We start from the raw sequence: 72,089 nt of genomic DNA on the forward strand, positions 1-72,089 counted from the left end.
TTTCTGCTTATGCCGAATCTTTATCTAATTTATTTGTTGTTCTTATTGTGTTTCCAGCCTTTTTTTCTATCTTAAAGAATCAGCCAAAAATCCCCAATTTCTAGGGTTCTTGTCGATTCATCTATACTCTTTTCGGGTGAAATTAGATTGCCAAAATTTGGGGAAAACTATCTTGGTGTTCAATTGGGCAGAATCGCAACCTCTTTTAGGGTTTCAAGAACCCTTATTAACACTTATTTCTATTCTCAATTTGACTCTTTGTTGATTTTGGGATTTTATTTCAGATCTGGAAATTCAAAGTTCTAATCTTTTAATTTTTTGTTTCGTTTCAGATTTGATTGTTTAGAGCTTTCGTAGGAGTTTCCCGTGACTTGGCAACTCGATCTTGGTCCGCGCGCAACCCCCTATCAGTAGGTTACGTACGAGGAAGGATTAGCACCCTCGTAACGCCCAAAATTGGTACCTAGTTAATTAATTAGTGTCTTAATGTCGAAAATTTAAAAATATGATCCTTAATAAAAACTAAAAAACGTTACTTATTAAGACTCTTATCATTTCAGAGAAAGAAAATGTCACACCCAATGCGTTAGGGCATGACATTCTATTTCCTCAAAAATAATTTAGTCCAAAATACTCTTATAATAAAAATTTAAAAGAATATCCATTTATTTAAGATTTAAGAAATCGCGACCCAATACGTTATGGCACAATTTCTCAAAATCCTAAACTTGGAATATTTCCTTTGTTATCATTTTTTAAAAAAATATTTGTCTCGAGAAATCAATACGTCACATCCAATACGTTAGGATACAACATTTTAAATTCCCGACAACAAGCCTTTCATTTTATTTTTTGATTAATGAGCAACTCTCAATCGTTAGATTTAACGAAGAAAATCGGAACCCAATACGTTAGGGCTCAATTTCCTTGAAAATCCTAAATACGAGTATTATCTCAATTTTGAAAATTTTTGAATAAAATGATTTTGATGCTTGAATGATATCGAACATAGCATTTTAAGCGAATAGAATGCGATAAATGACAATATACAACATGGAGCGATAATTCGTAAATAAAACATACACTAATGAATGATAAATAATAAATGAATTCGAAAGAAAATACATAAACCTATTTAAGAGAGAATTTAAAGGTAATAGATAAAATAATATGAAATCAATAATATATAGAATACAAATAATTTATTACAAATTATATATGTATATATAAAATAGTATTGTATAAAAACATTTTCATATAAATCTTTAAGACATATAAATATGTAAAGTGAATTTCGAAAATATATTACAAAATAGGGATATCAAAGAATATATACAAATCATGTTGAATTTACCTAAAATATAAAAAAGTGTGATAAATCGAAATAATAGCAATATATATTGAATTTCAAAATAATGGTACATTATAATTTTTTTAAAAAGGGTAATATATACATATAATTCAATAAACTTATAGCCATAATACATATAAAACGAAAATAAAATGGAAAATACTAAGCTTAATCATTAAAATAGTATTAGATTCAAAATTAAATATATTTTAAAAAAATAGTGGTGTAAGAAATCAAGCACATTGAATTAACAAGGATTTAATTTGAACTCCAAACAGAATTAAAGGGGAAAAAATGAAGGGCCCAATTAAAAGGCGCGAATAACTCATAGGGCTCGAATGAGAAAATATCTCCATCCTTTGAAACTCGTCACTTTATTAGGGCTAAAATAAATAAATAAATAAAATTCACAATGGTATCACCTTCTCCCTTTTTAAAATCATAAATAAGTAGAAAAAAACAGTAAGCCACCTTTAAAAAACTGCCAATTGTTCTACCCTTTTTTTATTGATGTTTGTTTCCTCCTGCCACAATGAAGGGAGAGACCTCTGTTTATAGTTGAGCCTCCCCAAATCCAACGGTACAGTTCAATTACATTAACGGCTAAGATTATAGGGTATCTACAAATTAAATCTCTAAGATTACAAAATCATATCTTCCAAGATTGTATATCATATCCAAGATTGCATGTATCATATCTAAGATTGCATATCCTTGAAGATTATGTTTCCATAAGCTTGTAGATGAACCTTCAACCTTTTTAAGTAATGGGCCATTCCGATCGGGCCAAATGATATAATTTTGTACTGGACTTAGACTTTATTTTATTATTGTGAGCCCGGGCTAAAATTGGGTATTACAGTGATAGTCAAGCAACCTTACATATTAGTGAAAATCTCATGTTTTATGAGCGAACAAAGCACATTGAAATTGATTGTCATTTTATTCGTGATAAGATTCAACATGGACATGTTCATATAAGGAGTATAATACAAAGTCAATACACCATCATATGCAAAGAGTTGCATATAATATGATCACATAATGCTTTTCCAAACAAGCATATATTGTATAAATAATTACAAAGTACAAAAACACATAATATTATTATTAACACATAAATAAGTATTTATAAATATTATAATTTTTTACCAAAGAAAAATCCAAGGGACGCAATGTTTCAATGAAAAGAAGCATTATTCAATTCAAAAAATTTTAATTAAAATTTTGAATTTTAAAATTTATGTCAAACAATTTTTTTTTTGTGAATTACAATTATAGGGAAAAGCTCGAACAACTAATGCGACTAGCGCGACTCGAACCCAGGCCACACTTGGGGTGATGAACACTCTTAACCATCAGACCATCACATGGAGTTCTAAAAGAACTAAACCTTAAAAGTTAACCGTTGGAACTCCAACGAAAACCTAAAAAATACAATTTTTTCTTTCATGCGCTTTTTATACAAACCCAATATTCTCTTTGTTTTTTCTTTCATACATATATATTATTTATATCATATGCATTTTTTAGTATCACTTATGTCATTCTGGTGACTTCATACTTCAATATTTGTAATTCAATCTTTGAATTGTAAGAGTCTCATCATCCTTTATAATTTCAATATCCATATCCAAAAATAAACTTTTCTTAATTGTAGTATAAGAAATTTAGTTGGATCCAAAATCGATATTTTGTAAAAAGAAAGTGTTCTCAAGAAACTGTCTTTAAGAATAGTTATTTCCTTTCCATGTGTAGAACGATTAAGAAATACAATTCCTAGGATACAAAATACTTACTCAAAAGGAATAATCCATAATGCACTAAGAATTTTTTAAAACCAAAATTAAATCCAGAGACACATAAGAAAGATATAATATAATTTTAATGGTATCATTCTTTTAGAACTCAATTCCATTATTTCAACTCATTTTTGGTGTCTATATATAGAGTATCAACAGATACCTATGTGTTTATTTGAAAAGAAAACTTTTCTTTTTAAATTTCTTTATGAATAATTATATCAATTTATATATGGACACCTCTCTTCAATTTTATATTACATTCTTTCTTTCTTTTCCATTTTATATATATGTATATTTATGATTGTTGTATATATATTATAAATAATATAAAGTTATAGTAGAAAATATTTTATTTGAAAATACTTTATATAATATACAATAATATGATACCATTTGAGAGAATGAAGTCAGGCACAAGCACCAAAGGCAACTCAAGAACTCTTTAATTTGAGACATTCAAAGCTTCAAAAATGTGGTTGGGAGGATATTTTTTTTCTATAAAAATGATTTCTCATATTAACAATATCACCTTAGCATAAAAAAGTATGGTTGGATCATACTAGCATGTTTGTTAGAGATTGTGTGACCCGAATCCCGTCACTAGTTGAAGAAATAAATACAATGGCAAAATAAGGAGATCTGGAGGGTGAAGGCCGTAGGCTCAAGGCTAAAACCTACCATAGATCCCTGATGAACACAAAATTGGACTAGGGTTCCAATCATGAGTGCAGGGGCAAAGTCCATGCGATACGGACCATATCGCACAAGTTAAGTCCATATAGAACTATACTTCTACTATTTGGCTTTGATTAGAACAGGGTTTTTCAACCCTTAAATAGATGTAGTCGAAACTTCTCTTCTATGATTTGTTTTTCAACATTAGTAAATTTCTTCTCCTCTACCCATGGTTTTTTTTCCCGAATGGGTTTCCACGTAAAATTTGTATGTTATTATTTTTCTTTTCTTATTGTTTTGCAATCATTCTACTACCATTATCGACATTTATTATAACAATGTTGCATACTTCATAACTTCATTCATGGGTGGAATTGGGATAATTCCTACGTTTTCAAAATTTCTTTTTGAAAATCATTTTCTTCTCATGTTAAACAAAAGTCTCATAGTTACCCTATCTTACATTACCAAACGTTTGTTATCTCGTACCATAAATAAATTTAAAACCAAATCGCTGAGTCGCTATTCAATTTGCAAACATTTTAGATTTAAGCAAATTATTAAAAAAATTCAAAATTAATATTGTAGCGAAAAATTCGATGTTTTACTATTGGTTGAAAATCATAAAGTTGAATCTTAAAATTTGGCCAATTATTTAAGAAGGAAAAATAGTTAATTGACCAATGTCCATGCATGAGATTGCTGATCTAAATCAAAAGTGGAAACCATACACAGTTCATATAACTTATTTATAAATCCAATGAAAAATCGATAATCATATTTAAAAAAACTTTATTAAACCAACCAAAACAAGAAATTTTGAGACCTTCAATTCGATGAGTCCAACACCTAACAATAAGAAAAGAAAAATCTCAAATAAATTGTTATGTGTCTAAAACAAACATGAATTGGTAGTTTCAAACAAACATCCAAACACTTGAAAATCTCAAATATGTCATGGTAGCCATACACATCGTACAAACGATTCAATTCACAAATACTACAAATAGTTAGATATGTAATACATACTCGAATATAAAACAAATACAGAAAAATCCCCTAATCCAACCGCTGCACACCATCTCCATACATTCCACACACACCAAATAGGGTACACTAGTCCCTTTTTCCAACCTTTACACACCAATACTGAGTTATGGTGAACCCATCCAACCGAAACACACCTTAATGTGGTCTTTTGACACTTGAATTATTGTGGGTGTACCGCTAAAACATAAGAATGCGGTAAGTCTGCCAAATCAAACTTCCTTCTCTTTAAAAACAAATCTCAACCCCAAATATAGATGTAAACCATATCATGCATTCAAATCTACAGAATCAGACATGCTCTTTCTTTATGATGTGATTTCCCGAGAGTTGGGATATTTGAAATTTTTTTTGAAAGGAAGGATCATCTTGAATGGTTTAAACAAGGGTGAAAACCTTGACCCGAAGCACTTGAATGCTTTAAGGAACCAAAGTTATGATAGACCTTAACCTGTTTGAGCTTGAAAAATACTTGAACCTTGGTATAATTGAATCGCCGCACCCTAGGATGGTTTACGGGATGATAAGACAATTGGTGAGCTCCACAAACTCATTAAATTTTGATAAGTTTGGTTAAAAATCATAGAGAGAAAATCTCACAATAAAGTTTTGTATTAAAATGGTCTAACCTCAAAATGTCCTTATTGCACAGTTTATATAAGTACTTAAATGGCCATTCAAATTCGGCACCTAGGGTGTTCACACTAACATAAACACATTCATACACAAGTTAATAAATTTGGTTCATGTTTAAATGTCTGTGCATGCTTAGCTGAATAGTTATGTTGTTTCATTTGGTTCATTCATGCATTCTTAGCCATGAAGTAAGCTTTACATTCCTTGAATGTTTAGCCATTAATCTCCTTAATCTCCCCTTGACCGGATGTACATTACATAGAACATGCATGTCTTTAAATGTTGTCTTTAAGGAGCTTATGATGCATGGATGGAAACATGATTCTAGAAAGTCCTTCTTCCACCGTCCATGTATCTCCATTAATGTCATATATCCTTCGACTTTGATAAATGTATGTTGAAATGTATTTGGCACACCATATAAACAGCCATACGAACCACATTGAAAGCTTGATTCATGAAAATTCTGGAAGGTTCCTTTGTGCATGAATTCGACTTGAATGGTCATTCTTAGCCCATATAAATAGTCACCTACATCAAATACAAATAGGCATCAAACTTGACACAATTCCATTGAACAAATTTGGCTAAGACACAACCTAAACTCTAGACTCCATACTTTGACCAATACGCATAAATCATAATACTCATGAACACATAAGCACCCACATTACACATTTATGGACAATTACTCAAACAAGTGATAGAAACAACAACATATTATAATGACACACTTAACACATAAATGTAAATAACAAGTTGCGGATGAATGAAATACAAATTAACTTGACAGCTAACACGTTAAACAACATAACATGGAAATATCAAATAAAACATTCATTTGATGAATCTCATTGTAGTTTTGGGCCTCTTGTGCTTGGGTCAATCTCGAGTTTTTCTTGTTGATTCACATGATGTGACCGGAATCATATCACTCTATCTCCATAATCAATAAACATATTAACAAACACTTCAAATTAGCAGAATCAGAATCAAACATACTTGTATTCCTTTACAAAATAGCAGAAACAATAATATACACTATTTTCATTTATCACATCCAATCATACCATATTCCAGGTTAACATATGTCATCATCTAAGCATTTATACGTCTAACAAAATTAATGTTATAATTACGTGTACAATAAAAAATTCAACCCTTAATACTCCCTTTATAGACCTTTCTTGAATAGGATTTGTGTCCCAATCAGACCTATAAAAGCCTAAATGAGCAAAGGATTACTCGAGAACCAAAAAGAGTCAATTTGTAAATAGATGATAAAATTGTAAAATAGAACCACACGGCCGTGTGGGAGGTTCCAAATTGTGTGACAGAGATACACAACTATGTGACACAGAGACACACCGTGTAACTGGAATACATGGCCATGTGATTGAGAGTCACTCCCATGTGACTAAGATAAACGGTCGTGTGGATAAACTATGTAATTCTCTGACCCCGTGTGACAACTTATGCAATTTATAAGCAAGGAAGATACGGTCATGTCTCAGGCCGTGTGGAAGCTCCCCAACACGTGTGCAGTTGACAAAATCCCCGACAGAGGTCACACGGCCGTGTGGCCAGCCCGTGTTGGAACATTCCGTAAGTCAAAGGTGTCGAGAAACATATTTTCGAGACGTGGCTTCACGAATTGGGCTTAAGAATTTTATTATTATATTTTTTATAAGTTAATTTAATGTTAATTAGATAATTTTAATTATTAAGGAAAAAATTAAGAATGAGATTGAAATAGATTAAATTGCAAAGTGGAGCTTTATTAAAGGACTTATTTAATAAATAGACCATTACCTATATAGATTTTGTTAGTTGATGTTTCTGATGGTTTATATATATGTATATTTGTGTATTGAAATCATTAGTAATTAGAATATATTAAAATAAAAGATAAAAAAATTAAGAGAGACGGTTTAATAAGAAAAAGAAATAGAATAGTGGAGAGAGAAAAAAGAAAAGAAAAAGTAAAAGCTTCATGTTCTCTTGCATGCCAAAAAGGGGAGAGAAAATTTTAGCCATGTTATTCATGCTTTAAAGCTCAAATTGGAACAAATGGATCGGACATGAATTTTGGAAAAATGAAAGTAACGAAGAGTCATCGGCCTCACTATTACGACTGTTTTGTTAAGGTAAGTTCGTAGACTCGAACTTAATTTTTCTATTTAGTATTTAATTAATCAATGCTAAACCAGTACTTGATATAAAAATGTATGTGTTTTACCAAATTGATGTAAGATAAATGAATGAGGAAATCGTGGAAGTAAATCTTTGCAATATCGTTGGCTAACCCAACTAGCACTAGGCGCAATCATCGTTGGTTTAACCAACTAGATTTGGGCTCACTACAGATTTTGTCGATATATTTGACTACACTAGACACAATTTTTGTCAGCTTGTCTGACTAGTGCTGGACACACAATCGTCGGTATACCCGACTAGCGCTAGGTGCAAATACCGTTGGTTTGTCCAACTATAGCTAGGCTCACATTCAATATCATCGATATATCCGACTAGCGTTGGGTGCAAACATTGTTTGTTTATCCAACTAGAGTTGGGCTCACTTTCAATATCGTCAGCTAACCCGACTAGCGCTGGGCGCAAACTACTCTGTGGTTTATCCGCTAGGCACCGGGTGTCATGTAGCTAATAGTCCATACCTCAAGGTTACTTGAATTATCGAAAGAGTTTGTTATTCGTATAATTAATGAAGAATTGAGATTTTTATTTGGTGTACATATAAGCTCATATTATTTGATTGTTCTTGTGGTTTATTATATAAATGAAATCTATTAAATGTAAATTGGTTTCCATGTTTGCAGGCTAGATAAATCATAGACTCACACTCGACATTCTACAAGAATCTTGCACTCAACGTCAGTGATGTTTCTTTTTTTTTAATTTTGGCATGTACATAGGGTGTGTCTATATCCTTGAAGTTGAATATTTTGGGTATGTGTTTATAAGATTGTAAATATGTATAGATACATGCTATGTTGCATGTTTTGGTGATGGTTGGTTTTGTTTATATGCTTATTTCTTACCATAAAGCTCAATGAATGTAGTTAGTTTGAGAAAGATGAGTATAGGTCATGTTTTTACTACATTCAATTATTTGATTGCTTAAATTTTATTTGAGGTACCTATGAAGTGTATATTGGTTGTGGATGGATGTTTTAAACGTGGAGTCAATGATGACACATTGGTTAGGTATTAAGTTGTTTGTTTAAATAAGATTTGAACATGATTTATTGAGTTTTATTATTGTTAAAGGTCCCTTGTTAAAGTTGTTTTAGGTAGTTGATTGGTTATGCTTGTATTGGTTTGGAAAAAGACTTGTTTTTAAGTGATTTTTAGACAACATAGCTTGAGACACGGGCGTGTGTCTCAGCCGTGTGTCACACACGGCTTTGCGACACGGCCGTGTATCCCCTATAGGTTCTTTTGGATGCAAGTCAGATAGTTACATGACCTAGCCCATAGCCCAGGATATGGGCGTGTGAGGCCACTTTGAGAGTTACACGAGCTGGCATACAGGCGTGTAGCCTGGCTGTGTGACCCAAGCCAGTGAGTTACACGGGCAAGGACACGGTCGTGCGTCCCTACTTTGATTATCGACACTGTCTGAGGCACGGGCGTGTGTCTTACTCGTGTGAGTCACACGGCCTAGCCACATGGCCTTGTGAGTCACACGGCCTGGCCACATGGCCGTGTGACCCCTATAGTATAGTAAAAAATTTACAACTTTTTCCTAGTCTTTCCAAATGATTTCAAATTGGTCCCGAAATGTTTCTAAGGTATTTTTAAGGCCTCAAAGGCTTGATTTTGGGATGATACACTTGAAATGATTCAATAATAGTATGTTTATGATTATGTATGTAATGTATGTTAAATGTACTGATTGTTCGGTAATACTCCGTAACCCCACTCTGACGACAAACACGAGTTAGGGGTGTTTCATTTAGTGTTATCAGAGCTTACAAGTTTAGCTGATTCTCAAACTAAATCGAGCTCAGAATTGAGTCTTAAGGTACATTCCAAAGTTGAGTCGATTTTGAGTCCGGATTGGATGTTGATTATACTATTTTTACTTATAGTTTAAAGATGTCAGATGATGCTAATAACATAGTTGATCAAGAAGTACATATTGGTGATGAATCTATTGGGGAATTTGATGAATTTGAATTGGTAACACCGAGTGTTCGCGCTGATGGTATTCGGCAATAAAATGCTAATAGTGGCTCAATTGAAAGGCAATCTAAAACTGATGTATTACGAGTCATAGCGGAAGCTCTTCAGAGGGTGGCGGGAGTGACTCAACTCCTGATGACAACACTTGTGGTTAAACGATCTCTTATTAAGGAACTAAGAAGATATTGTGCTATTGAGTTTGCTGGAATAAAAGGAGTTGACCCGTCAACATTGGAATCTTGGTTAAAGTCAACGACTGAAATTTTACAACAGTTAGAATGTACTCCCCGAGAGAGCATTTTTTGTACAATTTCACTACTACAAGGGGAAGCTAATACGTGGTGGAAGATAGTTATGATACATGGTCCTACAGAAGTAGCTGATTGGGAATTCTTTCAAGTTGAGTTTCAGAAAAAGTACGTTAGGGAGCTCTATCTTGAAGATAGGAAACAAGAATTTCTCATGTTAAAGCTAGAAGATATGTCGATAGTAGATTATGAATGGGAATAGTCGCGACTTAGAAAGAATGCAAAGGAATTGATTCCTACAGAAGAAGAAATTTGCAAATGTTTTCTATGGGGCATTCGGGATGAAATTCGAACTCACCTAGTAGCATTAAGAATTAAGGAGTTTGCGGACTTATCAAAACGAGCAGAGATGGTCGAACAATCCTGGGTTTATGTAAGAAAGTTAAACTTCCTCATGCTACAGGTAAATGATTTGGGAACTTTAATCCTTCTTTTACATAAAAAAGAAATAAGGAATCATGGGAAATTAGGAAATCAACTGCTAAATCGAATGCACTAACTAAATCGCAAGATCATCAACCCACGATTTTAGTGGGCAGTGTAAAGGGACTGAATAGAGTTTTAGAGATGCAGAATTGTGAACATTATGGAAAGAAACACTGGGGTAAATGCTGGAAATTGACGAAAGGTTCTTTCCATTGTGGGTCATTGGAACATTTTGCTAGAGAATGTCTGAAGAATGAAATTGATACACCTGATGATTCTCAGAGAGTTTCCTCTACAGTGAACGGTCGAAGGGCGAGTAGAAGTGGATCGATTTCGAGGGGTGGATCAAGAAAAAAGAATGAAATAGTTGCTCATCAGCCTGAGGCCAAAGTGCCGGCACGTGCATATGTAGTGCAGACTCGTGATGAGGGAGATGCTACCGATGTTGTAGCAGGTATTTTTCTATTATTCTCCACACCTGTTTATACTTTAATAGATCCCGGTTCCTCTCATTTATATGTCAATTCTGATATGGTTAAACCGGGGAGCATGAATTATGAAATGTCTAAAGTGGCTATGTCAGTAACGAGTCCCTTGGGTCAAACCGTATTAGTAGATCAAGGTTGTAAACGTTGTCCAGTAGAAATTCAAAATCTAGCGTTTCTTGTAGATTTATTAATTATGGCCTTCGGTGATTTTGATATAATCCTGGGTATGGATTGGTTGACCGAATACGGTGTGGTTCTAGATTATTGTAAGAAAAAGTTTTCGATTCAAAATTCAAAAAGGAAAGTCATAGAAGTTAGTGGTGTTAAAGTAAGTGGGGCAAATCAGATTATTTCTTCGATGCAAGTTAATAAGTTACTGAAGCAAGGTTGTGAAGCTTTCTTAGCATAGGTTATTAACTCGAAAACTGGAAGCAATGACATTGGTAATATTTTGACTATTTGTGAGTTTCCTGACGTATTTCCTGAAGAATTGTGGAGGTTACAACCAGATAGAGAAGTTGAATTTGCAATCGAAGTGTTTCTTGGTACAGCTCTAGTATCCATAGCTCCGTATCGGATGGCGCTAACAGAGTTGAAAAAATTGAAAATTCAGTTATAGGATTTGTTGGAGCGTGGTTTTATTTCTCACATTTTCTTTCATTCTTTTTTTTTTCTCTTTTTCATCCTCAAACTCTTTTTCAAAGTGCTTTTCTTGCTCGCACTCTTTTTCTTTCTCGTTTCTTCCAAATTTTTTTCATTTTCATTTTCCTTTTCTTGTTCTTTTTCATTCTTTTTCTCTTGTTCATTTTCTCTTGACTTTTCAACAGAAGCTTTCATCGTGAGTTGATCTTCGTAGACTTGTCTCAGTGTGAGTGGTACTAAGGTTATTTTCCTCCCTTGATGTTTAAATGTATACCTATTGGTATGGCCGTTGTAAACGGAAAAATATGTAGGAATTTTCCTATGTAATTTATCACCTTTTTACTTAAATCCGTTGTTAAAACTAAGTAATTGTTTAATAAATTGAAGAAATATGTGAAAATATGAAATTAGGACATAGAAATTATTAAAATGTGATTTTATGCTTTATTATATAGTTTTCATGCAATAAATGGCTTATTTTATATTAATTTGAATATATTATATTTTTAAGACAAAAAGTGGGTCATGCATGATTAAATTAAATAATAAAATATAAAATTATATTTAATAATTTATTTTAAAATATTTCATTTATAATTTGGGTTTTAATTAATTAAAATGGATAAATTTCATTCTTTAGTCCTCTAACTTGTTGATTTATTTTGGACAAGTCTCATAGCTTTCCTGGATTACAAAACCGTCCAAACTGGAGACCAAGCCAACCCAAAATTCGGCTACCCATGGCTGTCCATAAACCACTTTTTGGTTTAATTGAACAAGTTCCTTGTAGAGTTGAAGAAATTAGAGATTTACTTGAAGATTTGCACTTGACTGAGTCTCAGTCCTGAGTTGTTGTGGCACTCAAATTGACTAAAAATAAAGGAAAAATCAGCTCAACATACTAAAATTATGGTCGGCCACCCCTGGAAGATGCTTCAAAAGATGGAAACTCCTATTTTTAGCAAACTATCTCTCTTTCCTCACCTATAAATAAGATCCTCTCATTCTTTCATTCATCATCCTTCAAGCATCCATCAAGCCTCCATCAAGCATCATTCTCTCTTTTTTCTCTTAGCCTTTTCCATTCCCACGCCTAGCATCATCTCTTCATAGATATTTTAGCAATTAAGCCTCTTAAAGAACCGTTGGTCGGCCACCTTGGAGAACCATCAGCAAAGGAGCAAAGCAAAAGAACGAAGGAGTCTCGTCAGTCAGAGTCTTGGGTGACAACCACTCTGAATTGGGTTTAATCTTTCTTTTCTCGAACTTAATATAAAGATGTTTGTTATGTGTTCTTTGTTCTTGTTTACAATAATATTAGCTTAATTTTATTTAAGTTAGGATGACTGCTTTGATTAAATATTATTTATTTGATTCATGCTTATAATGTTTGACCCTCAATCGTTCATGTTTTCAATTAAAATCAAGTCTGTATTTCATTCATACATGATTGAAATGCACATAAATTAGCTGAGCGATCCTAACCAAACGACGGCTAATGGACACATAATTGAAATGGGCATGCTCAATTTAGATCCTAACATGATTAAATTGTAGGTTGCATAACAACTCTAATCAAGCTCTGTTATCTGCATAGTTTTTAGATTTGTGTGATTAAATTGTTTCAAACCTAACACATCCCTATTACCTCACACGAATGCTAAGAAACCCTTAGTAAATAAGGATCAGTAAAAGGCGTATTTACTAAGTAAAGGATTTCGAAAGGACCTAATGTGTTTCCAAACTCATGAAAGATCTAGTTGCCATGGAAAGTTTTTCCGATTGTTATTAAGCATGTTGATAATAAATTGAGTTTAATTAAAGTAATTGTCCTAGTTTATTTATGTTATAATTGTTGCAAATTTTGTTTAATTTTACTAAAATCTATTTTATTCATATAGTTTGCATACTTATGATAATTTGCATTAGGGATCATTGCATTTAGTTTAATATATTTTAATCACCACTTCTCAACTATATTGTGTTTTTATTTACCAAATTGTTAATATAATTTTACAAATTAAGTGACTTAGAACAAATACAATCCCTGTAACACCCCGAACCCGAGACCGACACCGGAGTCGGACACGAGATGTTAACAAACTTTGAAAAAAAAATTTTTCCAGACACTGCCCAGTCTGAGTACTAGTCGCTTCAAAAATCATATCTTGAGTTTCACAACTCGAAAATCAGTTTTGTGATTTTTCCCTGAAACTAGACTCATGTCCCCACCTATGTATTTTTTTCTAGAATTTTTGGTCGGGCCAATTAGTACAGTTTATTAGTCAAAGTCTCCCAAGTTACAGGGGTCGACTACACTGACCTTTACCCCTTACGACTGGGATATCTCTCCGCACAGAGCTTCAATACTGATGCCGTTTGTTTCTATGGAAACTAGACTCAGAGAGGAATCCATACATATATGGTATGACCCCTAATTATCTCTGGTCAATTTATAGTGAATTTCCAAAGTCGGAACAGGGAATCCAGAAACTGTTCTGGCCCTGTTCCACAAGAACCCGAATATCTCTTACTGTACTGTTCCTATTATTGTTTCGTTACTTCCATATGAAAGTAGATTCATCAAGGTTCGATTACATAATTTATTCACTATTTAATTCTACTTCTACGAATTCTTGTGATTTTTCCAATCCACACCACTGCTGCTATCAGCTTCTGTTTTCAAAGTAAACCTTACCTAATTTGGGGTTTCATGGACCAACTAGGGCCTTGTCATACATAAGCCCACATATGATCATACTTAGCCATTCCAGTGGCTGATCATTTGCTCAACACTTCCATTCCAACTATAGTTACATCATGAAACCATCTATACATTCATAAACACGAATGGTCTAATGCCATACTTCACTTCTACAAGCCATTTTCGCATGGCTGAACACTTATACATTTCATAAAGTACTCGAAAAAACAACAATGGGTAGTCCTATACATGCCATATCAAGATTCAACCAAAATAGTACCCAAAAGAGCCTTTGATAGTGTGGGCGACTTCGACTTCAAGATCCCGAGTCCGATAGCTGGAGAACCAAAAATCTATAAAACAGAGGAGCAATGTAACGAGTAAGCAATTTATGCTTAGTAAGTTTGAGCAAGGAATTCCAGCATGCACAAATAATAGCACACATTTAGCTAAACGGAATATTTCATAATACGCAATTTACCGATATCAAACTTGCTTCACAACATTAACAACCATTATGTACATACACAATAAACTAACTTGGCCGAAGGCCGGTAGCTCGTTTATCAACTGAGCGAACATTTATTTGTAAGGGCTCGATTAAATTCAACACATACGTAACATATCCCCATATTGGGATGTTTTTCGAGTATTCGCTGGAATTTTACAGCAAGCTCATTCATTACCAAATCACGTACCTTCGGGATTTAACCGGATATAGCTCCTCGTTCAAATGCCTTCGGGACATAGCCCGGTTTTAGTAACTCACACAATGCCTTCGGGACATAACCCGGATTTAACAACTCGCACGAATGCCTTCGGGACTTAACCCGGATTTAATAACTCGCACGAATGCCTTCGGGACTTAACCCGGATTTAGTATCTCGCACAAAGGCCTTCGGATCTTAATCCGGATATATTCACTTAGCACAAAGCCTTCGGGACTTAGCCCGGACAGCATTCAATTAATCATGCACATTCATATTTCATTTTCGTTTACGAAACTCAAACACAAGGCACATATTGTCCTTGCACATTCGGCTCAATAGCCACACATAGAGCATGATTTAATCACGTCGAAATTTAAGCTCTCTTACTCAAGAACTTACCTCGGGTGTTGTCGAACGATCCCGCTAACTATTCGACCACTTTTTCCTTCCCTTTATCGGATTTATTTCCCCTTTGCTCTTGAGCTTAATCAAACAAATAAATTGATTTCATCATTTAGGCATCAAAAGATGAACACAAGGCACTTAGCCCATATTCATACATTAGACATTAAAGTCTCATACATGCAAAAATCATGCATCAACACAACATATTAGCTAATTTCTTTCCCCTTGGCCGAATATGCATGTCCATTTTTGGGGTCGATTTCAACATTTAATACACACATATACCCACTAGTAAAGCATCCTCCCCCTTTTCATCGATTTAACACATGCATTGCTCATCAACATGCAAAGTTACATTCGGCCTTAGCACACATCTTGCTAGCCGATTCTTCTCCCTTTAGCAACCAATGCACATATGTGCTCACACAAAAATGCTAAAAAGGAGGTTCAAGAATCATCAAGCCATCATCACATGCATCATTAACAAGCTTCATATTTTGCATGCAATGGCATTAACACAACCTCCACCTAGGCCGAATCTTAACTCATCCTCATACCTCATCACCACAACATCAAACATCAACCAAGAATGATGCATCCATGGTCGAGTGCCATTTCCATCACATAGCAAGATTTAGACCATGGGCTAGGTAGAACTCAAGCTAACCACTAAATCATGCATGCATCTCATGAAACATCATCAAACATACCTTAGCCTAGCTACATGCATGGCCGAATCTCTTCACCTTCTTCTTTCCTCCTTAAAATTTTTGGCCAAGGATGAACCAAAGGATGAGAAATTTTTTTCTTTGTTTTTTTCTTTCTAATTTAGGCTAGAATGGAGGTGAGAAAGGATGAACACAAACTTTTCTCCTTTCTTCTCTTGAGCTCACGGCAATGGGGGGAACAAACACTACACACACATTTTTTTTTTCTTTTGTTTCCATTTCTTTATTACCCATACTTCTTATTTTATTCTTCCACTAACAAAACATGTTTCATGACATGTTTTGCCCATCATTCTTTGTCATGGCCGGCCACTACTCATTAGGGGGGGGAATTTGACATGCAAGTCCCCCCCTTTGTCCACATGCACTAGTAGGTCCTCACACATTGACCTATCACATTTTAGAATTTTCTCACATAAGTCCTATTGACTAAATTCACATGAAATCAACCAAATTGAAGCTTGAAATTTTCACACATTCATAATTACATATTCTACACAATAAGTATCACATTCAAACATTTCGGTGACTCGGTTTAGCGGTCCCGAAACCACTTCCCGACTAGGGTCAACTTTGGGCTGTCACAACTCTCCCCCACTTAAGAAATTTTCGTCCCCGAAAATCTTACCGGTAAATAGGTTTGGGTATCGTTCTTTCATCGAGCTCTCGGTCTCCCAAGTAGCTTCCTCGATCCCGAGTTTGAGCCATAACACCTTTACTAGCGGAACTCTTTTGTTTCGCAACTCCTTCACTTCACGAGCTAGGATACGCATCGGTTCTTCTTCATAGCTCATGTCGACTTGAATTTCAACCTCCGATGGGCTAATTATGTGCGATGGATCAGATCGATAGCGTCGAAGCATCGAAACATGAAAGACGTCATGAATCTTTTCAAGCTCTGGGGGCAAAATCAATCTATACGCAACCGGACCAACTCGTTCGGAGATTTCGTACGGCCCAATGAATCTTGGGCTCAACTTGCCCTTACGGCCGAACCTGAGTATCTTTTTCCAAGGTGAAACCTTAAGGAACACTTTGTCTCCCACCTGATACTCGATGTCTTTTCGTTTCAAATCTGCGTACGACTTCTGACGATCCGTGGCTACCTTCAGACTTTCACGGATTACCTTTACTTTCTGCTCAGTATCTTTAATCAAATCAACTCCGAAAATTTTACTTTCACCGAGCTCGGTCCAAAACAATGGTGTACGGCATTTACGACCGTACAAAGCCTCGTAAGGTGCCATCTTAATACTTGATTGAAAACTATTGTTGTAAGCGAATTCAATCAAAGGTAAATACCGTTCCCATGAACTACTGAACTCGAGGATGCAACATCTCAACATATCCTCAAGTATCTGAATTATCCGCTCGGATTGACCATCGGTTTGGGGGTGAAAAGCAGTGCTAAAATGCAACTTGGTACCCAGAGCTTCTTGCAATTTCTTCCAAAATCGTGAGGTGAATCTCGGATCTCTATTCGACACGATAGAAACAGGTACCCCGTGTAATCTCACAATTTGATAAACGTACAATTCAGCTAGTTTATCTAATGAAAAATCCGTACGTACGGGGATGAAATGAGCCGACTTAGTCAGTCTATCAAAAATAACCCATATCGCATCCTTCTCACTTGCTGACAAAGGCAGTCCGGACACAAAGTCCATTGTGACTCGATCCCATTTCCACTCGGGTATCATGATCGGCTGGAGTAATCCTGAAGGCACTTGATGTTCCGCTTTCACTTGTTGACATATTAAACATCTCGAAACAAAGTCAGAGATGTCCCGTTTCATACCATGCCACCAAAATTGACGTTTCAAATTGTTGTACATTTTCGTACTCCCCGGGTGAATTAACATTCGGCTACAATGGGCTTCGTTCAGAATCATCGAAATGAGTTCCGAATTCCTTGGAACACACAAACGATTTCTGAACCTCAAACAATCATCATCATCAATTTGAAACTCCGATTCCTCGTTCGGAAAACACTTAGCCCGTTTTGCAACCAATTCATCATCGACTTTCTGAGCTTCACGAATTTGGTGAGTCAATAATGGTTTAGCTTTTAATGCAGCTACTAACACACTGTCTGGTAAAACAGACAAATGCACGTTCATCGCTCGTAAAGCAAACAATGACTTCCGGCTTAAGGCGTCCGCAACCATGTTAGCCTCTCCCGGGTGGTAATCAATGACAAGCTCGTAATCTTTCAACAACTCAAGCCAACGTCTTTGTCGCAGATTCAAGTCTCGTTGAGTCATCAAATATTTGAGACTTTTGTGATCCGAACATACATGGCACTTCTCACCAAACAGACAATGTCGCCATATTTTTAAAGCAAACACGATGGCAGCTAGTTCGAGATCATGGGTCGGATAATTCCTCTCGTGTGGCTTCAATTGTCTCGACGCATAGGCCACGACTCGACCTTCTTGCATCAATACGCAACCCAACCCAAGTAGGGATGCGTCACTATAGATGACAAACTCTTTACCTGATTCGGGTTGCACCAAAATTGGAGCTTCAGTCAAACGAGTTTTCAGTTGGTCGAAACTTTTCTGACATTTCTCCGTCCACTCGAACTTAACATCCTTTTGAAGTAGCTTCGTCATTGGTGTGGCTATCATCGAGAAACCTTTCACAAATCGTCGGTAATAACCGGCGAGCCCCAAAAAGCTCCGAACTTCAGTAACATTTCTCGGAGGTTTCCAGTCCAGTATGGCTGAAATTTTATTCGGGTCAACTCGAATACCCGACGCGGATACCACATGACCCAAGAAGCTAACCTCTCTTAACCAGAACTCACACTTACTGAACTTAGCATATAACTGCTTATCCCGCAAAATTTGCAGCACTAGCCTCAGATGCTCAGCATGTTCGGTCTCGTCTCTTGAATAGACCAAAATGTCATCAATGAACACCACTACGAACCGATCCAAATACAGTCTGAAGATCCGATTCATCAAATCCATAAATACTGCAGGGGCATTAGTGAGCCCAAACGGCATCACTAAGAATTCGTAGTGACCATATCTCGTTCTGAAGGCAGTTTTGGGAATATCTAAATCTCGGATTCGCAACTGATAATAGCCCGATCTCAAATCTATTTTTGAGAACACTGAGGCTCCCTTCAGTTGGTCGAACAAATCATCGATGCGCGGCAACGGATATTTGTTCTTTATCGTCACTTTATTCAGCTGACGATAGTCAATGCACAACCTCATGGTTCCGTCCTTCTTTTTCATGAACAATACTGGTGCACCCCAAGGTGAGAAACTTGGTCGAGCGAAACCTCTATCCGTCAGTTCTTGCAACTGAGCTTTCAACTCCTTTAACTCAGTTGGTGCCATACGATACGGAGCTATCGAAATCGGCGTAGTCCCAGGTACAAGCTCAATACCAAACTCTACCTCCCGAACAGGTGGTAAACCCGGTAATTCTTCCGGAAAAACATCCGGGTATTCACAAACCACCGGCACAGATTCGGGTTTCTTTTCTAATTCTTTGTCATCAAGTACATACGCAAGGTATGCTTCGCACCTTTTTCTTACATATTTCTGTGCCAACATTGCTGATATTACAGCTGGCATCCCCTCCAAGTCCGCAGACTCAATTGGGACTACTTCGTTATTTGCGCACCTCAAATCAATAGTCTTGCTCTTGCAATCCACAATCGCATCATGCGCGGTCAACCAATCCAAACCAAGGATAACATCAAATTCATCAAACGGCAAAAGCATCAAGTCCGCCGAAAAACAGGAACCTCGAATTTCCAGGGGACATTTCTCACACACTTTGTCGACAAGCACGTAATGACCCAAGGGATTTGACACCCGAATTACAAACTCAGTAGACTCAATAGTTAAAGTCTTACTGGATGCTAAGGTTTCACATATGCAAGAATGAGTAGAACCGGGGTCAATCAAAGCAATTACATTAGTATCAAAGAGAGTGAATGTACCGGTAATAACATCAGGCGAAGAAGCATCCTCGCGGGCACGTATAGCATAAGCTCTAGCAGGCGCACGAGCTTCGGATCTGGTTATATCATCTCTAAATCCTCTCTGACCACCACTAGCATTGCCCGTATTTCTAGATGGTCTACCTCGAGCAGTGGTAGCACCCGGTTTCCCACTCTGATTTTCATTCTGTTCAAACAACCTCGGGCAATCTTTAATGAAGTGGTCAACTGATCCGCACTTGTAACAGGAGCGGTCAGGGAATCTACAACTCCCCGAATGCCATTTACCGCAATATCGACACTTCGTTCTATCTCGACATTCATTCCCAACACTGGCGACCGAAGTGCCTCGTGTACCCACAGGGGGTCGATCACGATCTCGTCTAAAAAGGCCCGAAGTGCCTCTAAACTGGCCCGTATCATCTCGAAATCTCTTCGATGTCTGTTGAAGAGACCTTCCCGAGGATGTTTTACGAAACTCTCCAGTTCCCTCATCAACTCTTTGCTTTTCTTTTCTAAGCTCTTCGGCTTTACAAGCTCGTTCAACAAGTACCACGAACTCTTGTATTTCAAGAACGCCAACGAACATTTTTATATCTTCATTCAGCCCATCCTCGAAGCGTTTACACATAACAGCTTCGGACGAAACACATTCCCGAGCGTATTTGCTAAGTCTAACAAATTTTCGCTCGTAATCAGTAACCGACATGGAGCCTTGCTTAAGCTCAAGAAATTCCTTCCGTTTTTTATCAACAAATCTCTGACTGATATACTTTTTCCGAAACTCAGTTTGGAAAAACTCCCAAGTTACTTGCTCTCGGGGCACAATAGAAGTCAGAGTACTCCACCAATAGTAGGCAGAATCACGTAGCAAGGAGATAGCACACTTTAGGCATTCATCGGGTGTACAAGATAGCTCATCGAGTACCCGGATAGTGTTGTCCAGCCAAAATTCAGCTTGCTCGGCATCATCGCTATCCATAGCCTTAAATTCAGTAGCCCCATGTTTTCGGATTCTGTCAACTGGGGCTTATGTGACCTTATTTGGTCCGTTACCGGCGGTATTGTAGGTGCGGGGGTAGTATTTGTTCGGGAATGGAGGTTGTGGAACAGCCATATTAGTTCGAATGTATTGGTTAAACCAATCATTCATCACGCTATAGAATGCTTGTCTAGCTTCATCATTCTGATTACTAGCATTAGGTTGAGAGTTTGCCGACACTGTCCCTTGTGCGGGAGCAGGCGCTACACTCTCAAGATCATCAGCTACCTCTCGATCACGATCGGGATCCATTACTATAAATAAACACATTTACAATTGTCGGAAATCACCACACTATCAAGTAATCACATAAAATGGCATGTATAGCTAGACCCAAAACATTACGGTAGTCCTAGAATCGACTAAACCGTAGCTCTGATACCAATAAAATGTAACACCCCGAACCCGAGACCGACACCGGAGTCGGACACGAGATGTTAACAAACTTTGAAAAAAAAATTTTTCCAGACACTGCCCAGTCTGAGTACTAGTCGCTTCAAAAATCATATCTTGAGTTTCACAACTCGAAAATCAGTTTTGTGATTTTTCCCTGAAACTAGACTCATGTCCCCACCTATGTATTGTTTTCTAGAATTTTTGGTCGGGCCAATTAGTACAGTTTATTAGTCAAAGTCTCCCAAGTTACAGGGGTCGACTACACTGACCTTTACCCCTTACGACTGGGATATCTCTCCGCACAGAGCTTCAATACTGATGCCGTTTGTTTCTATGGAAACTAGACTCAGAGAGGAATCCATACATATATGGTATGACCCCTAATTATCTCTGGTCAATTTATAGTGAATTTCCAAAGTCGGAACAGGGAATCCAGAAACTGTTCTGGCCCTGTTCCACAAGAACCCGAATATCTCTTACTGTACTGTTCCTATTATTGTTTCGTTACTTCCATATGAAAGTAGATTCATCAAGGTTCGATTACATAATTTATTCACTATTTAATTCTACTTCTACGAATTCTTGTGATTTTTCCAATCCACACCACTGCTGCTATCAGCTTCTGTTTTCAAAGTAAACCTTACCTAATTTGGGGTTTCATGGACCAACTAGGGCCTTGTCATACATAAGCCCACATATGATCATACTTAGCCATTCCAGTGGCTGATCATTTGCTCAACACTTCCATTCCAACTATAGTTACATCATGAAACCATCTATACATTCATAAACACGAATGGTCTAATGCCATACTTCACTTCTACAAGCCATTTTCGCATGGCTGAACACTTATACATTTCATAAAGTACTCGAAAAAACAACAATGGGTAGTCCTATACATGCCATATCAAGATTCAACCAAAATAGTACCCAAAAGAGCCTTTGATAGTGTGGGCGACTTCGACTTCAAGATCCCGAGTCCGATAGCTGGAGAACCAAAAATCTATAAAACAGAGGAGCAATGTAACGAGTAAGCAATTTATGCTTAGTAAGTTTGAGCAAGGAATTCCAGCATGCACAAATAATAGCACACATTTAGCTAAACGGAATATTTCATAATACGCAATTTACCGATATCAAACTTGCTTCACAACATTAACAACCATTATGTACATACACAATAAACTAACTTGGCCGAAGGCCGGTAGCTCGTTTATCAACTGAGCGAACATTTATTTGTAAGGGCTCGATTAAATTCAACACATACGTAACATATCCCCATATTGGGATGTTTTTCGAGTATTCGCTGGAATTTTACAGCAAGCTCATTCATTACCAAATCACGTACCTTCGGGATTTAACCGGATATAGCTCCTCGTTCAAATGCCTTCGGGACATAGCCCGGTTTTAGTAACTCACACAATGCCTTCGGGACATAACCCGGATTTAACAACTCGCACGAATGCCTTCGGGACTTAACCCGGATTTAATAACTCGCACGAATGCCTTCGGGACTTAACCCGGATTTAGTATCTCGCACAAAGGCCTTCGGATCTTAATCCGGATATATTCACTTAGCACAAAGCCTTCGGGACTTAGCCCGGACAGCATTCAATTAATCATGCACATTCATATTTCATTTTCGTTTACGAAACTCAAACACAAGGCACATATTGTCCTTGCACATTCGGCTCAATAGCCACACATAGAGCATGATTTAATCACGTCGAAATTTAAGCTCTCTTACTCAAGAACTTACCTCGGGTGTTGTCGAACGATCCCGCTAACTATTCGACCACTTTTTCCTTCCCTTTATCGGATTTATTTCCCCTTTGCTCTTGAGCTTAATCAAACAAATAAATTGATTTCATCATTTAGGCATCAAAAGATGAACACAAGGCACTTAGCCCATATTCATACATTAGACATTAAAGTCTCATACATGCAAAAATCATGCATCAACACAACATATTAGCTAATTTCTTTCCCCTTGGCCGAATATGCATGTCCATTTTTGGGGTCGATTTCAACATTTAATACACACATATACCCACTAGTAAAGCATCCTCCCCCTTTTCATCGATTTAACACATGCATTGCTCATCAACATGCAAAGTTACATTCGGCCTTAGCACACATCTTGCTAGCCGATTCTTCTCCCTTTAGCAACCAATGCACATATGTGCTCACACAAAAATGCTAAAAAGGAGGTTCAAGAATCATCAAGCCATCATCACATGCATCATTAACAAGCTTCATATTTTGCATGCAATGGCATTAACACAACCTCCACCTAGGCCGAATCTTAACTCATCCTCATACCTCATCACCACAACATCAAACATCAACCAAGAATGATGCATCCATGGTCGAGTGCCATTTCCATCACATAGCAAGATTTAGACCATGGGCTAGGTAGAACTCAAGCTAACCACTAAATCATGCATGCATCTCATGAAACATCATCAAACATACCTTAGCCTAGCTACATGCATGGCCGAATCTCTTCACCTTCTTCTTTCCTCCTTAAAATTTTTGGCCAAGGATGAACCAAAGGATGAGAAATTTTTTTCTTTGTTTTTTTCTTTCTAATTTAGGCTAGAATGGAGGTGAGAAAGGATGAACACAAACTTTTCTCCTTTCTTCTCTTGAGCTCACGGCAATGGGGGGAACAAACACTACACACACATTTTTTTTTCTTTTGTTTCCATTTCTTTATTACCCATACTTCTTATTTTATTCTTCCACTAACAAAACATGTTTCATGACATGTTTTGCCCATCATTCTTTGTCATGGCCGGCCACTACTCATTAGGGGGGGAATTTGACATGCAAGTCCCCCCCTTTGTCCACATGCACTAGTAGGTCCTCACACATTGACCTATCACATTTTAGAATTTTCTCACATAAGTCCTATTGACTAAATTCACATGAAATCAACCAAATTGAAGCTTGAAATTTTCACACATTCATAATTACATATTCTACACAATAAGTATCACATTCAAACATTTCGGTGACTCGGTTTAGCGGTCCCGAAACCACTTCCCGACTAGGGTCAACTTTGGGCTGTCACAATCCCTGTGGAGACGATAACTTGATACTTACTTATTACTTGATAATGACTGTGAACACTTGCACAAACCTAAGCATTACAATTCTTTGGCGCCATTGCCGGGGATTGTCAACTGTTGCCATAGTCTTTTTTTTGTGAAATTATTTATTTTCAATTTGATTTATTTCTAACATTTGCAACTTATTATTTTTAATTCTTGTGATTTTCTTTTCAGATGTTTATGAGCATAGATCAAATTATCGATTTACTCCCTGTAGACCCTAAAATTGAGCAAACTTTCAGACAAAGAATATGTGAACCAACTGCTCAAAGACAAGTCAAGATGGACCTTGGGAATCAGTCAAGAACAAGGTAATGAAGCCGATTATATACGAAATCCTATCCTCATTGCCGATGATAGGGATCGATGCTTCAGACAATATGTTGTGCCACTTTTTAGTGACTTTAACCCAGGAATTAGAAGGCCAGATATTGAGGCAACCCAGTTTGAATTGAAACCAGTGATGTTTGAAATGCTACAAATGGTGGGCCAATTTAGTGGTATGCCCACGGAAGATACACATCTCCACCTTCAATTTTTTATGGAGGTGAGTGATTCATTCAAGATAGCTGGTGTGGCTGAAGACGCACTAAGGTTGAAGTTGTTTTCGTACACGTTGTGAGATCGAGCACGAACATGGCTCAATTCACTTCCACCAAGTTCCATATCTACATGGCAAGAATTAGCAGAGAAAAATTTGGTTAAGTATTTCCCACCTAGCAAAAACGCTAAGTTGAGGAACGAGATCACAACTTTCCAACAATTAGATGACGAGTCCTTGTAAGAGGCTTGGGAGTGATTCAAGGAGTTAATTCGTAAGTGTCCTCATCATGGGATTCCTCACTGTATCTAGTTGGAGACATTCTATAATGGTCTCAATGCACATACAAGATTGATGGTATCTGCTTCCACGAATGGTGCAAGTTTGTCTAAGTCTTCTAATGAGGCTTATGAGATTATCGAGAGGATCGTGAGTAATAACTATCAATGGCCAACAAATCGAACAGCTTCAGGAAGACGTGTAGCCGGAGTTCATGAAGTTGACTCCCTCACTTCGTTATCAGCTCAGGTATCGTCTATTTCCTCTATGTTAACACAGTTAACCGCTACTAGTACTAATAATTTTGCAACTCAGCCACCAAGTCCGTTTGAAATAGTTTTATGTATGCACTATGGGAAAGGCCATTCTTTTGATAATTGTCCATCAAATCCCGAGTTAGTGTACTATGTGGGGAACCAATATCAAAATAAGAGTGGACAATGACCCAATCCAACTTCTACAATCCTTCATGGTGTAATCATCCTAACTTTTCTTGGAGCAACCAAGGAAATGGACCGACCAACAACTTATTACAGCAAAGACCCAACCAATCTCAAGGGTTTAATCATTAAGCTCCAAAACCACCTCAAGCTGAGGCATCAAACAGTTTGGAGAACTTGTTGAAAGCGTACATGGCAAAAAATGATGCGTTGATCCAAAGCCAAGCAGCAACACTGAAAAATTTGGAAAACCAAATGGGTCAGTTAGCTACGGAGCTACGTAATATACCGCAAGGAACCTTGCCCAGTGATACTGAGAATCCAAGAAATTTGGGTAAAGAACATATCAAGGTAGTGGCATTTCGAAGTGGTACAATTCTAGAACCCTAATTGATTGATGTCAAAGATAAGCCCGTTGAGAAGAATCAACCAGCTGTTGAAGTTTCGACACCAAAGGAATCAGAAATTGCAAAGTCTGGCAAGGTAAACCCTAACTTAGTAAATTCGGATATTTTAACATCTTCTTTGGATGCAGATTTACCTACTCAGAAAAGTTGTCTGGTTCAACCAAAAGTTCCATCACCTCCATATCTGCAAAGATTGCAGAAAAACAAGTAGAAATAGGAGGTGCAATTCAAGAAGTTTTTGGATGTTCTGAAGCTGTTACTCATCAATATTCCATTGGTGGAGGCTTTAGAACAAATGTCGAATTATGTGAAGTTTATGAAGGATAAATTGTCCAAGAAGAAATGACTGAGTGAGTATGAGACTGTTGCCTTGGCAAAGGAGTGCAGTGAATTCCTGCAGAACAAATTGCCACCAAAATTGAAAGACCCAGGAAGCTTTAATATACCCTGTAACATTGGTAACTCCTACTGTGGTAAAGCTTTGTGTGACTTGGGAGCGAGTATCAACTTCATGCCTAAGTCTATCTTCAAGATGTTAGGGATAGGTGAAGTAAGACCTAAATCTGTGACGCTTCAGCTAGTTGATCGATCTTTAGCATATCCCAAAGGAAAGATCAAGGATTTTTTAGTAAGTGTCAATAAATTTATTTTTCCTGTTGATTTCATTGTCTTAGATTTTGAAGTAGACAAGGAAGTGCTGATCATCCTTGGGAGACCTTTCTTAGCCACGGGAAGAACGTTAATTGATGTGCAGAAAGGAGAACTCACCATGTGAGTTCAAAATGATGAGGTAACCTTTAACATTTTTAAAGCGATGAAATTTCTCGATCCGGCAATGGAGTGTTCAATTATGGAAGAGATAGAAACCTTGATTTCTATGGAAAGCAATTTTAAAGAATATATATTGGAGAAAGCCTTAGATCTTGACCCTTTGGAGGATAAAGAAGGTGAAGAAAACATGGCTTTGATGGAAGCCAATCTGGGAAATTTTATTCAATCCACACAGTTTAAACCGTTGGAGTTGGAAATCAGAGAATTTGTGCAACCCAAGTTGTTAATTGAAAAACCACCTAAACTCGAACTAAAAGTACTTCCTTCCCATTTGAAATATGATTATTTAGGTGATTGTTCTACTTTTCCTGTGATTATTTCAGCAGAACTGACGAAAGATCAAAAGGAGCAACTAATTGTTGTTCTAAAGAAATTTAAGAAAACAATTGGTTGGACCATAGCTGATATTCGAGGTATAAGGCCTTCTTTTTGTATGCATAAAATCATTTTAAAAGAAGGTGAAAAAGCTCAAATTGATGGGCAAAGGAGGCTCAATCCTATTATGAAAGAAGTTGTGAGAAAAGAAGTGATCAAATGGTTAGATGCAGGAATCATCTATTCTATTTCAAATAGTTCGTAGGTAAGTCCAATGTAATATGTGCCATAGAAAGGTGGAATCACGATTGTTGAAAATGAGCGTAACGAGTTAATTCCAACTTGAATTGTTACCGGTTGGAGAATTTGTATTGATTACAGAAAGTTGAACAAAGTCACTCGAAAGGACCATTTTTCATTGCCTTTTATGGATCAGATGTTAGATCGACTGGCAGGTAATGAATTCTATTGTTTCTTAGATGGCTATTTGGGATATAACCAAATAGTTGTAGCCCCGGAGGACCAACATAAAACAACATTTACTTGTCCATACAGTACATTTTCTTAGCCAAATACCTTTTGGTTTATGCAATGCACCTGCAACTTTTCAACGATCCATGATGGCAATATTTACTGATATGGTTGAAAATTTTGTTGAGGCTTTCATGGATGATTTTTATATTTTTGGTAACACTTATGATATCTGTTTGAGTAATTTGGCTGAGGTATTGAAGAGATGCGAAGAGACGAATCTTGTCCTTAATTGGGAAAAATGTCATTTTATGGTCAAGAATGGGATTGTCTTAGGTCATAAGATTCAAAGAAAGGAATTGAAGTCGATAAAGAAAAGGTGGATGTAATTGAAAGATTACTGGCCCCAATGAATGTGAAAGGAGTCAGAAGTTTCTTAGGCCATGCCAGTTTTTATCGAAGGTTTATCAAAGATTTCTTGAAAATTTCTAAACCGTTGTGTTTGTTGATAGAGAAAGATACAGTTTTTGATTTCAACAAAGCATGTTTGGAAGCTTTTAAAGAGCTAAAGAAATGGATAATCTCAGCCCCAATAATCGTTACACCTGATTGGAACTCACCTTTTGAGTTGATGTGTGATGCAAGTGACTATGTTGTTGGAGCTGTGATGGGTCAAAGAAGAAATAAAGTGTTTCACCCTATTTACTATACAAGTAGAACTTTGACGGGAGCCCAATGCAATTCTACGATAACCGAAAAAGAACTCTTCGCTATAGTTTTTGCTTTTGACAAATTTCGCTCATATCTTATAGGTACCAAATTTACAATATTTACTGACCATGCAGCCATTAAATACTTGCTCACGAAGAAAGATGTAAAACCAAGGCTAATTCGTTGGATACTTTTACTCCAAGAATTTGACCTTGATATCCAAGACAGAAAAGGTGTCGAAAATCAAATAGCTTATCATCTGTCGAGGTTGGAGCAAAATAAGGTAACTAATTCATGTGTGCCTATCAACGAGAATTTCCCAAATGAACACTTATTTGAGGTAAATTGAATTCATGAAATACCCTGGTTTGATGATTTTCCAATTATCTTGCATGTGGAATAATTCCTCGAGAAATGACATACCAACAAAGGAAAAGATTCCTTCATAATAGTCGGTATTATCTTTGGGAGGATCCATTTTTTTAAACAATATGCACATAATATAATCCGAAAGTGTGTAGCTGAAAGCGAGATTGCTGAGATCTTGTATCATTTCCATTCATCTCCAAGTGGGGGACACTTTGGTGGTTCACGTACTGCAGCAAAGATTTTGCAAGCATGTTTCTTTTGGCCTACACTTTTTAAATATACTTATGCTTATGTGAAGAACTGTGATAAATGCCAAAGGACTGGAAATATATCAATGAGGAATGAGATGCCCTTGACAAACATTTTGGAGATTGAATTATTCGACGTATGGGGCATTGATTTCTTAGGCCCATTTCCTTCTTTGCATGGGAACAAATACATCTTAGTTGATGTGGACTATGTATCCAAGTAGGTTGAAGCTGAAGCATACCCTACAAATGATGCTAAGGTAGTCATTTGATTCCTACATAAGCATGTGTTTACACGATTTAGGACACCAAGAGCTATTATTAGTGATGAAGGTTCTCACTTTGTGAACAAATGGCTTAAGTGGTTGCTTGATAAATATGGTGTGAAGCACAAGATTGCTACTGCCTATCACCCCCAACCTAACGGGCAAGTTGAAAGAGTGAATCTCAAAATCAAAGGTATCATTGAAAAGGTAGTACACCCTAGTAGAAAAGATTGGTCTCTGATTTATTTCTAACATTTGCAACTTATTATTTTTAATTCTTGTGATTTTCTTTTCAGATGTTTATGAGCATAGATCAAATTATCGATTTACTCCCTGTAGACCCTAAAATTGAGCAAACTTTCAGACAAAGAATATGTGAACCAACTGCTCAAAGACAAGTCAAGATGGACCTTGGGAATCAGTCAAGAACAAGGTAATGAAGCCGATTATATACGAAATCCTATCCTCATTGCCGATGATAGGGATCGATGCTTCAGACAATATGTTGTGCCACTTTTTAGTGACTTTAACCCAGGAATTAGAAGGCCAGATATTGAGGCAACCCAGTTTGAATTGAAACCAGTGATGTTTGAAATGCTACAAATGGTGGGCCAATTTAGTGGTATGCCCACGGAAGATACACATCTCCACCTTCAATTTTTTATGGAGGTGAGTGATTCATTCAAGATAGCTGGTGTGGCTGAAGACGCACTAAGGTTGAAGTTGTTTTCGTACACGTTGTGAGATCGAGCACGAACATGGCTCAATTCACTTCCACCAAGTTCCATATCTACATGGCAAGAATTAGCAGAGAAAAATTTGGTTAAGTATTTCCCACCTAGCAAAAACGCTAAGTTGAGGAACGAGATCACAACTTTCCAACAATTAGATGACGAGTCCTTGTAAGAGGCTTGGGAGTGATTCAAGGAGTTAATTCGTAAGTGTCCTCATCATGGGATTCCTCACTGTATCTAGTTGGAGACATTCTATAATGGTCTCAATGCACATACAAGATTGATGGTATCTGCTTCCACGAATGGTGCAAGTTTGTCTAAGTCTTCTAATGAGGCTTATGAGATTATCGAGAGGATCGTGAGTAATAACTATCAATGGCCAACAAATCGAACAGCTTCAGGAAGACGTGTAGCCGGAGTTCATGAAGTTGACTCCCTCACTTCGTTATCAGCTCAGGTATCGTCTATTTCCTCTATGTTAACACAGTTAACCGCTACTAGTACTAATAATTTTGCAACTCAGCCACCAAGTCCGTTTGAAATAGTTTTATGTATGCACTATGGGAAAGGCCATTCTTTTGATAATTGTCCATCAAATCCCGAGTTAGTGTACTATGTGGGGAACCAATATCAAAATAAGAGTGGACAATGACCCAATCCAACTTCTACAATCCTTCATGGTGTAATCATCCTAACTTTTCTTGGAGCAACCAAGGAAATGGACCGACCAACAACTTATTACAGCAAAGACCCAACCAATCTCAAGGGTTTAATCATTAAGCTCCAAAACCACCTCAAGCTGAGGCATCAAACAGTTTGGAGAACTTGTTGAAAGCGTACATGGCAAAAAATGATGCGTTGATCCAAAGCCAAGCAGCAACACTGAAAAATTTGGAAAACCAAATGGGTCAGTTAGCTACGGAGCTACGTAATATACCGCAAGGAACCTTGCCCAGTGATACTGAGAATCCAAGAAATTTGGGTAAAGAACATATCAAGGTAGTGGCATTTCGAAGTGGTACAATTCTAGAACCCTAATTGATTGATGTCAAAGATAAGCCCGTTGAGAAGAATCAACCAGCTGTTGAAGTTTCGACACCAAAGGAATCAGAAATTGCAAAGTCTGGCAAGGTAAACCCTAACTTAGTAAATTCGGATATTTTAACATCTTCTTTGGATGCAGATTTACCTACTCAGAAAAGTTGTCTGGTTCAACCAAAAGTTCCATCACCTCCATATCTGCAAAGATTGCAGAAAAACAAGTAGAAATAGGAGGTGCAATTCAAGAAGTTTTTGGATGTTCTGAAGCTGTTACTCATCAATATTCCATTGGTGGAGGCTTTAGAACAAATGTCGAATTATGTGAAGTTTATGAAGGATAAATTGTCCAAGAAGAAATGACTGAGTGAGTATGAGACTGTTGCCTTGGCAAAGGAGTGCAGTGAATTCCTGCAGAACAAATTGCCACCAAAATTGAAAGACCCAGGAAGCTTTAATATACCCTGTAACATTGGTAACTCCTACTGTGGTAAAGCTTTGTGTGACTTGGGAGCGAGTATCAACTTCATGCCTAAGTCTATCTTCAAGATGTTAGGGATAGGTGAAGTAAGACCTAAATCTGTGACGCTTCAGCTAGTTGATCGATCTTTAGCATATCCCAAAGGAAAGATCAAGGATTTTTTAGTAAGTGTCAATAAATTTATTTTTCCTGTTGATTTCATTGTCTTAGATTTTGAAGTAGACAAGGAAGTGCTGATCATCCTTGGGAGACCTTTCTTAGCCACGGGAAGAACGTTAATTGATGTGCAGAAAGGAGAACTCACCATGTGAGTTCAAAATGATGAGGTAACCTTTAACATTTTTAAAGCGATGAAATTTCTCGATCCGGCAATGGAGTGTTCAATTATGGAAGAGATAGAAACCTTGATTTCTATGGAAAGCAATTTTAAAGAATATATATTGGAGAAAGCCTTAGATCTTGACCCTTTGGAGGATAAAGAAGGTGAAGAAAACATGGCTTTGATGGAAGCCAATCTGGGAAATTTTATTCAATCCACACAGTTTAAACCGTTGGAGTTGGAAATCAGAGAATTTGTGCAACCCAAGTTGTTAATTGAAAAACCACCTAAACTCGAACTAAAAGTACTTCCTTCCCATTTGAAATATGATTATTTAGGTGATTGTTCTACTTTTCCTGTGATTATTTCAGCAGAACTGACGAAAGATCAAAAGGAGCAACTAATTGTTGTTCTAAAGAAATTTAAGAAAACAATTGGTTGGACCATAGCTGATATTCGAGGTATAAGGCCTTCTTTTTGTATGCATAAAATCATTTTAAAAGAAGGTGAAAAAGCTCAAATTGATGGGCAAAGGAGGCTCAATCCTATTATGAAAGAAGTTGTGAGAAAAGAAGTGATCAAATGGTTAGATGCAGGAATCATCTATTCTATTTCAAATAGTTCGTAGGTAAGTCCAATGTAATATGTGCCATAGAAAGGTGGAATCACGATTGTTGAAAATGAGCGTAACGAGTTAATTCCAACTTGAATTGTTACCGGTTGGAGAATTTGTATTGATTACAGAAAGTTGAACAAAGTCACTCGAAAGGACCATTTTTCATTGCCTTTTATGGATCAGATGTTAGATCGACTGGCAGGTAATGAATTCTATTGTTTCTTAGATGGCTATTTGGGATATAACCAAATAGTTGTAGCCCCGGAGGACCAACATAAAACAACATTTACTTGTCCATACAGTACATTTTCTTAGCCAAATACCTTTTGGTTTATGCAATGCACCTGCAACTTTTCAACGATCCATGATGGCAATATTTACTGATATGGTTGAAAATTTTGTTGAGGCTTTCATGGATGATTTTTATATTTTTGGTAACACTTATGATATCTGTTTGAGTAATTTGGCTGAGGTATTGAAGAGATGCGAAGAGACGAATCTTGTCCTTAATTGGGAAAAATGTCATTTTATGGTCAAGAATGGGATTGTCTTAGGTCATAAGATTCAAAGAAAGGAATTGAAGTCGATAAAGAAAAGGTGGATGTAATTGAAAGATTACTGGCCCCAATGAATGTGAAAGGAGTCAGAAGTTTCTTAGGCCATGCCAGTTTTTATCGAAGGTTTATCAAAGATTTCTTGAAAATTTCTAAACCGTTGTGTTTGTTGATAGAGAAAGATACAGTTTTTGATTTCAACAAAGCATGTTTGGAAGCTTTTAAAGAGCTAAAGAAATGGATAATCTCAGCCCCAATAATCGTTACACCTGATTGGAACTCACCTTTTGAGTTGATGTGTGATGCAAGTGACTATGTTGTTGGAGCTGTGATGGGTCAAAGAAGAAATAAAGTGTTTCACCCTATTTACTATACAAGTAGAACTTTGACGGGAGCCCAATGCAATTCTACGATAACCGAAAAAGAACTCTTCGCTATAGTTTTTGCTTTTGACAAATTTCGCTCATATCTTATAGGTACCAAATTTACAATATTTACTGACCATGCAGCCATTAAATACTTGCTCACGAAGAAAGATGTAAAACCAAGGCTAATTCGTTGGATACTTTTACTCCAAGAATTTGACCTTGATATCCAAGACAGAAAAGGTGTCGAAAATCAAATAGCTTATCATCTGTCGAGGTTGGAGCAAAATAAGGTAACTAATTCATGTGTGCCTATCAACGAGAATTTCCCAAATGAACACTTATTTGAGGTAAATTGAATTCATGAAATACCCTGGTTTGATGATTTTCCAATTATCTTGCATGTGGAATAATTCCTCGAGAAATGACATACCAACAAAGGAAAAGATTCCTTCATAATAGTCGGTATTATCTTTGGGAGGATCCATTTTTTTAAACAATATGCACATAATATAATCCGAAAGTGTGTAGCTGAAAGCGAGATTGCTGAGATCTTGTATCATTTCCATTCATCTCCAAGTGGGGGACACTTTGGTGGTTCACGTACTGCAGCAAAGATTTTGCAAGCATGTTTCTTTTGGCCTACACTTTTTAAATATACTTATGCTTATGTGAAGAACTGTGATAAATGCCAAAGGACTGGAAATATATCAATGAGGAATGAGATGCCCTTGACAAACATTTTGGAGATTGAATTATTCGACGTATGGGGCATTGATTTCTTAGGCCCATTTCCTTCTTTGCATGGGAACAAATACATCTTAGTTGATGTGGACTATGTATCCAAGTAGGTTGAAGCTGAAGCATACCCTACAAATGATGCTAAGGTAGTCATTTGATTCCTACATAAGCATGTGTTTACACGATTTAGGACACCAAGAGCTATTATTAGTGATGAAGGTTCTCACTTTGTGAACAAATGGCTTAAGTGGTTGCTTGATAAATATGGTGTGAAGCACAAGATTGCTACTGCCTATCACCCCCAACCTAACGGGCAAGTTGAAAGAGTGAATCTCAAAATCAAAGGTATCATTGAAAAGGTAGTACACCCTAGTAGAAAAGATTGGTCTCGAAGGCTCGATGATGCATTATAGGCCTATCGAATAGCATTTAAGACTCCGTTAGGGATGACTCCTTATAGGTTAGTCTTTGGAAAGGCATGTCATTTTCCATTAGAGTTGGAGAATAAAGCTTACTGGGCTTTGAAGCAATTGAACTTCGATCTTAAGCAAGTCAGTGAGAGAAGGATGTTACAACTTGATGAGTTGGAAGAGCTAAGCTTGTTTTCCTATGAGAATGCCAAAATGTGTAATGAAAGATCAAAGAGATGGCATGATAGTCATATACAACCTCGCGAGTTTAAAGAAGGTCAGAAGGTTTTGTTGTTTAATTCAAGGTTGAAGTTATTTCTTGGGAAGCTTAAATCCCGATGGAAAGGACCTTATACCATCTACCGAGTTTATCCTTATGGAGCTATTGAATTATACGACAATTACGGAGGAATTTTTAAACTTAATGGTCAACATATCAATCACTACTGGGATGGTGAAGTTGAGCGAATTGAATCCTCACTCAAATTAGCAGACCCTTAATTTTTCATGAACTCATTTTGTAAATAAATAAATAATTAGAACTTATTTTCTTAACTTATTACATTTAATTAATTCTGTCTAAAGAGATTGGAACTTAAGCGGGACCGTTGTGACCCCTCCAACCTTTCTTAGGAATTAATTTAATGTAATTTGTTAAGAAGAAATTTTCTAATTAAGACTTTTTTTTAATTTCATTTGTTCTATTTAAATTTTTATGTTAATAAAGAGGTCAAATTTGGCCCAAGTACTAATCAGTGTTTTTAGGAAGATACAGTTTGAGTTTGAGGCTCAAGATAGCAAAAAGGAGGGAAAATCCATGCCTTTCCGTCACACCTATTGCTTGCCGCCCAAGTAACCCTAATGTAGCTAAATTTTTGCTACATATTGCCCTAATTTTTCCCTATATAAACCCCTTTCCATTCTACTAATTTTCATATCCCTCAAAATAATTTGCTTACACCCTAAAAATCCCTAAATCTCGCTTTTGTGCTGTCAACCTCAAATCTCAAAAGAAACCCTAGTTCTCTTCCCTTTTTGTCGAAATTCCTTTTTACCATCGCAATATTTTTTTCGTAGCAAGTTCTACCCACTTTGTCGATTTCTCTTTTCTCTTTTGTGCAGAAACTTTGTCAAATTTTCGGGAAAAGATAACATGTCTCACAAAAGAACCAGATCTTCAAAGACTACTCCTGAAAACATGATTTTGATCGATGAAGAAGTGAAAAGAGATTTGATTCAATCTTCAAGCATCAACCTATGATTTCAAAAAAAGGTTTTGACCTGAAGAGTAATGATTTGATGGTTGTTCCTATATCGATTAGAAAGCAAATCAATGCTCCCAAGTGGGAACGATTATGTGATGCTCGTTCACTTTTCGATGATGAACTAGTTCGAGAGTTCTATGCTAGTTTGACTATGCAAGATGCTATTTAAGTCATTGTTCGAAAGAAAAAGGTACCTCTTACTTCTAAGTCCATCAATGATTTGTTTAATTTACCTGATGTTGAAGAAGATGAGTACTACCCTATGATGAACAATATCAATTGAGATTTTCTTCAACAAGTGCTTGATGTTGTGAAAAATCCCAGATCCCAATGGATTATAAGAAATAATGGGAGCCATTCATTTTGAAGAGAATACTTAAAACCAGTAGCAAATGTATGCTTTTATTTCATTCGCTACAGTTTTATGCCTATCTCACATAGTTCCACCATCTCGATGGAATGGATGCTTTTTTTATATGCAATTTTGACAAAAAAGTCCATTAATGTTGGGAAAATTATCCTCAAGAAGATTCACGATTGTGCTAAAAAGAAGGTAGGAAGTGCTTCTTTCCCATCATTAATCATTTCACTTTTCCTAAAGGCCCATGTTAAAACACAAGCAAATTTGAAGAGGCGATATGTTCAAGGATGCATTACAAATTATGATCTTGAAAGATTAGTAGAGAGGGTGTATGAACTGAATCAAGGCGAGCAAGAAGAGCTAACTGAGCCGGATACAGATGAGGCAACAGATGGAACTAAAACTGAAGCTAATTCAGTCACAGACACTGAAGAGGAAGAATCTGATAAGAAACCGAACATTCCTGAACCAAGGGTTGAGCTAGAAGAAGAACCAGTCAAGCTAAGTGTTGAACCTGAATATACAACTGTCATGCCGACTTCTGCAAGTACTTCAAGGAAATCGGAGTTGTCAATTTTGATGGATATGTGCAAGTTCATGCACAATCAACAACAAACTTACTAGAAATATGCAAAAATTAGAGATGACCCAATTTGAAATACTTTTAAGAATATCTCTAATACTTTTGTTCTTGAGTTCCCAGATGTTATCTTTGAGACATGGATGGAAGATACTGACGATGCAAGCGGAGATGGAGCTAAAGAAGACAAGGGGAATAAGTTTGAAAAATAAAAAAGGGGATTCTTGTCCTGTTATTTATTTAATTATTTTTAGGTCTTTAGGAATTTATTTCTTTCGTAATTAGGATTTAATTTCTGTAGAATAAAACATAGCAAGCATGAACAAACTTGGCACTTCTTTTGAAAGAATAAGACTAAGTGATGCGGTAATGGGAATGAACATGTCTAGGATTGGGTTATTAGGGAACACTTGGTATTTAAGCAGTCTTAATGACTCACCTCTCTTTATGTACAGCCCTACCTGGTGTTTTGTTTTCATTCATTACTTTGTTCTTGCAATGAGGACATTGCTTCTTTTTAAAGGGGGTAAGGCAAATAAATTGCTTAAACTTTTAAATTTTTCAAGTATTTTTTAATCATTTCTTTCATAAGTATGTTTTAATAAATGAATGTTTAGAGATATTCTTGTTACTGAGATAATTTGTATGCAAGTATGAATGATGATTTTATCTAAATGAAAGTATGTTATCATGAAGAATGGAATGCTTGTATGATCTTAGCCTTAGTAATGTTTGCCATGAAAACTTAGTTCTTTTGAGATTAAACATGCATGAAGGTTTATATATTTAGAATTAACTTAGTAACTTTCTTGAGGCAAAATCCTAGGGGATATAAAAATCTTAAATGATATAGGCACTATTTCTTTGGGTCGTTTGAGCCTTTTCAAGCGAACCCTATGATATTAGACCCTTGAAACTGTAATTTTGAGCTTAAAGGCCTTTTTTTTGCGAGCCTACATTATAAGTCAATTATTATCTTTTTAAAGCTAACCTAAATTTGTGCACCTATCTTAACTAAAGTTGTCTTGGGAATAAACATTTGAGGAAATTTTCATAAAGATGTATGTGCTCATCTTAAAAAAAAGCGACGAAAAGTTCGCTCAGTCTCTAAAAAAAAGGAAAAATGTATGAGTTCGAGTTCAAAATAAGTTTGGGGGTGGTCCAAAGGTTTACTTAAAGAAAAAGGTTGTATTACGAGAAAACTAAGACAAAGTTAAAGGTTAAGATTTTTAAACCGAAATGTCTCATCTCTTAAAATCCCTACCTTTAACTGAGCCCCATTACAACCTTCTAAAAGACCTGTTGATTTGATGATTATGTCACCTACATTAGTGGAGAGGAAGTCCTAAGTTGAACATATGAAGATCATAAATAAGGCTTGTGATTGTTTGCTTGATTGATAGGAAATTATGTTGAATGAAGAATGTTATCTATGGCTGTGACATACATGCAACCTATGATTCATGTTGGCATATTTTGAAGCTTAGTGTAATCTTAAGGAATGTTTGCATATGAATTACTTGTTAATAAAGAAGATCGATAAGCATGAAGTTCTTAATGCATGATTAGTGGACAAAGATTGATGCTGCTTACACAATTAGCAATTTTGCCTTCGCAAGACCTTTTGTTGTGCATAAACATTACTCAGGACGAGCAATTATTTAAGTTTGGGGGTGTGTAAATGGAAAAATATATAGGATTTTTCCTATGTAATTTATCACCTTTTTACTTAAATCCGTTGTTAAAGCTAAGTAATTGTTTAATAAATTAATGAAATATGTGAAAATATGAAATTAGGACATAGAAATTATTAAAATGTGATTTTATGCTTTATTATATAGTTTTCATGCAATAAATGACTTTTTTATATTAATTTGAATATATTATATTTTTAAGACATAAAGTGGGTCATGCATGATTAAATTAAATAATAAATATAAAACTATATTTAATAATTCATTTTAAAATATTTTATTAATAAATTGGGTTTTCATTAATTAATTAAATTGGATAAATTTAATTCTTTGGTCCTCTAACTTGTTGATTGATTTTGGACAAGTTTGATAGCTTTGCTGGATTACAACACCATCCAAATTGGAGACCAAGTCAATCCAAAATTTGGCTGCACATGACTGTCCATAAACCACTTTTTGGTTTAATTGCACAAGGTCCTTAAAGAGTTGAAGAAATTAGAGATTTACCTGAAGATTTGCACTTGACCGAGTCTCAGTCTTGAGTTTTTGGGGCACTCAAATTGACCAAAAAGTCAAAGAAAAGTCAACTCAACTTACTAAAATTATGGCCGACCACCCATGGAAGATGCTTCAAAAGATGGAAACTCCTATTTTTAGCAAACTATCTATCTCTCCTCACCTATAAATAAGATCCTCTCATTCCTTCATTCATCATCCCTCAAGCATCCATCAAGCAATATTCTCTCATTTTTCTCTTAGCCTTTTCCATTCCCACAACTAGCATCATCTCTTCATAGAGATTTTAGCAATTAAGCCTCTTAAAGAACCCTTGGTCGGCAACCTTGGAGAACCATCAGCAAATAAGCAAAGCAAAGGAACGAAGGAGTCTCGTCAATTAGAGTCTTGGGTGACAACCACTCTGAATTGGGTTTAATCTTTCTTTTCTTTAACTTAATATAAAGATGCTTTCTATGTGTTCTTTTTTTTGTTTACAACAATGTTAGCTTAATTTTATTTAAGCTAAGATGATTTCTTTGATTAAATAATATTTATTTGATTCATGTTTATAATGTTTGTGCCTCAATCGATCATGTTTTCAATTAAAATAAAGTTTATATTTCATTTATACGTGATTGAAAAGCACCTGAATTAGCTGAGCGATCCTAACCAGACGGCGACTAATAGACGCATAATTGAAATGTGCATGCTCAATTTAGATCCTAACACAATTAAATTGTAGGTTGCATAACAACTCTAACCAAGCTCTGTTATTTGCATAGTTTTTAGATTTGTGTGATTAAATTGTTTCAAACCTAACACGTCCCTGTTACCTCACACAAATGCCAAGAAAACTTTAGTAAATAAGGACCAGTAAAATACGTATTTACTAAGTAAAGGATTCCAAAAGGACCTAACGTGGTTTCCAAACTTATGAAAGATCGAGTTGCCATGGATTGTTTTTTCGAATGTTATTAAGCATGTTGATAATAAATTGAGTTTAATTAAAGTAATTGTCCTAGTTTATTTATGTTATAATTGTTGCAAATTGTGTTTAATTTTACTAAAATCTATTTCATTCATATTGTTTGCATACTTAGGATAATTTGAATTAAGGATCATTGCATTTAGTTTAATATATTTTAATCACCACTTCTCAACTATATTGTGTTTTAATTTACCAAATTGTTAATATAATTTTACAAATTTAGTGACTTAGGACAACTACAATCCCTGTGGCAAATTAAGTGACTTAGCACAAATATAATCCCTATGGAGACGATAACTCGATACTTACTTATTACTTGATAACGACTTTGTACACTTGCACAAACCTAAGCATTACAGCCGTCATGAATGACCTTTCGATCCAATTGCCATGGCCTTCCTAGCAACAAATGGCAGGTGTGCATAGGCACCACATCGCATAAGACTTCATCTTGATATCTTCCAATGGAAAATGAAACAAGGACTTGTTTGGTCACCTTTAATTCGCCACCATCGTTAAGCCATTGTAGCTTTAAGGATGCGAATGCTTGGTAGTGGTTAGGCCAAGCTTCTCCAACACTAACGTGCTGGCTACGTTTGAGCAATTGTCACCATTAATAATGATGCAACAAACTTTACCTTGTACATGGTAGCGGGTATGGAAGAGATTTTCCCGTTGCTGCTCATTCTCTTTTCTTTGAAGGTTTAAACTCCTTGACGATCTTGCTTCTTTATGATCTAACTCTTTTTGTATTTGCTGGAGTTCAGATCGCATAATCCTTCTCACTTCTTTCTCCCACATTTGTAATTCCAACTCAGAAAGTTCTTGGGACATGATTTCAATAAATGATTAGAAAACAAAAAAAAATTAATTAGAATATGAACCTCACCAATTCAAAATCCTCACCAATCTCTCGCAAAGAAAATTAAGATGTGCTCTCCACCCATGTTTGCACTCGAATATTGGCTTTTACCTCTTAATGATTGAAGCTCCACACAACGCCTTTTACCTCTCAAGTTCACCTCTCGAAGTTCTTAGAGATTTCGTTAGGCTTATTAGCAAACTTGTGGGTCAGCTTCAAAAGGCTAAAAATAAAATGGATTGATGTAAGGTGTAGGTAGGCTTGAAAGAAAATCAATTTTGAAAAATGTGGCCGAAAACAGTTTTAAAAGGCAAATAGGAAAGATCAAGAAATAAACTTTTCAGAATAGTTTTTCTTTGGTTCAAAATACACAAAACTGAACTCCCTTTTTTTGTATTTTCAACTTGTATGAATAGAACTCTTTTTTTACACGAATTTTTTTTATATTGATTCTTTTTTTAAGCTTTTCTTCAAACCCGAGAGTATGTAAATGATAAAAACTTACTTAATTTAACCAGCTCTGATACCAAATGATACGAACTCGCTTACGATGCGTAATTGAGTCGTTGAATTACTCGATCGTAAATTAAGTAGTTCTCGTTTTAGTTTATCAAAAGGTTATATTTTTAAAGAAGATAGTTTAGAACAGCGGATAAAAGTAAGATAGATTAATGGAAGGATGGTTAGAACGAGCTTAAAATAAGAATGAACCTGTAATAGCAATTAAGGACCCGATTCTTTACGTTTTAAGGTGAAAGGTGGTTTGTCAAAAAAAGACCGTGACCCACTACCTAATGAGATAGGAACCAAACGGTATCAAGGTGAATGCCACACTTGAATGAGTGATAAGTTCAAGAAAGAGACAAGTTTGATGCCACTAGCTAAACTAGATAAGTCAAATTGAATCTCGAAGAACAATGAGAGTTGAAAACTCACAAAGTCTAAAATATTTCATAAAATATCAAAGTCAATCAAGTTGGTGAAGTAACCTTTCAATTGTTTACAAAACAACTTTTTATAAACTGCCATAGAACTAGACGAATAGACATAAAAATAAATACAATTTAAATGAAGCCAATTAACTTAATTCAGCTGAGCAATTCATTGAATAACTTAAATGGTTAGCAAGTCCATTGAAATCCACGAACAGTCTTGCTAAGATGCCCATTAGTGTGCATGAACAGCCTTTGAGAAAGACTTAATATCTAAGCTAGAAATGCATTGTTCGGTCAAAGGTGTTTAATGGTTGAATTAAGCTCCCTTGAAGCTACCGAATACATGAACAGCAAATGAATGGTAATGGGACACACAAATAGACATTGGTGAGAACACATGGGTTTGGAAAGCGTTAGAATGTGAACATCAGGCACCGAATGGTCACTGGAGTTGATGGCTGGTCAGTCATTAAAATTGGTTCATGAATTTGGCAAATTCATGCACTAGCCGAATAGTCACTTCCTCCCCCCTTGGGCGTACATGCATGCTTAGCCATGAAGAGACTCCATGTTCCATGAATGGTCCTTTTCAATGAATGCAATGAATCTGGAGAAATGCATGTGTGTGCAACCGAATGATCACTAAAGTGTGGGCTATTTGATTCATGAAAAATCGTCTGAATGAATGAACCTAGCAGCTCCTAAAATACATGCACAATCGGGTGCATATTCTTCATTAAATAACTTCAATGCATTAGCAAGATACATGAATGTATGTCCAACTGCATAAATGAATGTCTAGCCTCCAATTTAAGAAACTTTTTAAGACACATTAAACACTTGGTTAAAGCATCAAAAAAAACACATAAATAAATATTTAATAAAATAAGACACATTTAAGAAATCTGACTTGCTAATATGCAATAAATCTCTCCAAAATTAGACATTCTTAATGGACAATCAAAGACATGATTTTAATGTGTATTATACTAAGACATGATTTAATGTGTAGTATCTGAAAAAGAATTTTTTTGTTCTCAGTTCATTAAATTAAAACGGCAGGTGTACATAAGCACCACATCGCATAGGACTTCATCTTAATATCTTCCAATGGAAAATGAAACAATGACTTGTTTGGTCACCTTTAATTCGCCACCATCGTTAAGTCATTGCAGCTTTAAGGATGCGGATGCTTGGTAGTGGTTAAGCCAAGCTTCTCCAACATCAATGTGTTGGCTACGTTTTAGCACTTGTCACCATCAATGATGATGCAACAAACTTTACATTGTACACGACAGCGGGTATGGAAGAGATTTTCCCGTTGCTACTCATTCTCCTCACTTTGAAGGTTTAAACTCCATGACGATCTTGCTTCTTTACGATCTAACACTTTTTGTATTTGCTAGAGTTCAGATCGCATAATCCTTCTCACTTCTTTCTCCCACATTTGTAATTCCAACTCAGAAATTTCTTGGGACATGATTTTAATAAAGGATTAGAAAACAAAAAGAAAAAATTAATTAGAATATGAACCTCACCAATTCAAAATCCTCACCCATCTCTCGCAAAGAAAATTAAGATGTGCTCTCCACTCGTGTTTGCACTCAAATATTGGCTTTTACCTCTTAATTATTGAAGCTCCACTTAATGCCTTTTACCTCTCAAGTTCACCTTTCGAAGTTCTTGGAGATTTTTTTAGGCTTATTAGCAAACTTGTGGGTTGGCTTCAAAAGGCTAAAAATAAAAAGGATTGATGTAAGGTGTAGGTAGGCTTGAAAGAAAATCAATTTCAAAGAGTGTGGCCTAAAATAATTTTAAAAGGCAAATAAGAAAGATCGAGAAATAAACTTTTCAGAATAGTTTTTCTTTGGTTCAAAATACTCAAAATCGAACTCCCTTTTTTTGTATTTTCAACTTGTATGAACAGAACTTTGTTTTACACGAATTTTTTTATATTGATTCTTTTTTTAAGCTTTTCTTCAAACCCGAGAGTATGTAAACGATAAAAAATTACTATAACAGCCCCAAACCTAGTCTAGACGTTATGGTCGGATCTAGCGTGTCACATTGAAGTGTCTTTCAAAAATTGGACTTGTTCGTAAAAATTTGTTTCTAAGTTTTAAAATAAACCCCTTTATTACTAATTAACAGGTCAACTAGTCAAAACGTTTATCTTGTTATCTGATATTATTTTAATAAGTTGGTCTAAAATCACGGAAGCCTTTTAAATTCTATTGTTTAAAACTCGTGTATTTGAAAACAGTAATTATTTTAAAAATTCGTCTACTCCTAAACTAGCAGTTTAAAATAAGTAAGCAAAATCCCAATTAAAAATTTAAACTAACTTAAAGGCCTTATTACAAAAACAAAACCCAACTTATAAATTAAATTAAAATAAAAGCAAGTGTAAACAGCAACAGTTGTGTGGCCACCTTTAATTCCCTCGCAGCACCGAATCGCCTATGGCTAGGGATTACCTGCACAGTTAAAAGGAGAGGGTGAGTTTACTAAACTCAGTGTGTAATCCCCTACCAAATAGTTAGCATACAACATGCAGTAACAGTCTGAGCCTGAGCCTATTCAGTAACAGTACAATGTGGGCCTTAGCCCGATACAGTAATAGTGTGGGCCTTAGCCCAATACAGTAACAGTGCAATAATGCAACCCATCTCAATCCAGCCAACACACCACTCTGTACCACCAACACACCATTTAGGGCTATAATCGACCCACCTAGCAACACACCAACATCGCAGCAAAGCTGCCAGTAACAGTATATGTGGCAAAGCCACTAGTATAGTATACTTCCCCCATATCAATATCCTAACCCCATGCAGTATGTCATGTCACAAATCATACGTGTATGCAGAACGTCATACTCAGTAACAGTCACATATATATATCATAGAACAAATCATCCATACATAACATAAGGCCATAACGGTCATTTCATCTCCTAGAGGTATAACAGTCATTTTACCTTATGGGAGTATTTCGGTCATTTTACCGTACGGGGGTATTTCAATCATTTTACCCTATAAGGGTATTTCAATCATTTTACCCTATGGGGGTGTTTCGATCATTTTACCCTATAGGGGTATTTCAATCATTTTACCCTATGAGGGTATTTCAGTCATTTTAGTCTACTGAGGTATTTCGGTCATTTTACCCTACGAGGGTATTTCGGTCATTTTACCCTATGAGGGTATTTTGGTCATTTTACCCTATGGGGGTATTTCAGTCATTTTAACCTACGAGGGTATTTTGGTTATTTTACCCTACAGGGGTATTTCTGTCATTTTACCCTATAGGGGTATTTCAGTCATTTTACCCTACGAGGGTATTTCAGTCATTTTACCCTATGAGGGTATTTTGGTCATTTTACCCTATGGGGGTATTTCAGTCATTTTAACCTACGAGGGTATTTTGGTTATTTTACCCTACAGGGGTATTTCTGTCATTTTACCCTATAGGGGTATTTCAGTCATTTTACCCTATAGGGGTATTTTGGTCATTTTACTCTATGGGGGTATTTCGGTCATTTATTGACCTCTCGAAAAGTCTACAGTCACCTCGAGAGACCCAGGTAACCCAAATGGTCATAACAGTGTAAATGGGCCCAAGTGGACCCACACGCTTGTGCAGCCCATTCAGCCTAGATTTTGCCACAGCTATGTGATTTACCTAGCCCAAACCAGTATTTGCCATAAATCGTGGGTTTCAGTTGTGTGGGGCCCACGAGCCCATTGGGCCCACACAACCTACTTCAGCCCAACGTGGCCCATTACGGCCGGCCTAAGCCCATGAAAATGCTCATGGAAACCCCTACAGTCCAACACCATGTTTCATACGCTCGGATTACCACACGAGTGTTTGTACACTCATATGGCCACGAACGCTGTCATTTCTGACTTTTCGACTTTTGCCGATTTGCAGTTAAGGGGGGTGTGATTACACACCTGGATTCTATTTGCTGAGAAAACCTCCTACGCCTTTGAAACCTACACTTAACCAACAATCTCCAATTAATCACTTACGCAGTTAAACAATCGAATAAACACAAGTTATCACAATCGTTACTTACCACTACCTTTGATCGGGTGAAGAGGGAAGTTCGCCTATCCAAAAATAATCACAACCCTTAACCCCTTTGAAAAGTTCCTAGGCACCAACCAAAACTGGGTAAGAACTTAACCAACAAGTAATAAGGTAACACTAAACTATTACCCTTACCAATAACACGAGAAAGGGAATCAAACTACAAAATTTGAGACACACGGTCGGCCCCCAAAAGAAAGGAATGATTCGGGAACTAGAAAGTAAAAGGGAAAGATGAAAGAAAGGGAAAGCCAGAAAAGCAAATCGGCAGCAGTGAAGCAGCTAGAGAAGATTAAGTTATAATCATGAGTTATCTAAGTAAACAAGTAAGTGAACGAGTAAGAGATTAAGTAAAGAGGAAATTAGAGATCATGACACTTGAGTATATTTATTTTTGTTAAATGTTGTTATTTATTTGCTTGTAAACTTACTAAGCTTTATACTTACTTCTTTTATTTTCCTTCGTTTATAGTATTGCAAAGTTAATTCGGGGATCTTTAAGACATCGGAGAGCGCTCATGTAACACCCCGAACCCGAAACCGACACCGGAGTCGAACACGAGGTGTTAACTGACTTTAACCCCTTATAAAATTTATTTTCCAGACACTGCCCAATCTGTGTACTAGTCGTTTTAAAAATCATATCTTGAGTTTCGTAACTTGAAAATCAGTTTCGTAATTTTTCCCAGAAACTAGACTCATGTGCCCATCTATGTATTTTTTTCTAGAATTTTTGGTCGGGCCAATTAGTACAGTTTATTAGTCAAAGTCTCCCATGTTGCAGGGGTCGACTACACTGACCTTTGCCCATTACGACTTAGATATCTCCCTGCACGGGGCTTCAATACTGATACCGTTTGTTTCTATGAAAACTAGACTCAGATAGGAATCTGTACATATATGGTACGACCCCTAATTATCTCTGGTTAATTTATAATGAATTTCCAAAGTCGGAGCAGGGAATCCAGAAACCGTTCTGGCCCTGTCCCACAAAAATCTGTTTATCTCTTAATATACTGCCCATATGATCTTTTCGTTACTTCCTCATGAAAACAGACTCATCGAGCTTCGATTACATAATTTATTCATCAATTAATTCCACTCCTACTATTTTTAGTGATTTTTCAATCTCATGACACTGCTGCTGCCAGCATCTGTTACGAAAGTAACTAGGTCCATTTCATGCCTACCCTTGATCCAACTCAATCGAACATTCGTGCCATTTTCGCATGGCTTAAAGTTTACATGCCAAAGTTCAAACACAACGTAATAGCTTATACATGCCAAAATGTTCTTCTAAGCCAGCTAAGAAGAAAGTACCAAAACTTGCTATCCGGTGTGATGACTTTGATGACGGCCTGACCCCGCAAAAATAGATGAGTCCAAGCAACCTATAATGGGTGACAAGGAAACACCGAGTGAGTTTATAACTCAGTAAGTCATAAGCAATGCACTACCATCCATCAATAACATTATCACAAGAGGAAACAAAATGGAACGAGACAATTTACTCCATCCATACCAAACCATACCATAGTTCCTCCAACCTATCGATTCAGTTTCATATCAATTCATGCATTCACATTCCATATACTCATCAATAGGACATTTAAGCATTTTCATAAATCAATTTATTTTCGTTACAATCAAACGACTAAACGGCCTTTCACCCATCCTACGATAAATTTTATGTACGTGACTTCAAGTATATTTGTCACATAGGTTCAAACTTACCGAGCTCAACACCAAGTATAAGCATAGCACCTATTAGCCATGTACTCAAGACACTTACCCGATCCGCTGTCCGCGATCGACTAAATAGTGTCGCACACATAGTGTCCATAATGATTCACGAATGTATATTGAGTCCGCACACTCAGTGCTATATAATCAACTCGCACACTTAGTGCTACGTAATCAAATCGCACACTTAGTGCCACATAGTCAAACTCGCACACTCAGTGCCGCATGGTCAATTCGCACACTTAGTGCATCATATTCATTTCGCACACTTAGTGCAACATAGTCAAATCGCACACTTAGTGCTGTACAATTTAATCCCGCGCACTTAGCGCCAATCTCATGGTCATAAATGGTTATACCCGCACGTTTAGTGCCGAGATCAACAACTCAGTACATCTTACCTCGTTTCTTTTCATTCAATAATTTCATCATCACATACATACATTCATATATATATATATATATATATGTATATTTATTCATTCCATTCAGCATCAATACATAAACATTATGACCATTTGAAATAATACCAACTACATGCTTAATGACTTACCTTGTGTTGGGTAAGACGGTTCCAACTCGGCTACTCAGTGATCTTTTCTTTGCCTTTGCTTGATTCTCCTCCTTTAGCTCCTTGAGCTTAATCAATAATTCACTAGTTTAACCATCTTGTTAAACATTCATAATTCAATTTCACATGCTTATGTATGTTTGTATATTCGGCAACCATCCTCACTAATTACTCATGTTGATGGCCGAATGGATGTATGTGTGTACAATGTCAACTATAACATCATGTAATTCCACATATGACTACATTTCTTAAGTTCCACATCTTAATGCCCATTATACATAATCAAATTTAACATCATATATATATTTACTCATGTGGCCGAATATACATACTCCCATATAATATCAAGTACTCACTTTAAGTATATTACCGAATATACTTAATCATACACACACCTAACCAAAATAATTTCTAAAATCTTTATATCATTTATAATACATCTAATTATCCTTTTTCACATTATCAACTCAAATCACATACATTATTTACTATAACATCTTTACATTCGGCATTGGTGTCAACCATAGTAGCCGATTCTTCCTACTTTGTACCCATGCATCTATTAATCCTTAGTTGGTTCAAACACTTCACACACTAGGATTCATCAAATTTTTAACAAGAAATAAAATCTCTAATCCTCAAACTACCATGGCCGAACCTTCATGGAGTTGCTAAGACTCCTCATTTCTACTTCTCACACACTCTCACATCCAAACCCTTTTATTAAACACCCAAAGTCAACCATCTCCTTACCTCATCACCAAAGACATCAAAATACCAACCAAGAACGTAACATTCATGGCCGAATGTCATCTCCATCATTTAACAAAGTTTGAACCATGGCTAGGTAGATTTTGAACTTACAACTTAAAATATACATGAATCTCAAAGAATAACATTAAACATACCTCAATCTAGTTACATGCATGGCCAAACTTCCTCCTAATCCTCTTCCTTAGGATTTTCGGTCAAAAGAGGTTGAAAAAGGATGAACAAAACCTTTCTTTTTCCTTCCTTTAGCTCACGGCAATGGGGTGTATGCATGAGACCATTATTATTTTTTTTTCTTTTTTTTTCATCACCCTTCCTTTCATTATTTAATTATCATGCTTATTATTTTATTTTCCTTACCATACATCACTAACACAACATGTTGGTGACATGTTTCCACCCATAGCATGGCCGGCCACTACATATTAGGGAGGGGGAATTTGACATGCAAGTCCCCTTTTTCTTCCACATGCACTAATAGGTCCTCATGCATTGACCTATCACATTTTAAAATTTTCTCATATAAGTCCTATTGACTAAATTCACATGTAATCGACTAAATCGAAGCTTGAAATTTTCACACATTCATGATTACATATTCTAGACAATAAACATCACATTCGAACCTTTCGGTGACTCGGTTTAGCGGTCCCGAAACCACTTCCCGACTAGGGTCAATTTTGGGCTGTCACAACTCTCCCTCACTTAAGAAATTTTCGTCCTCGAAAATCTTACCGGTAAATAGGTTTGGATATCGTTCTTTCATCGAGCTCTCGGGTTCCCAGGTTGCTTCCTCGATCCCGTGTTTGAGCCACAACACCTTAACCAACGGAACCCTTTTATTTCGCAACTCTTTCACTTCACGAGCTAGGATACGAATCGGTTCTTCTTCATAGCTCAAGTCAGATTGAATTTCAACTTTTGAGGGATTAATCACATGTGACGGATCGGATCTATAACGTCGAAGCATTGAAACATGGAAGACATCGTGCATCCTTTCGAGTTCAGGGGGCAAAATCAATCTATATGCAACCGGCCCCACTCGTTCGGAAATTTCGTACGGCCCAATGAATCTCGGGCTCAACTTGCCTTTACGGCCAAATCTGAGTACCTTCTTCCAAGGTGACACTTTAAGAAACACTTTATCTCCCACCTGATATTCAATGTCCTTTCGTTTTAAATCCGCATACGATTTTTGACGATCTGTGGCTACCTTCAGACTTTCGCGGATTACCTTTACTTTTTGTTCGGCATCTTTAATCAAATCAACTCCGAAAATTTTACTTTCACCAAGCTCGGTCCAAAACAATGGCGTACGGCATTTACGACCGTACAAAGCCTCATAAGGTGCCATCTTAATACTTGATTGAAAACTATTGTTGTAAGCGAATTCAATCAAAGGTAAATACCGTTCCCATGAACTACTGAACTCGAGGATGCAACATCTCAACATATCCTCAAGTATCTGAATTATCCGCTCGGATTGACCATCGGTTTGGGGGTGAAAAGCGGTGCTAAAATGCAGCTTGGTACCCAAAGCTTCTTGCAATTTCTTCCAAAATCGTGAGGTGAATCTCGGATCTCTATCCGACACGATAGAAATAGGTACTCCATGTAATCTCACAATCTGAGAGACATACAATTCGGCTAGTTTATCCAATGAAAGATCCGTACGCACGGGGATAAAGTGAGCCGACTTAGTCAGCCTATCAACAACAACCCAAATCGCATCCTTCTTACTTGCGGACAATGGCAGTCCGGACACAAAGTCCATTGTGACTCGGTCCCATTTCCACTCGGGTATCATGATCGGCTGAAGTAACCCTGAAGGCACTTGATGTTCCGCTTTCACTTGTTGACATATTAAACATCTCGAAACAAAGTCGGAGATGTCTCGTTCCATACCATGCCACCAAAACCGACGTTTCAAGTCGTTGTACATTTTCGTACTCCCCGGGTGAATTGACATTCGGCTACAATAGGCTTCGTTCAGAATCATCGGAATGAGTTCCGAATTCCTTGGAACACACAAACGACTTCTAAACCTCAAACAACCATCATCATCAATCTGAAACTCCGATTCCTTGTTCGGAACACACTCAGCTCGTTTGCAACCAATTCATCATCGACTTTCTGAGCTTCACGAATTTGATGAGTCAATAATGGTTTGGCTTTTAATTCAGCTACTAACACATTGTCAGGTAGAACAGACAAGTGTACATTCATCGCTCGCAAAGCAAACAGTGATTTCCGGCTTAAGGCGTCCGCAACCACATTAGCCTTTCCCGGGTGGTAATCAATGACAAGCTCGTAATCTTTCAACAACTCAAGCCAACATCTTTGTCGCAGATTCAAGTCTCGTTGAGTCATCAAATATTTGAGACTTTTGTGATCCGAAAACACATGGCACTTCTCACCAAACAAATAATGTCGCCATATTTTCAATGCAAACACAATGGCGGCTAGTTCGAGATCATGGGTCGGATAATTTCTCTCGTGTGGCTTCAATTGTCTCGACGCATAGGCCACAACTCGACCTTCTTGCATCAATACGCAACCCAACCCAAGTAGGGATGCGTCACTATAAATGACAAACTCTTTACCCGATTCGGGTTGCACCAAAATTGGAGCTTCAGTCAAATGAGTTTTCAGTTGATCGAAGCTTTTCTGACATTTCTCCGTCCATTCGAACTTAACATCCTTTTGAAGTAGCTTCGTCATTGGTGTGGCTATCATCGAGAAACCTTTGACAAATCGTCGGTAATAACCGGCGAGCCCTAGAAAGCTCCGGACTTCGGTAACATTTCTCGGAGGCTTCTAGTTAAGTATGGCTGAAATTTTGCTCGGGTCAACTCAAATACCCGATGCGGATACCACATGACCCAAGAAGCTAACCTCTCTTAACCAGAACTCACACTTACTGAACTTAGCATATAACTGCTTCTCCCGCAAATTTGCAACACTAGCCTCAGATGCTCAGCATGTTCGGTCTCATCTCTTGAATAGACCAAGATGTCATCAATAAACACAACTACGAACCGATCCAAATATGGCCTGAAGATCCGATTCATCAAATCCATAAACACCGCAGGGGCATTAGTGAGCCCAAACGGCATCACTAAGAACTCGTAGTGACCGTACCTCGTTCTGAAAGCAGTTTTGGGTACGTCCGAATCTCGAATCCGCAACTGATAATAACCCGATCTCAAATCTATCTTTGAAAACACCGATGCTCCCTTTAATTGATCGAACAGATCATCAATACGCGGTAACAGATACTTATTCTTTATCGTCACTTTATTCAGTTGACGATAGTCAATGCACAACCTCATGGTTCCGTCCTTCTTTTTCACGAACAATACTGGTGCACCCCAAGGTGAGAAACTCGGTCGAGCGAAACCTCTATCCGTCAATTCTTGCAACTGAGCTTTCAACTCTTTAACTCGGTTAGTGCCATACGATACGGAGCGATCGAAATTGGCGTAGTTCCAGGTACAAGCTCAATACCAAACTCTACCTCCCGAACAGGTGGCAAACCCGGTAACTCTTCAGGAAAAACATCCGGGTATTCACAAACCACCGGCACCGATTCGGGTTTCTTTTCTAACTCATTGTCATCAAGTACATACGCGAGGTATGCTTCGCACCCTTTCCTTACATATTTCTGGGCCAACATTGCTGATATTACAGCTGGCAACCCCCTTAAGTCCGCAGACTCAACTCAGATTATTTCGTTATTTGCGCACCTCAAATCGATAGTCTTGCTTTTGCAATTCACAACCGCATCATGCGCGGTTAACCAATCCAAACCAAGAATAACATCAAACTCGTCGAACGGAAAAAGCATCAAATCGGCCGGAAAACAGGATTCTCGGATTATTAGAGGGCATCTCTTACACACTTTATCAACAAGTACGCATTGACCCAAAGGGTTTGATACTCGAATTACGAGCTCAGTAGACTCAACAGGTAGAGTCTTACTGGTTGCTAAGGTTTCGCATACATATGAATGAGTAGAACTAGGGTCAATCAATGCAATCACATTAGTATCAAAGAGAGTGAAGGTACCAGTGATGACGTCGGGGGAGGATGCCTCCTCTCGTGCGCGAATGGCATATGCTCTAGCAGGAGTACAGTTCTCGGCTCGATCGGCCGTATCAGAGGCCCCCCTCTGACTACCACCCCTGCCTCCTAAAATTCTCGGTGGTCTACCTCTAGATGTCACTCCACTAGGTCTTGCACCTTGAATCTTATTCTTCTCATCCAGCTCCATGCAATCTCTAATAAAGTGGTCCTTCGAACCGCATCCGTAACAGGCCCTGCTAGTAGACTTGCCCCAACATTCACCTAGGTGTCGTCTTCCACATTGGGGACATTCAAGTTTCTCGTGACGATTATTGCCCACACTAGCTACCGAAGTAGCTCGGGAGCCCATCGATGGTCTTGCCCTGATGGAAATTCCCGCAGTCGCCCTCGACTTATTAATGTCCTCCCTGAACTTCTTTACAGCTGAGAACGGAGCTTTACCCGTCGATCTTTTACGATAATCTCTAGCTTCAAATTCAGCCTTCCTCTTCTCCTTTCCAAGTTCTTCCGCCTTGCAGGCTCGTTCGACTAGTGTTACGAATTCTTTTATTTCCAAAATACCCATTAGTAGCTTTAAATCTTCATTCAATCCTTCCTCGAATCTTTTGCACATAGCAACCTCATCAGCTACACACTCCCGGGCATACCTACTGAGTCTTACGAATTCATGTTCGTATTCAGATACAGTCATACGGCCTTGCTTGAGTTCCAAGAACTCCTTACGCTTTTGATCAATGAACCGTTGGCTAATAAATTTCTTTCGGAATTCCGTTTGAAAGTAGTCCCAAGTTACTCGCTCGTTCGGGACTATGGAAATCAAGGTCCTCCACCAATAGTAGGCTGAGTCTCGCAACAAAGATACAACACATTTTAGACATTCATCGGGTGTGCATGACAATTCATCGAACACCCGAATGGTGTTATCAAGCCAGAACTCGGCCCTTTCGGCATCATCAGTTACTATGGCCTTGAACTCCTTGGCCCCACGCTTCCTAATCAAGTCTACAGGTGGCTTACTCAGCCTCACAGGATCAGCGACTGATGGCATTACAGGCTCTTGGGGTGGATTATTCAAATTTGGGAATTGTTGGACAGCCGGGTTGGTTCGGGCATATTGCGCGACCCACTCATTCATCATGGTAAAGAAGGCTTGTTTAGCCCCCTCACCTTGATTATTCGCAGATGACTGAGGTTCAACAGGCGGCGTCCCTTGTGCAGGAGCAGCCGCTACGCTCTCAACGTCATCCGCTAGGGTTCTTTCTTCACCGGGGTCCATTTACTAATCAAAACAAAAACATTTCAACCGTCAGAAGTCATCACACATTTAAACATTAACATTCGGCATGTATAGCTAGACTCATACGCGCTATGGTAGTCCTAGAACCGACTAAACCATAGCTCTGATACCAATCAAATGTAACACCCCGAACCCGAAACCGACACCGGAGTCGAACACGAGGTGTTAACTGACTTTAACCCCTTATAAATTTTATTTTCCAGACACTGCCCAATCTGTGTACTAGTCGTTTTAAAAATCATATCTTGAGTTTCGTAACTCGAAAATCAGTTTTGTAATTTTTCCCAGAAACTAGACTCATGTGCCCATCTATGTATTTTTTTCTAGAATTTTTGGTCGGGCCAATTAGTACAGTTTATTAGTCAAAGTCTCCCATGTTGCAGGGGTCGACTACACTGACCTTTTCCCATTACGACTTGGATATCTCCCTGCACGGGGCTTCAATACTGATGCCGTTTGTTTCTATGAAAACTAGACTCAGAGAGGAATCTGTAAATATATGGTACGACTCCTAATTATCTCTGGTTAATTTATAATGAATTTCCAAAGTCAGACCAGGGAATCCAGAAACCGTTCTGGCCCTGTCCCACAAAAATCTGTTTATCTCTTAATATACTGCCCATATGATCTTTTCGTTACTTCCTCATGAAAACAGACTCATCGAGATTCGATTACATAATTTATTCATCAATTAATTCCACTCCTACTATTTTTAGTGATTTTTCAATCTCATGACACTGCTGCTGCCAGCATCTGTTACGAAAGTAACTAGGTCCATTTCATGCCTACCCTTGATCCAACTCAATCGAACATTCGTGCCATTTTCGCATGGCTTAAAGTTTACATGCCAAAGTTCAAACACAACGTAATAGCTTATACATGCCAAAATGTTCTTCTAAGCCAGCTAAGAAGAAAGTACCAAAACTTGCTATCCGGTGTGATGACTTTGATGACGGCCTGACCCCGCAAAAATAGATGAGTCCAAGCAACCTATAATGGGTGACAAGGAAACACCGAGTGAGTTTATAACTCAGTAAGTCATAAGCAATGCACTACCATCCATCAATAACATTATCACAAGAGGAAACAAAATGGAACGAGACAATTTACTCCATCCATACCGAACCATACTATAGTTCCTCCAACCTATCGATTCAGTTTCATATCAATTCATGCATTCACATTCCATATACTCATCAATAGGACATTGAAGCATTTTCATAAATCAATTTATTTTCGTTACAATCAAACGACTAAACGGCCTTTCACCCATCCTACGATAAATTTTATGTACGTGACTTCAAGTATATTTGTCACATAGGTTCAAACTTACCGAGCTCAACACCAAGTATAAGCATAGCACCTATTAGCCATGTACTCAAGACACTTACCCGATCCGCTGTCCGCGATCGACTCAATAGTGTCGCACACATAGTGTCCATAATGATTCACGAATGTATATTGAGTCCGCACACTCAGTGCTATATAATCAACTCGCACACTTAGTGCTACGTAATCAAATCGCACACTTAGTGCCACATAGTCAAACTCGCACACTTAGTGCCGCATGGTCAATTCGCACACTTAGTGCATCATATTCATTTCGCACACTTAGTGCAACATAGTCAAATCGCACACTTAGTGCTGTACAATTTAATCCCGCGCACTTAGCGCCAATCTCATGGTCATAAATGGTTATACCCGCACGTTTAGTGCCGAGATCAACAACTCAGTACATCTTACCTCGTTTCTTTTCATTCAATAATTTCATCATCACATACATACATTCATATATATATATATATATATATGTATATTTATTCATTCCATTCAGCATCAATACATAAACATTATGACCATTTGAAATAATACCAACTACATGCTTAATGACTTACCTTGTGTTGGGTAAGACGGTTCCAACTCGGCTACTCAGTGATCTTTTCTTTGCCTTTGCTTGATTCTCCTCCTTTAGCTCCTTGAGCTTAATCAATAATTCACTAGCTTAACCATCTTGTTAAACATTCATAATTCAATTTCACATGCTTATGTTTGTTTGTATATTCGGCAACCATCCTCACTAATTACTCATGTTGATGGCCGAATGGATGTATGTGTGTACAATGTCAACTATAACATCATGTAATTCCACATATGACTACATTTCTTAAGTTCCACATCTTAATGCCCATTATACATAATCAAATTTAACATCATATATATATTTACTCATGTGGCCGAATATACATACTCCCATATAATATCAAGTACTCACTTTAAGTATATTACCGAATATACTTAATCATACACACACCTAACCAAAATAATTTCTAAAATCTTTATATCATTTATAATACATCTAATTATCCTTTTTCACATTATCAACTCAAATCACATACATTATTTACTATAACATCTTTACATTCGGCATTGGTGTCAACCATAGTAGCCGATTCTTCCTACTTTGTACCCATGCATCTATTAATCCTTAGTTGGTTCAAACACTTCACACACTAGGATTCATCAAATTTTTAACAAGAAATAAAATCTCTAATCCTCAAACTACCATGGCCGAACCTTCATGGAGTTGCTAAGACTCCTCATTTCTACTTCTCACACACTCTCACATCCAAACCCTTTTATTAAACACCCAAAGTCAACCATCTCCTTACCTCATCACCAAAGACATCAAAATACCAACCAAGAACGTAACATTCATGGCCGAATGTCATCTCCATCATTTAACAAAGTTTGAACCATGGCTAGGTAGATTTTGAACTTACAACTTAAAATATACATGAATCTCAAAGAATAACATTAAACATACCTCAATCTAGTTACATGCATGGCCAAACTTCCTCCTAATCCTCTTCCTTAGGATTTTCGGTCAAAAGAGGTTGAAAAAGGATGAACAAAACCTTTCTTTTTCCTTCCTTTAGCTCACGGCAATGGGGTGTATGCATGAGACCATTATTATTTTTTTTTTCTTTTTTTTCATCACCCTTCCTTTCATTATTTAATTATCATGCTTATTATTTTATTTTCCTTACCATACATCACTAACACAACATGTTGGTGACATGTTTCCACCCATAGCATGGCCGGCCACTACATATTAGGGAGGGGGAATTTGACATGCAAGTCCCCTTTTTCTTCCACATGCACTAATAGGTCCTCATGCATTGACCTATCACATTTTAAAATTTTCTCATATAAGTCCTATTGACTAAATTCACATGCAATCGACTAAATCGAAGCTTGAAATTTTCACACATTCATGATTACATATTCTAGATAATAAACATCACATTCGAACCTTTCGGTGACTCGGTTTAGCGGTCCCGAAACCACTTCCCGACTAGGGTCAATTTTGGGCTGTCACAGCTCACACTATCAACAACAACAACTCGATATTTTATGATGATCAAGGTTTGAGCTACGGCATGTATAGGGACTTAGTCATTTTGAATGCATGTCCTTATGATATTGCTAAAGGATGATGTGTAAATATGTGATAATGTTTAGCTATTAAAATGGCTAAGTAAGAATATGTTTGGTATTATGAATGCATAGGTGATAGTTTATGCCTAGAAATTATGAAAGTAAAAATTTCCAATGAAACAGTTTTGGGACAGCAGCAGAGACGTGACTTTGGAAAATCACCAAGGATAGTATAAAATGAATTAGAGAGTGAACAATATATAGAATTAAAGCTTATCGAGTCTAATTTCATATAAAAATAATTGTGTGGGTAAAGAAATTTTATATTCTGAGATATTTGAATTTTGGTTAGACAGGGTCAGAATGGTTTTTTGAGTCCCCTGTTCTGACTTTATAAAATAATTAAAAATTGTAAAAAAATAATTATGAGTTATAATTTATATTTATAAATTCCTTAGTGAGTCTGTTTTCTATATAAATAATTTATAACACCATATAAAATCATACGATGAGAAAATTTATTTTTAGTGAATAAATGTCAGAACCGCCACGCAGTGAAATAGGGGAGACTTTAATGAATAAACTGTACTAATTGGCTAAACCAAAAATTCTGAAAATTTTATGATAAGATAATTTATGAGTCTAGTTTCATGGAAAATTTATGGATCTAAATTTTTAGTTTCGTAACTCGAGTTATATTTAAATTAGTGACTTCTGTGCAGGTGCACAGTATTATGGTAAACAGTGAAATAAATTTTAAAAGCAATTTTTTATGCCCCGAACTAATAAGTTAAGTCAAGTAACGCCCCATGCTCAACTCCGACAATGGTCTCGCGTAAGGGGTGTTACATTTTTTGGTATCAGATTAAGTTAGTTCGGTTCTCGGAACATTCAGTGTGAATAAGAGTCTAGCTATACATGTCATACTTATATTTTGATAGTGTGACGACTCTTGACGATTTTAAAATGTTTTCTTTTATAGTTATGGATCCCGAACGAGCTGGTGCAGATGATGTAGAAAGTAATGCACCCACTCCCGCAGAAGGGACGGTACCACTCGATAGTAGTGAAAGGCCCATATCAGTTAGTCAGGGAGGAGGGGCTCGAGAAGCTTTCTTCCAAGCTATGAATGATTGGTTTGCCGAGTTTGTTCGTACGAATCCGACTGTTAGACCTCCACCCCCTCATGATTCTTAGGTTTCCCATGTAGCTTCCCTAGCCGCAGGTAAAGTTATAAGAGAAAGACCACCAGTTGATAAGATTAGAAAACAAGGGGCTGAAGAGTTTCGGGCTACTAAAGATGATGATGCAGAGAAAGCTAAATTTTGGCTCAAGAATACTATCAGAGTTTTTGATGAATTATCCTGTACACCTAAAGAATGCATGAAGTATGTTGTCTCACTTCTTAGAGATTCGGCCTATCATTGGTGGAAGACTCTTGTGTCAATGGTACCGAGTGAGAGAATTACTTGGAATTTCTTTCAGGAGGAGTTCCGTAAAAAGTATATCAGTCAGAGGTTTATAGATCAAAAAAGAAACGATTTTCTTGAGTTAAAACAAGGTAAGATGACTGTGACTGAGTATGAAGGAGAATTTGTCAGACATAGTAAATATGCTCGGGAATTTGTGTACATCGAAGCCAATATGTGCAAGAGATTTGAAGATGGGCTCAGTGATGATATCTGACTGTCAGTGGGTGTTTTAGAAATCAAAGAGTTTGTTGTTCTGGTTGAAAGAGCCTGTAAAGGAGAAGATTTGCTAAAAGAAAAAGAGAAAGGCAAAGTTGAAATGAAGTGCAAGATACGAAGAAAAGGAAAATGAGCAGATCATTTCAGTCTACATCCAAGAGGCCTAGAGAGTTCTCTAGTCGATAAAATTTTTCAACCGGGTATTCTAGCCAAAATAGAGGCAGAAGATTTGAAGGTCCAAGAGCTCAGACTACTATAGTCGCAAGTACGGGTAGTACTCGACCACCTAGGCCAGAATGTACCCAATGCGGTAGACGTCATCCTGGAGAGTGTAGAGCAAATGAAAATGCTTGCTTTAGATGTGGTGCACCAGATCACTATATTCGGGATTGTCCTGAAATAGCTAAAAAGGAAGTAATACCAAGTGCGAGATCGGGAAATGCTTCTACTAGAGGCAGACCACAGAGAAATTCAAGAGTTGGAGCAAGTAACAGGGGTATGTCCAGAGACTTAGCTGCTAGACCAGATGTTAGAGCACCAGCAAAGACATACGTTATCCGTGCTCGTGAAGAGGCATCCTCCCTTGATGTGATTACGGGTACATTTTCTCTCTATGATACTAATGTTATTGCTTTGATTGATCTGGGTTCGACCCATTCCTATGTTTGTATGAGATTGATGCCTAGTATGAACATGCCTATAGAATCTATTGAATTTGTAATTAAAGTATCAAATCCATTAGGCCAGTATGTGTTAGTAGACAAAGTATGTAAGAGTTGCCCTCTGATGATTAGAGGTCACTGTTTTCCGACCGATCTCATGCTATTGCCATTTGATGAGTTTGATGTGATTCTTGGTATGGATTGGTTGACTACCCATGATGTGATAGTGAATTGCAGAAAGAAATACATTGAGTTGAAATGTGAAAATGATGATATTATCCGGGTTGATTTAGATGAGTCAGAAGGTTCTCTCGCTATGATTTCTATTATGTCTGCTAAAAAATGTTTGAGAAAAAAGTGTGAAGCTTATCTTGCTTTTGTATTGAACACTAGAGATCCAGAGTTGAAAATTGAATCAGTGCCAGTCGTGCGTGAGTATTTAGATGTGCTTCCGGAAGAATTGCCAGGTTTGCCTCCTATTAGAGAAGTTGAATTTGGTATTGAGTTGATTCCAGGTACAACTCCTATTTCTATTGCTCCTTATAGAATGGCCCCGTTCGAATTGAAAGAATTGAAAGCTCAGTTGCAGGAATTAACTGATAAAGGTTTTGCAAGGCCCAGCTGTTCTCCGTGGGGTGCACCAGTGCTTTTTGTGAAAAAGAAAAACAGTTCGATGAGATTATGTATAGATTATCGGTAGCTTAACAAAGTAACCACAAAGAACAAATATCCACTGCCTAGAATTGATGATCTGTTTGACCAATTGAAAGGAGTTATGTGTTTTCCAAGATAGATTTGAGATCTGGATATTATCAGTTGAGGGTTAAAGAGTCAAATGTTCCGGAGACTGCTTTTCGGACTAGGTATGGTCACTATGAGTTTCTTGTGATGCCATTTGGCTTGACTAATACTCCTGCTATTTTCCTGGACTTAATGAACCAAATTTTCAGACCTTACTTGGATAAATTTGTAGTTGTGTTCATTGATGATATTCTGATTTATTCTTGTAATGAGATTGAACATTCCGAGCATTTGAGAACCGTTTTACAGATTTTGAGAGATAATAAGCTTTATACCAAGTTTAGTAAAAGTGAGTTCTGGCTTCGAGAAGTTGGATTCCTTGGACACATTGTCTCAGGTGATGGTATTAAAGTTGATCCGAGTAAAATTTCAGCAATTGTTAATTGGAAGCCTCCTAGAAATGTATCAGAGGTTAGAAGCTTTCTTGGATTAGTTGGTTATTACAGCCGATTTGTAAAGGGATTTTCCATGATAGCTACCCCGTTGACAAGGTTGTTACAGAAAGATATCAAGTTTGAATGGACTAAAAAGTGTCAGCAGAGTTTTGACAAGTTAAAGGCATTGTTGACTGAAGCTCCTGTTTTAGTACAACCAGAACCGGGTAAACAATTTGTGATTTACAGTGATGCATCCTTAAACGGATTGGGTTGTGTACTTATGCAAGAAGATAAAGTCATCGCATATGCTTCTCAACAGTTAAAGCCACATGAGAAAAACTATCTGACGCATGACTTAGAGCTGGCTGCCATTGTATTTGCGTTGAAGATCTGGAGACATTACTTGTATGTTAAGAAGTGCCGAATATTTACTGACCATAGAAGCTTGAAGTACTCGATGACTCAGAAAGATTTGAATTTGAGGCAAAGAAGATGGCTAGAGTTGATTAAAGATTATGAGTTAGTGATCGATTACCACTCGGGTAAGGCAAATGTTGTTGCTGATGCCTTGAGTAGAAAATCTTTATTTGCATTGAGAGCTTTGAATACCAGTTTGGCTTTATCTGATGGTGGTTCCATTTTAGCTGAGTTGATGCTAAACCGATGTTTCTCGAAGAAATCTATGAAGCTCAGAAAAATCACAGTGAGTTGCAAGCTAAAAGAGCTCAATACGAGTCGGGAATAGAGTCTAATTTTTAGATCGGTTCTGATGGTTGTTTGATGTTTAAAGATAGAGTATGTGTACCAAAGAATGATGAGCTTATTCGGAAGATCTTACAGGAAGCACATAGCAGTTCTTTGTCCATTCATCCAGGTAGTACAAAGATGTATAATGATTTAAAGAAAATGTACTGGTGGGCAGGAATGAAAAGAGATATTTCAAAATTTGTTTCTAGATGCTTGATCTGTCAACAGGTAAAGGCCGAACATCAGGTACCTTCAGGTTTATTGCAGCCTGTGTTAGTTTGTGACAGCCCAAAGTTGACCCTAGTCGGGAAGTGGTTTCGGGACCGCTAAACCGAGTCACCGAAATGTTTGAATGTGATACTTATTGTGTAGAATATGTAATTATGAATGTGTGAAAATTTCAAGCTTCAATTTGGTTGATTTCATGTGAATTTAGTCAATAGGACTTATGTGAGAAAATTCTAAAATGTGATAGGTCAATGTGTGAGGACCTACTAGTGCATGTGGACAAAGGGGGACTTGCATGTCAAATTCCCCCCCTAATGAGTAGTGGCCGGCCATGACAAAGAATGATGGGCAAAACATGTCATGAAACATGTTTTGTTAGTGGAAGAATAAAATAAGAAGTATGGGTAATAAAGAAATGGAAACAAAAGAAAAAAAAAATGTGTGTGTAGTGTTTGTTCCCCCCATTGCCGTGAGCTCAAGAGAAGAAAGGAGAAAAGTTTGTGTTCATCCTTTCTCACCTCCATTCTAGCCTAAATTAGAAAGAAAAAAACAAAGAAAAAAATTTCTCATCCTTTGGTTCATCCTTGGCCAAAAATTTTAAGGAGGAAAGAAGAAGGTGAAGAGATTCGGCCATGCATGTAGCTAGGCTAAGGTATGTTTGATGATGTTTCATGAGATGCATGCATGATTTAGTGGTTAGCTTGAGTTCTACCTAGCCCATGGTCTAAATCTTGCTATGTGATGGAAATGGCACTCGACCATGGATGCATCATTCTTGGTTGATGTTTGATGTTGTGGTGATGAGGTATGAGGATGAGTTAAGATTCGGCCTAGGTGGAGGTTGTGTTAATGCCATTGCATGCAAAATATGAAGCTTGTTAATGATGCATGTGATGATGGCTTGATGATTCTTGAACCTCCTTTTTAGCATTTTTGTGTGAGCACATATGTGCATTGGTTGCTAAAGGGAGAAGAATCGGCTAGCAAGATGTGTGCTAAGGCCGAATGTAACTTTGCATGTTGATGAGCAATGCATGTGTTAAATCGATGAAAAGGGGGAGGATGCTTTACTAGTGGGTATATGTGTGTATTAAATGTTGAAATCGACCCCAAAAATGGACATGCATATTCGGCCAAGGGGAAAGAAATTAGCTAATATGTTGTGTTGATGCATGATTTTTGCATGTATGAGACTTTAATGTCTAATGTATGAATATGGGCTAAGTGCCTTGTGTTCATCTTTTGATGCCTAAATGATGAAATCAATTTATTTGTTTGATTAAGCTCAAGAGCAAAGGGGAAATAAATCCGATAAAGGGAAGGAAAAAGTGGTCGAATAGTTAGCGGGATCGTTCGACAACACCCGAGGTAAGTTCTTGAGTAAGAGAGCTTAAATTTCGACGTGATTAAATCATGCTCTATGTGTGGCTATTGAGCCGAATGTGCAAGGACAATATGTGCCTTGTGTTTGAGTTTCGTAAACGAAAATGAAATATGAATGTGCATGATTAATTGAATGCTGTCCGGGCTAAGTCCCGAAGGCTTTGTGCTAAGTGAATATATCCGGATTAAGATCCGAAGGCCTTTGTGCGAGATACTAAATCCGGGTTAAGTCCCGAAGGCATTCGTGCGAGTTATTAAATCCGGGTTAAGGTACGATCGACTGTTAGACCTCCACCCCCTCATGATTCTTAGGTTTCCCATGTAGCTTCCCTAGCCGCAGGTAAAGTTATAAGAGAAAGACCACCAGTTGATAAGATTAGAAAACAAGGGGCTGAAGAGTTTCGGGCTACTAAAGATGATGATGCAGAGAAAGCTAAATTTTGGCTCAAGAATACTATCAGAGTTTTTGATGAATTATCCTGTACACCTAAAGAATGCATGAAGTATGTTGTCTCACTTCTTAGAGATTCGGCCTATCATTGGTGGAAGACTCTTGTGTCAATGGTACCGAGTGAGAGAATTACTTGGAATTTCTTTCAGGAGGAGTTCCGTAAAAAGTATATCAGTCAGAGGTTTATAGATCAAAAAAGAAACGATTTTCTTGAGTTAAAACAAGGTAAGATGACTGTGACTGAGTATGAAGGAGAATTTGTCAGACATAGTAAATATGCTCGGGAATTTGTGTACATCGAAGCCAATATGTGCAAGAGATTTGAAGATGGGCTCAGTGATGATATCTGACTGTCAGTGGGTGTTTTAGAAATCAAAGAGTTTGTTGTTCTGGTTGAAAGAGCCTGTAAAGGAGAAGATTTGCTAAAAGAAAAAGAGAAAGGCAAAGTTGAAATGAAGTGCAAGATACGAAGAAAAGGAAAATGAGCAGATCATTTCAGTCTACATCCAAGAGGCCTAGAGAGTTCTCTAGTCGATAAAATTTTTCAACCGGGTATTCTAGCCAAAATAGAGGCAGAAGATTTGAAGGTCCAAGAGCTCAGACTACTATAGTCGCAAGTACGGGTAGTACTCGACCACCTAGGCCAGAATGTACCCAATGCGGTAGACGTCATCCTGGAGAGTGTAGAGCAAATGAAAATGCTTGCTTTAGATGTGGTGCACCAGATCACTATATTCGGGATTGTCCTGAAATAGCTAAAAAGGAAGTAATACCAAGTGCGAGATCGGGAAATGCTTCTACTAGAGGCAGACCACAGAGAAATTCAAGAGTTGGAGCAAGTACAGGGGTATGTCCAGAGACTTAGCTGCTAGACCAGATGTTAGAGCACCAGCAAAGACATACGTTATCCGTGCTCGTGAAGAGGCATCCTCCCTTGATGTGATTACGGGTACATTTTCTCTCTATGATACTAATGTTATTGCTTTGATTGATCTGGGTTCGACCCATTCCTATGTTTGTATGAGATTGATGCCTAGTATGAACATGCCTATAGAATCTATTGAATTTGTAATTAAAGTATCAAATCCATTAGGCCAGTATGTGTTAGTAGACAAAGTATGTAAGAGTTGCCCTCTGATGATTAGAGGTCACTGTTTTCCGACCGATCTCATGCTATTGCCATTTGATGAGTTTGATGTGATTCTTGGTATGGATTGGTTGACTACCCATGATGTGATAGTGAATTGCAGAAAGAAATACATTGAGTTGAAATGTGAAAATGATGATATTATCCGGGTTGATTTAGATGAGTCAGAAGGTTCTCTCGCTATGATTTCTATTATGTCTGCTAAAAAATGTTTGAGAAAAAAGTGTGAAGCTTATCTTGCTTTTGTATTGAACACTAGAGATCCAGAGTTGAAAATTGAATCAGTGCCAGTCGTGCGTGAGTATTTAGATGTGCTTCCGGAAGAATTGCCAGGTTTGCCTCCTATTAGAGAAGTTGAATTTGGTATTGAGTTGATTCCAGGTACAACTCCTATTTCTATTGCTCCTTATAGAATGGCCCCGTTCGAATTGAAAGAATTGAAAGCTCAGTTGCAGGAATTAACTGATAAAGGTTTTGCAAGGCCCAGCTGTTCTCCGTGGGGTGCACCAGTGCTTTTTGTGAAAAAGAAAAACAGTTCGATGAGATTATGTATAGATTATCGGTAGCTTAACAAAGTAACCACAAAGAACAAATATCCACTGCCTAGAATTGATGATCTGTTTGACCAATTGAAAGGAGTTATGTGTTTTCCAAGATAGATTTGAGATCTGGATATTATCAGTTGAGGGTTAAAGAGTCAAATGTTCCGGAGACTGCTTTTCGGACTAGGTATGGTCACTATGAGTTTCTTGTGATGCCATTTGGCTTGACTAATACTCCTGCTATTTTCCTGGACTTAATGAACCAAATTTTCAGACCTTACTTGGATAAATTTGTAGTTGTGTTCATTGATGATATTCTGATTTATTCTTGTAATGAGATTGAACATTCCGAGCATTTGAGAACCGTTTTACAGATTTTGAGAGATAATAAGCTTTATACCAAGTTTAGTAAAAGTGAGTTCTGGCTTCGAGAAGTTGGATTCCTTGGACACATTGTCTCAGGTGATGGTATTAAAGTTGATCCGAGTAAAATTTCAGCAATTGTTAATTGGAAGCCTCCTAGAAATGTATCAGAGGTTAGAAGCTTTCTTGGATTAGTTGGTTATTACAGCCGATTTGTAAAGGGATTTTCCATGATAGCTACCCCGTTGACAAGGTTGTTACAGAAAGATATCAAGTTTGAATGGACTAAAAAGTGTCAGCAGAGTTTTGACAAGTTAAAGGCATTGTTGACTGAAGCTCCTGTTTTAGTACAACCAGAACCGGGTAAACAATTTGTGATTTACAGTGATGCATCCTTAAACGGATTGGGTTGTGTACTTATGCAAGAAGATAAAGTCATCGCATATGCTTCTCAACAGTTAAAGCCACATGAGAAAAACTATCTGACGCATGACTTAGAGCTGGCTGCCATTGTATTTGCGTTGAAGATCTGGAGACATTACTTGTATGTTAAGAAGTGCCGAATATTTACTGACCATAGAAGCTTGAAGTACTCGATGACTCAGAAAGATTTGAATTTGAGGCAAAGAAGATGGCTAGAGTTGATTAAAGATTATGAGTTAGTGATCGATTACCACTCGGGTAAGGCAAATGTTGTTGCTGATGCCTTGAGTAGAAAATCTTTATTTGCATTGAGAGCTTTGAATACCAGTTTGGCTTTATCTGATGGTGGTTCCATTTTAGCTGAGTTGATGCTAAACCGATGTTTCTCGAAGAAATCTATGAAGCTCAGAAAAATCACAGTGAGTTGCAAGCTAAAAGAGCTCAATACGAGTCGGGAATAGAGTCTAATTTTTAGATCGGTTCTGATGGTTGTTTGATGTTTAAAGATAGAGTATGTGTACCAAAGAATGATGAGCTTATTCGGAAGATCTTACAGGAAGCACATAGCAGTTCTTTGTCCATTCATCCAGGTAGTACAAAGATGTATAATGATTTAAAGAAAATGTACTGGTGGGCAGGAATGAAAAGAGATATTTCAAAATTTGTTTCTAGATGCTTGATCTGTCAACAGGTAAAGGCCGAACATCAGGTACCTTCAGGTTTATTGCAGCCTGTGTTAGTTTGTGACAGCCCAAAGTTGACCCTAGTCGGGAAGTGGTTTCGGGACCGCTAAACCGAGTCACCGAAATGTTTGAATGTGATACTTATTGTGTAGAATATGTAATTATGAATGTGTGAAAATTTCAAGCTTCAATTTGGTTGATTTCATGTGAATTTAGTCAATAGGACTTATGTGAGAAAATTCTAAAATGTGATAGGTCAATGTGTGAGGACCTACTAGTGCATGTGGACAAAGGGGGACTTGCATGTCAAATTCCCCCCCTAATGAGTAGTGGCCGGCCATGACAAAGAATGATGGGCAAAACATGTCATGAAACATGTTTTGTTAGTGGAAGAATAAAATAAGAAGTATGGGTAATAAAGAAATGGAAACAAAAGAAAAAAAAAATGTGTGTGTAGTGTTTGTTCCCCCCATTGCCGTGAGCTCAAGAGAAGAAAGGAGAAAAGTTTGTGTTCATCCTTTCTCACCTCCATTCTAGCCTAAATTAGAAAGAAAAAAACAAAGAAAAAAATTTCTCATCCTTTGGTTCATCCTTGGCCAAAAATTTTAAGGAGGAAAGAAGAAGGTGAAGAGATTCGGCCATGCATGTAGCTAGGCTAAGGTATGTTTGATGATGTTTCATGAGATGCATGCATGATTTAGTGGTTAGCTTGAGTTCTACCTAGCCCATGGTCTAAATCTTGCTATGTGATGGAAATGGCACTCGACCATGGATGCATCATTCTTGGTTGATGTTTGATGTTGTGGTGATGAGGTATGAGGATGAGTTAAGATTCGGCCTAGGTGGAGGTTGTGTTAATGCCATTGCATGCAAAATATGAAGCTTGTTAATGATGCATGTGATGATGGCTTGATGATTCTTGAACCTCCTTTTTAGCATTTTTGTGTGAGCACATATGTGCATTGGTTGCTAAAGGGAGAAGAATCGGCTAGCAAGATGTGTGCTAAGGCCGAATGTAACTTTGCATGTTGATGAGCAATGCATGTGTTAAATCGATGAAAAGGGGGAGGATGCTTTACTAGTGGGTATATGTGTGTATTAAATGTTGAAATCGACCCCAAAAATGGACATGCATATTCGGCCAAGGGGAAAGAAATTAGCTAATATGTTGTGTTGATGCATGATTTTTGCATGTATGAGACTTTAATGTCTAATGTATGAATATGGGCTAAGTGCCTTGTGTTCATCTTTTGATGCCTAAATGATGAAATCAATTTATTTGTTTGATTAAGCTCAAGAGCAAAGGGGAAATAAATCCGATAAAGGGAAGGAAAAAGTGGTCGAATAGTTAGCGGGATCGTTCGACAACACCCGAGGTAAGTTCTTGAGTAAGAGAGCTTAAATTTCGACGTGATTAAATCATGCTCTATGTGTGGCTATTGAGCCGAATGTGCAAGGACAATATGTGCCTTGTGTTTGAGTTTCGTAAACGAAAATGAAATATGAATGTGCATGATTAATTGAATGCTGTCCGGGCTAAGTCCCGAAGGCTTTGTGCTAAGTGAATATATCCGGATTAAGATCCGAAGGCCTTTGTGCGAGATACTAAATCCGGGTTAAGTCCCGAAGGCATTCGTGCGAGTTATTAAATCCGGGTTAAGTCCCGAAGGCATTCGTGCGAGTTGTTAAATCCGGGTTATGTCCCGAAGGCATTGTGTGAGTTACTAAAACCGGGCTATGTCCCGAAGGCATTTGAACGAGGAGCTATATCCGGTTAAATCCCGAAGGTACGTGATTTGGTAATGAATGAGCTTGCTGTAAAATTCCAGCGAATACTCGAAAAACATCCCAATATGGGGATATGTTACGTATGTGTTGAATTTAATCGAGCCCTTACAAATAAATGTTCGCTCAGTTGATAAACGAGCTACCGGCCTTCGGCCAAGTTAGTTTATTGTGTATGTACATAATGGTTGTTAATGTTGTGAAGCAAGTTTGATATCGGTAAATTGCGTATTATGAAATATTCCGTTTAGCCAAATGTGTGCTATTATTTGTGCATGCTGGAATTCCTTGCTCAAACTTACTAAGCATAAATTGCTTACTCGTTACATTGCTCCTCTGTTTTATAGATTTTTGGTTCTCCAGCTATCGGACTCGGGATCTTGAAGTCGAAGTCGCCCACACTATCAAAGGCTCTTTTGGGTACTATTTTGGTTGAATCTTGATATGGCATGTATAGGACTACCCATTGTTGTTTTTTCGAGTACTTTATGAAATGTATAAGTGTTCAGCCATGCGAAAATGGCTTGTAGAAGTGAAGTATGGCATTAGACCATTCGTGTTTATGAATGTATAGATGGTTTCATGATGTAACTATAGTTGGAATGGAAGTGTTGAGCAAATGATCAGCCACTGGAATGGCTAAGTATGATCATATGTGGGCTTATGTATGACAAGGCCCTAGTTGGTCCATGAAACCCCAAATTAGGTAAGGTTTACTTTGAAAACAGAAGCTGATAGCAGCAGTGGTGTGGATTGGAAAAATCACAAGAATTCGTAGAAGTAGAATTAAATAGTGAATAAATTATGTAATCGAACCTTGATGAATCTACTTTCATATGGAAGTAACGAAACAATAATAGGAACAGTACAGTAAGAGATATTCGGGTTCTTGTGGAACAGGGCCAGAACAGTTTCTGGATTCCCTGTTCCGACTTTGGAAATTCACTATAAATTGACCAGAGATAATTAGGGGTCATACCATATATGTATGGATTCCTCTCTGAGTCTAGTTTCCATAGAAACAAACGGCATCAGTATTGAAGCTCTGTGCGGAGAGATATCCCAGTCGTAAGGGGTAAAGGTCAGTGTAGTCGACCCCTGTAACTTGGGAGACTTTGACTAATAAACTGTACTAATTGGCCCGACCAAAAATTCTAGAAAAAAATACATAGGTGGGGACATGAGTCTAGTTTCAGGGAAAAATCACAAAACTGATTTTCGAGTTGTGAAACTCAAGATATGATTTTTGAAGCGACTAGTACTCAGACTGGGCAGTGTCTGGAAAAATTTTTTTTTCAAAGTTTGTTAACATCTCGTGTCCGACTCCGGTGTCGGTCTCGGGTTCGGGGTGTTACATTTTATTGGTATCAGAGCTACGGTTTAGTCGATTCTAGGACTACCGTAATGTTTTGGGTCTAGCTATACATGCCATTTTATGTGATTACTTGATAGTGTGGTGATTTCCGACAATTGTAAATGTGTTTATTTATAGTAATGGATCCCGATCGTGACCGAGAGGTAGCTGATGATCTTGAGAGTGTAGCGCCTGCTCCCGCACAAGGGACAGTGTCGGCAAACTCTCAACCTAATGCTAGTAATCAGAATGATGAAGCTAGACAAGCATTCTATAGCGTGATGAATGATTGGTTTAACCAATACATTCGAACTAATATGGCTGTTCCACAACCTCCATTCCCGAACAAATACTACCCCCGCACCTACAATACCGCCGGTAACGGACCAAATAAGGTCACATAAGCCCCAGTTGACAGAATCCGAAAACATGGGGCTACTGAATTTAAGGCTATGGATAGCGATGATGCCGAGCAAGCTGAATTTTGGCTGGACAACACTATCCGGGTACTCGATGAGCTATCTTGTACACCCGATGAATGCCTAAAGTGTGCTATCTCCTTGCTACGTGATTCTGCCTACTATTGGTGGAGTACTCTGACTTCTATTGTGCCCCGAGAGCAAGTAACTTGGGAGTTTTTCCAAACTGAGTTTCGGAAAAAGTATATCAGTCAGAGATTTGTTGATAAAAAACGGAAGGAATTTCTTGAGCTTAAGCAAGGCTCCATGTCGGTTACTGATTACGAGCGAAAATTTGTTAGACTTAGCAAATACGCTCGGGAATGTGTTTCGTCCGAAGCTGTTATGTGTAAACGCTTCGAGGATGGGCTGAATGAAGATATAAAAATGTTCGTTGGCGTTCTTGAAATACAAGAGTTCGTGGTACTTGTTGAACGAGCTTGTAAAGCCGAAGAGCTTAGAAAAGAAAAGCAAAGAGTTGATGAGGGAACTGGAGAGTTTCGTAAAACATCCTCGGGAAGGTCTCTTCAACAGACATCGAAGAGATTTCGAGATGATACGGGCCAGTTTAGAGGCACTTCGGGCCTTTTTAGACGAGATCGTGATCGACCCCCTGTGGGTACACGAGGCACTTCGGTCGCCAGTGTTGGGAATGAATGTCGAGATAGAACGAAGTGTCGATATTGCGGTAAATGGCATTCGGGGAGTTGTAGATTCCCTGACCGCTCCTGTTACAAGTGCGGATCAGTTGACCACTTCATTAAAGATTGCCCGAGGTTGTTTGAACAGAATGAAAATCAGAGTGGGAAACCGGGTGCTACCACTGCTCGAGGTAGACCATCTAGAAATACGGGCAATGCTAGTGGTGGTCAGAGAGGATTTAGAGATGATATAACCAGATCCGAAGCTCGTGCGCCTGCTAGAGCTTATGCTATACGTGCCCGCGAGGATGCTTCTTCGCCTGATGTTATTACCGGTACATTCACTCTCTTTGATACTAATGTAATTGCTTTGATTGACCC

At 37.5% G+C, this 72,089-nt stretch overlaps 2 non-coding genes across 2 annotated transcripts; both read right to left on the reverse strand.

Moving 5' to 3' along the window:
* Positions 1 to 25,379: 25,379 nt before the first annotated feature.
* On the reverse strand, positions 25,380 to 25,486 carry LOC121214304 (small nucleolar RNA R71). Its single transcript, XR_005909888.1, has one exon. It is a non-coding gene; the product is annotated as a small nucleolar RNA R71 (small nucleolar RNA).
* Positions 25,487 to 30,379: 4,893 nt separating this feature from the next.
* LOC121214315 (small nucleolar RNA R71) lies at positions 30,380 to 30,486 on the reverse strand. The gene has a single exon (XR_005909899.1). It is a non-coding gene; the product is annotated as a small nucleolar RNA R71 (small nucleolar RNA).
* Positions 30,487 to 72,089: the final 41,603 nt, after the last annotated feature.

This window comes from Gossypium hirsutum, chromosome D01, assembly GCF_007990345.1.
Source record: "Gossypium hirsutum isolate 1008001.06 chromosome D01, Gossypium_hirsutum_v2.1, whole genome shotgun sequence".
NCBI lineage: Eukaryota > Viridiplantae > Streptophyta > Magnoliopsida > Malvales > Malvaceae > Gossypium > Gossypium hirsutum.